Source organism: Camponotus floridanus, unplaced genomic scaffold (genome assembly GCF_003227725.1).
Source record: "Camponotus floridanus strain SB8 unplaced genomic scaffold, Cflo_v7.5 scaffold63, whole genome shotgun sequence".
Classification (NCBI taxonomy): domain Eukaryota; kingdom Metazoa; phylum Arthropoda; class Insecta; order Hymenoptera; family Formicidae; genus Camponotus; species Camponotus floridanus.
In genome coordinates, this window is record NW_020229803.1 from 550,137 (window position 1) to 622,225 (window position 72,089).

Sequence of the window (72,089 nt, forward strand, 5' to 3'; positions counted from 1 at the left end):
TTAATTATTAATAATTTTTTTTTAAGTTTGAATATAATACAATCTTTTTCCTCATCTCATTTACAAATATATATGTTTTAGCTTTATTTTTAAATCCTTAATCGTGACAATCTTAGTCTTGGTATTATCTTCATAACTAATTCAAAATCTTGTCTTGATCTTGTCTCGAATTTCGACAAGGCAATATCAAGTCTAATCATAGTGTTTCGTGCAACCTTACAAAAGATCAACAAGAGATTAGTAGTTTGAAATTAAAATAGAGAAGCGCACGTTGCTAAACATTGTTGACAATATATTAATTACTTTAATTAATTATTTTTACGTCCCAAAAATATATACTCTGATTACACAGCAGTATGAACAGCTGAAACGAATATAAACTATAAAACAAATATAAAACGAATATGTAACTATAACGAATATAAACTTTTCAGATCTAGCGACTCGACTGATATACGATGCGACATTATTTGTCGGAAACTACCACGTGGAATCAAAAGTTGCAGCGTATCCCCGGTAACACAGTGAGCCCTTTAACGCGAGGTGCTCGACAACCTTCAACGTCCTTCGTCGAGCTCAAAGGGAACGGTAATCGCGGTCTACGTACGACGCCATATTGTTCGTCCAAGACCGCGCTCGTCTAATTATTATCAGTTGCAGAGAACACAGTTTATCCCGGAAATACCGGGCGTATACAGGTATACGTGAGCAAAATACACATGCACGTATGGGTGTGTGTCGCTGCTCTCTCCTACTTCAAAGGCATGCGCTAGTCACGTGCATCCGCGTCCTTCGTGTCGTTTCACCTAACCATCTTCTCTATCTCTCTCCCCGGCCTGATCCTTCCGCCCGACATTTCTCTCGCTACACCACGTATAATATGCGGCTGTATGCATGGCGCCGTGTCATACGGTGCACGTCTGATCCCTCCGGTGCGAATTACTGTCGGCGAGGAATTGCCAGAAAATTTGTCGTGTCGGCTTTATAAAATAAAGCTCGCAGATATACGATTCTTTCCCAACAAGAGACACGCATCTTCGCGTTAATTCGTTTCATAAATAGTAAGTTCTTTGTTTTTTTTTCAGTCACCCGATGTGTAGTTGATTATATTCAGCTATATTAAAGGAGAAGGACGTCGGGAAATATAATACTAATAAGTTTCTGACATTATACTGACTTATGGTAAGAACGTAACGTATGAGGGTAATTTTCCGGCGAGATGAAAATTCTCTCGCGAGTGCATTGTCGCCCGAAAACACAATTTTGTCCGTACTTTTGAGAAAAGAAGAAAAAAAAAGAAGTGACACAATGCATCCGCAAGATAGATAGTCGCCGAAGATATAAAGTTGCTTCAATTCCCCTCGAGATGAAGGCGACATGAGATAAATTATCGTTCATATAAATCAATAATACACGCAATAAATCTTTCGCATTTTTTAGGGTTGCACAAGACCTAAGACAAGACAATATTCGTAAAAATATTGTATTGGTATTGAAAATTTTCAAAAATTTAAATCTTGTCTTGGTCTTGAGTGAATATTGATAGCAAAAATCTCGTCTTGTATTATCTTGTCTCGATTTTATTAACAATTTTTTATCTAATATTATAAAATTATTTAAATAATATTTAACATAATTTTTGTAATATAATTTGAAATAATTATTACTATTGTATTATATTTTAATTATAATTATTACTATGTAATCGATATAAATGCCGTCTATTTACATAAAAAAACATTTACTGTTTCATGGAAAACAGAAATTAATAACTATTTACAGGCTCCAAGGGAATGTGCAGATATAAATATTTTGGAGTAATAAAAAAATCAAGTTCATATTTATCCCACATTGTCAAAAATGGCTCGAAACATTTTAAGTTCAACCGCCTCGTCCATGCCAGTAGAAAGACTTTTCTCAATAGGAACTCTGACTATGTCAAAAAATAGAACCAGATTACAAAGTAAATCTTTAAAAGCACTAATGTGCATCAATTCCTGGGTGAAATGCTCTTTAATGTCTAAAATTTGCGAGTTTGATTTCTAATTTATAAAAATGTTATATTGTATTAATATTAAATGTTTTTAAATTTATTAATATAAATGTTTTTATTGAATAAAATTTTTTGAAATTCGTATATAGTGATTATTTTTCATTTACAAATATAAATATTTTAGTTTTTTTGAGAACCAATAATCTTGACAAGACTAATAATCTTGACAGTCTTAGTCTTGGTATTGTCTTGATAACTAATTAAAAATCTTGTCTTGATCTTGTCTTGAAATTCTAGACAAGACAAGACAATATCAAGACTAATCTTGGTATCTCGTGCAACCCTAATATTTTTATATCTATCGTATCTGTATGTAAAAAAAACATCCTACATAAAATTTCCCAAGTACATAAATGATTGTAAAAAAACCAAGAGGATATAGTGATTTTATTAATATCTGGAGCGATGTTCGACCGGCTTAAAGTGAAAGTTTGCGCCCGTAGACCGCGCTCGCTAATAGAATGAAGGTTTATTTTAGTCGACACGACGTCATTTTTAATGAAGAGATCGCACTCAGCCGTGTCCCAGCAGTTCCTCGTCGAGCTTCCCCTATTATAAAATCTATCGTAAGATCTATCGTAAAGTCAGATGACGGGATGAGGGCAATTGTTAAATCCCGTACGTGAGAAAACATTCGTCGCGAAAAACACGAACGCATCCCTCAAACAACTACTGCTGCTTCTGATATTTTTATGACCCATTTTATTTCACGACGGGCGTTCTAAAGCACAGCAGAAGCAGTTAGAAGAGCTTCATCGATCAGTCGTGTTGCCACAGTGCAACTATGACATTCGCGACTGCTATCGATAACAAGTTTGGAGTGCTTCTCGCAGTTCCATCTGTCCAAAAATAACGATCCTTGTTATCGTCGAGTACTAGAATAGAGTCAGGAGTGCATTTGGTCAACGAAGAAGTGCATTTATGTGCGCGCGTATATTTTGCAAAAATACGATAAACAAAAAAGATGCCCGCGTATACATCTATTTAAAATATTTCGCCGTAAAAAATTTATGTGTTTCATGAATTAAAAACATATTAAATGAATTAAAATCGTTCCAGGGAAAAAATTAATGTTTCAAAATGAAATATCTCTCCCTGCAAACGACATGCAAAAATGCTGCTCTTTTTCCCCTAGAATTTATACATGTATCTCTCGCTCGTGTAATCTTTTTTATTAATAAATTAAAATGAGAAAATTAATTAATTTAAAAATTAATAATTTAACAACGACGTACCCTCGAGTCTTTTATTCGGGACGGCTACGACAATCGACATTATGGTTACGAGAGACGGCATTATTGCTTCCCGTTTGGCAATTGAGAAGTTAGTAGCACTTCGTTGCACGGGTTCCAAAAATTGAAACGGAAATCCGAATGCCGTCCCGAGATAGCAAAGGCGCAGTTTCCCCGTGCCAGAATTTACTCAATGGATGTACCGTTATCGAAAACGACGTTCGATAAAAATTTGCGTCGATTGCGATCGATCGGCTGACTTCGCGCGTGTTCATAAAAATCTCGTTCCAGATACCATTTACATCCGCGATCGGGGAAATTCTATAAAGTGGAGTCGCAATTGCAGCGGATTAAAGCCCGTTAAAAATGCATGGTAAAAGTCATGCCTTTTTTTTTTCCTTTTCATTTATTTCGCGGCGTTAACTATACCGGAAGGGGGATATAAATATTGCGCAAAAATTACCATCGTTTCTCCGAAACGAGCAATAAGTTCGCGGAATGCATCTCGGGGACTATTACAGTAGGGAGAAGCGCACGACGGAATCGCGATCAAGGCAATATCAGTGCCTGCGACTTTATTGTTTCCCCGCAAACGATATTCCGGCTGCCATCTGCCATGAACGACTCCTCTTCCGCCCCTCCCCGCGACGCACCGTATGCGCCGCGAATTAATTTCCGATGTATAAAAATTACTGTGATTTCGTTCGAACACGTAGAGCTTCGTTCGTTTTTTTTAATGTCGAGACAAAACGTCGCTCGCGTTATTACTTCCTCGACTGTTTTGCTATTTCGCTATTTTCGAGCGCAGATGCGAGTTTTCAATTTTTACCTGACGTTTCATCGAAGTATATAAAAGCGCAGGAATTAAATTAAAAGTTAAGCAGATACAAAATAAATTAATTAATTAAAAAATATATTTTATGTCCTCAAATTATTTTTTTTTTCACCTAGATATTTTATTCCCCGTGAGAAGTTTACTGATATCAGTGAGGTCGAGGAATTTTCACTAAATCTGCAGTCTTGGAATCGAAATATCGGAGTATAGAGAAGAATCTGGGTTAAATTATCTTGGGGAAAAAAAAATTGTCGACGTTGAAGAAAATTCTGTCGACATCACTCTGTAAAGTAATTATTTTGCATAAATCAATGTACATTGTATTTCTCCGAACAATGGAAGCCCCTGGTAAGAACGAATGGAAGCCCCCGATAAGAACGAATGAAAAATCAATATCGGCGATTTTGAAAAAAAAAAACAGCCGCAAATATTATCTCACGATTTATCAAAACAAGAATATTCGAAGTAGTCCTCACAACAGAATTTCGACCTCGCAGGCATGCGAAGCGGCTTCGAAATAGCATTCGTGCCACGAAGACAATAAGACTAAAACGGAACAGAAAGCAAGGATGTTTTCGCATGACCACATGCAGCCAGTAGTGGATTAAGATTCCCCGGGGTTCTATTTCTTCTCCGACTTGCTTCGAATTCAAAGCCAGAAAAGAGCGCGATATGAGAATGGCAGACTTCAAAAATTGCGTTTACATGGCCATCCGAACGGTCTTACTTTTGTCGTTTCCCTCTGATAAAAACACAACTAAAGTTTTTCTCCTGAAAAAAAATAAAAAAATTCCAAATTCCTTAAATTCTTAAGGAATCTTATCTGACCAAATTTTATCACGAAATTATCTTGATTATTGTGAAGGGCGTTTCAATTATGTCTTATAAATGAAAATCCCTATGAACAAATTACTATTTAAAAGACAAAACAATACAGGGTGTCCCATTTTAATGACATGGAATTGTTAGTTGCAAATTACATATTTTTTCTTAAAAACAACTGTATGTTTTCTTTACACCAATTGATTCCTCTCATTATTTTGTACATAAAAGTATTAAGGTAAGATAATCGAAAAATGAATATTTTACAAGATATTTTATGGTTTATGTAAAATTAAGAAATGATTTCAAGCCTCATAACTCGAAAACTACTTGATGAAAACTAACTTAATTATAGTGTTTTGGAAAGCTCTCGAGATAAGCTACAAGAATATGCAAAAAAATATAGTGTTTCATTTAAGAAATTCAAAATGACCTTCACGTAACCTTCATGTGACTCTTTAAGGTCAAACTAATGGCACCATCTTATGTCCCCCTAGAAACCATACAACTTTTGTCTGAAACATCTTTTTCTAAAATTAAAAATAAGAAAGTTATTTGGGGTGGGACATTAAAATGTGACACCCTGTATAAACAATACAATGAAGATAACCAGATAGATACGCCAAGAATTATAAAATGGAAAATGCTTTCGGAAATCCACCTACACACACACAAACTGTATCGCAAATACCACTGCATTATTAAACACGAGACGGAAATTACTTTGAAGTTAAGCTTATAGTAAAGATAGTCCGCTTACTGTCCCCATATAATACGATACTGAGCGCAGTACGCCGAAGATTATTTCTGTGCGACGAAAAACGACTTCGAGGAACGTAACAGAGAGAAGATAGGGAGCAAAAGAGGGATGCGAGTGCGAGGGAATGCAAAGAGAAGCGCTGCGCAACGTTGCTGGAACGTCGAAGATGCGAAGTACCAGGTGGTACGTTGCTCCTTTTCCTCTCCCGCTCTTTGATTTTTATTCGTTCCCAGTTAGAGTGGAAAGAGAAGAGGGCAGGTGGGGGAGGAGGGAGAGAGAAGATTTTCCGCGCTCGGCAATATACCCTTTGACTCTTGAAGCTTTTCATCGACTTAGCCCGATTGAAATTTCTATCATTTTTTTCAAATCGAATTAAAATGACCGACGCGTTAGCGTTTGTTAGCTCGACTAAATAACTTGTGCACGGTTGATTATTTCGCGTATCAACAGTCATGAAAAGACGGCGTATAACAAATTTGATTGCGCGATACATTGAAAAGAATTCACAATTTTTAATTTAACTTTTAATTGAATATTTAATTTAATTTAACTTTTTGCACTGCAGTATAATGTGTTATAGTAATTTGCTTATTGATAACTATATACAAACAATTTGTATATAGACAGTTTTCATAATAAAAAATAAAAATTTATAATAATTATTTAAAATATGCCTTAGAAAAATAAGTTATACATGTAATTGATAATTTAGTCTCTCAAAGTTCTTCAATTTTATAGTAACTCTCAGTTTATTTTTATATAAGTAGTGCTTCAGCTTGTATTTAATTAAATTTAAACAAAATGTTATGTATATTGTTTATTAAATTCTCTTTCGTAAAGGTCGATATATATTTTAATAAATCCACAAAATGTTCGATTAGTGTAAAAATTTCACCGAAAGATTATCGCAAATGCGATGATGAAAGCTTCGATATCATTCCATATCGTATAAATTCCTGCAAAATTAATTCCGTTTTATGTTCGATAAGAAATTAATATCTACATGTTGTGAAATTTTAACGCTTTGTAAAATCTCTTTTCAAGTCCGTATTTTATCGATTACTCCTTTCCATTTATTTTTCTCTTTATATTATTCTTGTAAAAAAGATGTATTTATGGACGAAAGAAATACATACGCGTCGATATAAAACAACAATAAAAAGCAAGCTATTACATAACAATAATTTTTTCTTCTTTCACGTTTCTCTGTGCATTCTGATATGCACTAATTCTCTTTTTCACAAGGTTGCCTACAGCAATATTTAATAACATATAGTTTTTACTAGCTTCTTTTTCATGCAATCAAAATATTTAATATCACATGAAATAAAATTATTCAATCGGGAGAAAAATTGATAGAAAGAGAAATATAACATTTATAAAAATAAAACTTGATGTTGCGTTTTTGCAATCCAGTTTTTCTTTTATGTACAAAACGCTTCCAAACAATTTGTAACAAACACGCTAACATCTATATAATTATTACTATCTTTTGATTACTACGAATACGATGATTTGCTTGCTTTTATATAATTTATGTTTATACATAATTTATATAATTACGTAAGATCAATGAGCTGCTGAAATAAGCCATCATCCGTAAAGAAATTTTTACGACGCATGCTTTATTCATCTCATAGCCTACGTCATTCTTGTATTCTTGTGTGTGTATTGAAAGTAGAGTATGACCTGATTAGAAGAAAGCAATGTAGCATGCATGTGTTATCGTGTGTGAACCGCATTTAAAAAGAATGCTATTACAATGTAAGAAAATCGTGCCCTTAAGATAATAATATTACAAATATTATAAAATGAAATAAGTTATATGGAATATAAAAATAAAGTGTCGTTGCTTTTTAATGATATATTTAAAAAGAGAAAATTTTTTCTTACGCTACCATTATAATTATAGATACACTTGAAATTACATTAGTGAAAATTCAGATTAATAAAAATAATCTATTAAATAATTAAATTTAAATCAATATATTTATAAAAAATTATAGATATATTTATACATTCCTTTTTTAAATTTATTCTAAAAAAAGCTAGAAGTATATTATTATTATAGAAAATATTTATTTTAAGAATTCTTTATAAAAATAATATTTAAAATTTTTGTTTCTTTTTATTTTCTTTTGCGTCTTTTGCTTCTTTTCTGTTTCACACAGATATCATTTCTTGCATTTTAGATGTTATTTTAAATGTGTTTTAATAAAGAATATACAATACAGAAATAAATATGTGCATTTATCTTAAAAATAATTATCGTTTTTCTATAATAATAATTTATAAAAAGAATTAACAAAATTTAATAAAATATAAACAAAAATCAATTTAGATATAAAGCGAGAAATAAATGTAAATAAAAATTCGCGAAAATACCATTTAAATATTTGACTATCTCTATAACTCATTGTCAGAGAAGTAACAATGTGAATTAATTACTTAAAACGATTAATAAAGAATAAATATTTGAAATATTTTTAAACTCAAGTATTTCAAATAGGCTTTTAATTACTTAATATGTGATTAATACATGAAATTTTTTATCATAGCAATTTTTTGTAATTTAGATTATATTAATTAGATCTTCGGTATAATTTAGATGATATTAATCATATATAATTTAATAGGAAAATGGCTCACGTAAATATATTTATTTTCAATTTCAAATGTATTATTTTGTTCAACTCTATATCAATAAAGTTTCCAACAGTTTCTACAGTTTATATATTGTCATAAATAACAAGTTGGCATAAATCAAAACTTTATATATGTTTTAAGAAAATATTTTATACAAATTTCATATATTATGTCCAAAATTATACAAAATACAAACATATCAAAAAATTGCATTTAAACAAAATGCACAAAAAATGCGTTGCATAAAATTGTAGTAAAATAAAATTGCAAAAATATATGATAATTTTAGCGTTATAAGAATAATAAAAATGTGCAAAGTTTTCTTTAAAATTGGTATATATTTTATATAAAATCAAGAGATAAAATATTCTGGTTATTTTATTCATTCCCTTTACACAAATATTGCAGAGGGAAGTTCAAATAATAGAAAATTTACTGAATAAGCTCTCTCATACCACAATCTGGAAAAAAATTTATATTCGACATAGAGGTACATCGAATAATTGCTCTTTCAATAATAACTTTCAGCGCCGTCTAATAATATGGGCTTTCTGATCACAGTACGAAAATATTTCTTCCTTGAGAGAAAGAACTTAATCATGTCGAGTCGTGCAAGAATACTGTATGAAACTGCCGGAGTACTTTCGGGATGCCGAGCGTGCGGAAAATAATTTTCGTGAATAATAAAGAGTTACAGCGACACGGTAATGTAACTTTCCAGAGACGTGAGAGATAGTTCTCTTTCCTTGAGAGTGCGAATCTCTCATATAGTTATGTAAGTACAATGAAAATAAAGCAATTCTCCAAAATTGTACTACATTGCATCTTTGACATCATATGAATACAGTCCCATGTATTTGATATCCATCTGAAAAATTTAAACATGAATCAAAAGATACAAGCTGTTTCCTTCAATTTTATAAAGAATTTCAACTTTATAAAATTTGTAAAAATTACTCATCAAATATGTACAATTATGAAATTTTTACAAACACGAAGAAGAGCAAAAAGTTATGTTATTAATGAATTTTGACATAACGACTTACGAATTATGTCATACTTTATTTATCAATTACTAATTTCCTTATGCGATCGTTAAATATTATATATCCTTTCAAGAAATATTATTTCAAGAAATTAATTTTGTAATTAACTTTATTTGACTTCATTTATTTGAACTTGATTAGATTTCAGCAATCTCCGGGCTGCTTTAAGCAAATACGAATTATAGAAATCGTTAATACTCAGTTAATTTCAATTAAGCTAATTTAATTTAATTTATATTTAACTTATATTTTTAAATTTAATTTTAAAATATTTAATTTATATATTATATATTCTATAAATTAAAATAAATTAAAATAAATTAAATATTAATAAATCAATATTAAATTTAATTATAAAAATATATAAATTAAAATTAAATTTAATTGTTATATATTCAATTGTTACATATTCAAAATTAAATTTTATTGTTTTATATTCAATATATTATATTATATGTTTAAATTAAAAAATAAAAAAAAATACAAAATATATAAAGAATCGCAGTAAACGTAATTCTGCGCCAGCTGCTAATAGGACATGTCAATATGATCTCGTAAGATTGATTTTGACTTTATTTTGACAAAACCACTTTGAAAGACGCATCGTACCGTATATTACATGATCGATCGGCGAGCGCATAATCTATGAATTCACGTGAGCCAGTCACGACAGAAAGCCGCAGTATAAGATTAATACGATCCCGTCCTAAGTTTTTCATAGCTACTAGTAAGTCACGGCGTAGGATATTCTGAAGCTTCCAATTCGCTTCGCATCTTTCGCCTCTTTTTCTTTCCTTAGCTTTCGGGAAGAAAGTTTCTTTTGACCAGGTTTCGATAAAGTAAATCACCATCGGCGAATCAAGCGGAGTTGGGGGTGACAAGAGAGAAGAGAGAGAGAGAAGTTTTTTTCGGGCAACGACCCAGTGCTCTCGTGCTCCCAACGCGCATGTGTTGCAACTAGTTGTATTAAAATTGTAAGCACCATCACGAAAACGAGAAGCGGAAGCAATCGAAATGATTGCAAAGCCAACGTTCACTTTTAATATAATTCAATATCAATTAAATAAATCGTTATCGCAGTTAACGATGATTAAATTCGAAAAAAAAAGAAGTACTCCAACGCTCAATTAAACGGATTGAATATCTTAAATATATGCTAAATTCATAAATTTTAAGATATTTTGCATATAAATGTTTTCAGTCATTTAGCCGCGCTAAATAAATTGCGGGTATGCAAATTAAATTTATCCACATGGTGCGAAATATTTTGTTACATGCGTTTATCATTCCATTGCAATGTTAATGCATAATTAATGGCGCATAGTAAAATAAATTCTACGCGTATATAACGTATAGAGAAAATCGATGGATCGATAGATATTCAATGCATATTGCGTGTGAAATGCGAATCGTATATTTATCAGAGAATTTATCGCCGCTCGCGCGGGATGATCGAATTCGCGTAAAAGTTATTGCTCCGCCAAAATCATCGATGTGCATCAATGGTGATATCCGTTGATTTATATTGACTATATGGGGTGTAGTTTTTCGGCAACAGACCGCTATATGTGGATTACACAACGAATAATGCTGCTCTCACGAATATGGAAGGAATAAACTGCAGCGTACATTTGCAAATTTGTGAATTATGGATGCATCATCGTCCATGGCTCATTAATTTCAGTTGTCAACAATTTCACTGATAGTCTACACCGAATATATGTTTCTAAAGCAGGTACTTATTTTTCGCGTTCGATCATTTTTTAAAGATACGTGTCACGTGTATAAGTGTAAAATCACTCATGTCAGATGTATAAATTATAGTGAGATAGTGCTAAAGATACTTCATCGCAGATACATTTACATGTTTTATTTTTATTGTAAAATCAAACTATTCTAATGTTTAAAAAAATCGAGATTAATGTGAAAAATCTAGTCGGAGATGCAACCTTGCAAACCAGTAATCAAATATTATTCTTCCATATAAAAAAATAAACAGTTTCATTCGCAGTTTTGATTATATACAATAAAACTTATAATATTTGATCGAATAAAATCGCCAATATCCGAACCAAGTATGCGATGTCTAAATTTTTTCTAAATTTTGCAAAAATTATTCTCTTCTCGAATGAATATATTATGTATAATATATTATGAATATATTATGTTTCGTGGGAACATTTTCCTAATTTTTTCTAAAGACTTTCAAGCATACATATTTGTCAGATCGTTAAATTAAAATTTAAATTATCAGAGAAAATATTAAAAATAAAGATAGGATACGGAAAATGTAAAATATATTATTAATTGAGGACACAAAATATCTCATCAATCTCGTCGCAGTATTTGCAATTGTTAAAAAAATCGCCTGTTCGTATATTTGACGATGCATCCTTAATCGCATTTGCCGGCAAAATAAAAACTCGTCCCAGCGGATATAGGTTTTTTTTTTTTATATTCCACACGCGCGTATGCTTACACCTGTTAGTAGACGCGTGAATAAAACTGACGTACAATTCTACCTTTTTGTTTCATTTGCGAATTGTCATCCGCATGACACGTGACACCAATACAAATTTAATTGGCGCCGCAAACAAAAAAACCGGTCGCGGGGGCGAGAGGGGAAAAAATACGGACGATACATCGGGGAAGGCAGAAAAACATATATACGAGTTAACACAGGAAAGAGGAACTTGTACTTGAATGATGCGGCATGTGGAAAACAATGGCGTCCAGAAACGAATGTTTCCCTGCTGACCGACGGATAATGGGAAAAGCCAGATCGGCGAAGATGTTGTTGGTTTCATTGCAACTCGAGCAATTTGGAAACGTTTCTCATTCTTGACCTGCGTGTTTTTGCAAAATTCCCATCAGTATGTTTTCCATCATACATATTAATATACTTCTGTCATTTAGATTATCATTATATTGTCGCTTAGATTATCATACAAGGTGTCTCATACATATTAGTATACTTCTGTCATTTAGATTATTATACAAGGCGTCTCATTTTTTATCGATAATTCCTCAAAATATTTTTATCTTTGATTTTGAAAAAAATGTTTCAGACAAAAGTTGAAGACATAAGACGGATCAAACGAAATTTTCCTCAATAAAGACATTTTACAAAGAGAATTTTTCTTAATGGAACTATTTTAATTGTTTTATGTAAATAGATTCCTTGTAATATTTTGCATAAAAAGTTATTAGGGCAAAATAGCCAATAATTGAACAATTTACGAGATATTTTATATTTTAAAATCTAATCAATTTTGACAAAAATACAAGATATTTAGTTTTCGATAATCTTACAGTAATTATCCGTAGAATGATGAGACAAATCAATTGGTGCAAAAAAAAACACGGAGTTGTTTTTAAGAAAAAATATGCAATTTGCAAAACAATTCAACAAAAAAATATAATTTATATTAAAAAATATATATCTCCGATTAAAATATAAAATATCTCAGGGAATCATCGATTAAAATAGGATATAATGCATAATTCTTACTTATCTTATTAAAATATCTCATTTTCTCTCTGTTATAGCAAAATCTTAAATATGTCTGATCCGTAAATTATATTACTACTTTTTTTTCTCTCTCCATTATTATACAAAATTTATATCAATGTAATCGATAATTGTACAAAATTTGTTTTTTTCAATTTAATAAAAATTAAGTATTTTCCTTTAAAATTCAATAAAAAATTTTTCGATTAAAATTTCATGGGTAAAGTTATAAGCGTAAATTGTCGTCTTCTTTCAATATCTCTTCATATGTATAGATTAGAAATATGCACTCGTTGGTAATGATGGAAAATTTATCGTCCTCAAACGCAACGAAGCATAATTCCATAATTTTCTGGTGACTTCTACATTGAGAAAAAAATGTGGTTGCATTAATTAGAATTCTGGTAGATTCAAGCAATATGTCTGTTGGAAAATGGACAAACTAGAATTCTTGTAGAAATTACCAGATGAATCTGATTAATTTCTTCTTGTTAAATTTACCAAATTTTCTGGTTGATAATACTAAACTCGCCAGCACCAAGTCGTCTAAAATTTTTTCCATCCAATCTCAAAAGTCTGTTTAATATTTTGAATTCCAACAAGATTATTGGATAAATTCAATCCTGATTGTTAAATAAATTATTTTAAATTTAGTTTGGTAGAAATTAAACAGTGATGCAAGAAGAGGATGCAGAACACACACAATCAGAGAGCTAGCATCCTCTTTCTGGCACTACTGCTCGTAAGAGAAAAAAAATATACTTTGAATTTAATGTTAATAGCTAGTTCTTTATATACATTTCATGGCAAATATTGAATACGAGTTAAGTTAAGAGTGGCTTGCAAAGAAATTAATGTAACAAGAAATTTTATAGATCCAACCAGAAAATACTAATCAAATCCTTATAGTAAAATCTATTAAACATTGTAGTTATAAAAAATCGAGTCTTATCATGATAACTAGAAATTCTTGTTTGATTTAACCAAAATGCCTTCAATCATATACGTCTTGTTGGTACAATCAAACGATTTTTCTCAGTGTATTTATTTTTATTTATCTATTTAGTGTCTTAACAAAATATTCAATGAGCAATCTGTATTCTTTATTGTAATTTTTAGTGATAAAAAAAATTAAAATTTTACGTAAGCAATAAATGCTTATTATATGAAAACTATTCAGTTTTTCTTTCAATATATTTATAAATCTAGCATTTAAAACTTTAAAGCTTCTATTTTTTTCTTCATGTGAGTGAAAAGAATTAAGAAATGCAATGAAAAATTTTATTTAAAAAATTGCATCAAAAATCTTTAAAATATTCTCTCGGGAGAATCGAAGAAATCTCATGGAATTTTATTAGGACTCAAAGAATATTTTTAAAAAAATTTTCACCTTGATAATTTTGCTCTCATATTATAATAAGATCTAACTAGAAAATACTAACCAAATCCTTATAGTAAAATCTATTAAACGTTCTAGTTATAAAAAATCGAATCTTATCATGATAACTAGAAATTCTTGTTTGATTTAATCAAAATGCCTTCAATCATATACGTTCTGTTGGTACAATCCAACGATTTTTCTCAGTGTACGCACAATAAAGCTTTCGATATTTAATTTTATGAATTACACGGCATAACGCGCGCGTGCACAAGTCGTTCCTTCCACCGGAAGTAGGAAACGATCGACCATAAATACCCATCGGCCATCAGCAGCATGTCGTCCATCGAATGAATCCGGACGTATCGATAATCGAACATGAAAGCCGCGTGATGACAAATGCCTTTAACAGGAACGGCTGCTGCGCGTTGCGGCCCGACAATACTGTAAATAATTCGCAGACAGTGATTCGAACCACGTATTGTCCTATATATGTCAGCAGCGATGCGGAGTCTGAGGAAATTACTGCGATGTTCCGCCCGGTGTATTCCTTCGAACCGTGATAATTAATGCTCGGCAAATCAATACGTCGTTACACGGCCTATCCAGACTCTCCAAGAACACGCTAATGGAATAACAACATTGCAACGTACACAATGTATATACACATCGAATATACGGATCAACGGGGGATTCGACATTTATTTAGCGGAAACTATCGTTGCATGGGTTTCGTTCCGATCGAACTTCCAAAGCTCATCATTTATAGCTTATCCCTTAACCCTTTGTTCCTCCCAATTATGCATAAAACGATAAATAATTTAAGACATTGTCTTAATGCTGTACTTTTCTCGGGGAAAGAAATTGAAATTCTTATTATATGATAATTTACGTTTCTAATTTTATCGAAATTTAAAAGAAATTAAAATTCTTAATATATGATAATCTAAGTTTATAATTTTACTTAGTAATTAATCTACATTTTAATTTTATAATTTTACAAAATGTATATAAGGTTAAAGCAAGAAAGTATAAAAAATTATAAAATTCAAAATTTAACTTTATAAACCTAAATTATAATATATAGGTGTATAAAAGGATAAAAATTTAAGACACACCTGTCTTAATTTTTTATCTCTTTCGATAAAAAAATTAAAATTTTTAATACATCATCTACGTTTATAATTTTACTGAATTTTATATAAAATTAAAATAAAAAAGTATAAAAAATTATAAAATTCAACTTTAAAAAATTTAACTTTATAAATCTAAATTACATATGAAAGGATAAAAATTAATTTAAAATACACATGTTTTAATTTTTTACCTTTTTCGATAAAATAATTAAAATTCTTAATATATGATAATCTATTTATAATTTTACTGAAATGTATATAAAATTGAAATGAAAAAAAATATAAAATTCAAAATTTAATTTTATAAAACTGAATTATTTTATGTTGCCACATCTTCTCTAGTTACAGGAAAAAATAAAGACAACGTCGTAATTAAACTATGAATATGATGCTTAGAAGAATGAATTTTATTTTTTTTTACAACACGCGAATTAATTTCGCCTCGTTGCTGATAAGAATAATGCCCCTGAAAGTATTTCACCGGCGGTTATCTAATCGTCCGCGGTTATTCCTTAATTCCGCAGTTCTCGGTGCACCTATCGACAGGGCTTTCTCGAAATCTTACACGGAAATGAAATTTTATGCCGCCATAAGTTCGCCGCGATAGAGCTCGATTCGAATCTCGTATCGGCGCGTAAATTTTATTCCCATCGAATTCCGCGCGGATCGGCACCGATACGAGATCGTATCCTGAGATGGCTGCTTGGGCTTCCTCAGCTTTTCGCAAGATATTGTGCGCGCGTAACGGGAATACCGGGTCCTTTTATAAACCTTTTCGAAAAGCCTTACACTGTATTACCGAGCATTTCAGCCTCTCCCGATGATTCAGATTCATATCTCGATACCGACTATCTTCGAGAATCCGGAAAGATGCGTTCAGAAAATATCGCAAGTTTGGTTGAAACAATTCCTCAAGTTAAATTTTGAAAATGGCGAATAACGGAGGATCTATTTTGTCAAAAAATTTTCGTGAAAATTTGCTGATCTTCCAGGTTCTTTGATGAAAATTCCAGGGAAAGAGAACTTTTTAGAATATTTTTAATGCAACTCTTTCTAAATTTTTTTCTTGCGTTTTATATTTTATATTGCATTTTCTGTTTTTCATTCATACAGAGGAAATATAAAGAGCCATATTAAGTATTTAAAAATGTACTGAAAAAAACTGAAATAGTTTTCGTAAGATAAATATTTTTTACCTGCATAACTTTTTCAATTCTTTATCACTAAAAGTTATAATAAAGAATATCAACTGCCTATTCTATATTTTATCGAATAAATAAAATAAATAAAATAAATAAAATATTCTATATTTTATCGAATAAATAAAATATTAAATGTATAAACAATAATAGATATATATTTATAATATACGTATTATATTTTAGACACATTATTTAATTTGCCAACTGGTTAAAATATTAAAACAAAATTATCAAAGAGAAAATTCTTTTCTCTGGATCTCAAAATTCCCTGATTTTTCCAAGTAGAAAAAAATCCTTGAAAATTCCACGTTTTCCACACTTTTCTAGGAAATAGGCACTCTGGATAATTAACAGAACTCGATTTAAAGCAGATTAAGCATAATTTTCATTTGTCACTTGATTAGCAAAAAATTGAAGCTGCAAAAGTTACGATAAATGATACCTTCTCGATAAATTTGTCGACGAATCTCTGAAACATTATTCGACGCACGTGCATCTTGTATATCATTTTATCTAACGCGGTAGACAGATGAATCCCAAGTTACGAAAATACGATACATTTTATTCAAAGTAAGACTTCGCATCCTCTTTGCATCCTCTTTGCATCGTCGCGTCCGATCGACACTTTAGAATCGATTATCCGCAGGGGACAACGTCCCCGAGGGCGAAGGAAAAAAAAAATGGCTGAAGACACACTGGGGATGGAGCGGAAGAAAAGGTGGAACCGACAAGAGAGCTCATCGCAAGGCGTAATCTTTCGTAATTAATCGCTCTGCGGTTCAACCGAGAAACGTAGAAAGAGAAGGATAAATAGATATGTAGATAGAGAAAGAGAGAGAGAGAGAAAGGGGTAGGAGTGGTTCCGTGAGTGCCCAAATCCGCTTAATTATCTGGCGCTCATTTGATTCCCGCCTGCTCGCTCCCTCTCCCATTTCCCTTTGTGTCTGACAGCGGGAGAAACGCCAAAGGGGGCCGTTTCACCGTCTCCGGAGGACATAGACGCGAGAGAGTAAATGCAGCGATCTATCTCCCGAGACTTATGAAGCGATCTGGCTTTTCGGAAGATTTTGCAATGCTTCTTCCCGGGAATTCGGCTAATAGGTAGGTATGTTTCTTGTTTCCGGAAGAGAAGGGTGTTGCGAGAAGGGGATGAACGACGGACGATCTGTCTCCGATTTATTAACTCGCTGCGCTCTCTTCGGCTTCTCGCGAATATTCCGTGATATCGCGAAATTATTCATGCAATCCGCGAGATAAAAGATCCAAGATATATTAGCGTGCATGCACTTTGTGTGCTTTTTATTTATTTATTTATTTTTTACGCCCGTCGTGTCAGCAACACGCGAATATTTCGGGATAGCCCAACATTTATACGCGACCTACATTTCGACCAATATGTCTTTTCATTTATTGGTTATTCGAATACGTGTGAAAAATGTATAGAGCGCTCTGTGTACTTTCATACACGAATTCTTTTATATCTTCCTGGTATTGATTTTTTTGCCCAAGTACCATGACAATGTTGTTTTTGTGCTGGAAATGATTAAAAGATTTATTAAACCGATAAACAGAATGTTAGACTTTATATATTTAATTTTGGTAAACATGGATTTTAATGGCATTTCAATTCAATTTTAATTAATAAAAATATACAAATGTTTAATGTGTTAAATATTATAAAATATATTATGGAAAAAATACATTTTATTGCTTGCTAAAAAAATATCAAAATCAATCAAAGCATTCGCGATTGAAAGAAGAGATGTATTAAATTTAAAATTATTTTTTTTATACAAGATATCACAAATGAAATGTATTACATATGTATTTCATTCGAATTAATTTTATCATAATATTCTACAATTCAGTTATCACCATTTAATAAAGAAACTAATTATCAAAAAATAATACAAACATTAATAGACCTATCAGTATAAGTCAATCAATTGATATATTAATATGTACAATATTCATGATTTTGTAGATTCAAGCAAATAATTATATAATTAAATCAAAATCGATAATTTGCGTTTTTAATGTTAGAGTGGCAAATTTGCGATTATACACACATACACTCACACACTTGACACATCCCTTGCACAATCGTAACTTTCGATTCTTCTCTTTCCGTCTTTGAAATATATGTGCTCCCTTTCATGAGCCAGACAAAACGCTCCACTCAAAAAGCCATAGTACATCAAATCCATAACCGGTGAGGATAAAGTATCAAAGAGGTCAATCACGATAGTACATACGAGCTTCCTTCCGTCATTTCAAGCAATTGCCTTTCTCTCTTCCTCTCTCCTTCTCTCCCCCTACAACTGTCTTCCGATTTCTCCCTCTTCCTCCGCGCATTTCAACCTTACCTATCGTTACTGTATACGATTGCACTGCAACGGGCAATGCAATGATCGGGCCAAACTTGATTTCCGGAATTTTCCGAAGACTCTGGAAGGAATTACTTACTTGGCGAAATCTAATAATTTTCATCAATTTCGCTGAAGCGAATGAGATCTCGGCGGAGCTTCGAGAAAATTGTACCGGACATGTAGATCACTTTGACATAAACATAGCGATATTAATAACGCAATCTCAAAGTTAATATATTAATTTAATTATTGCACTGAGAAAAATCATTTGATTGTACCAACAAGATGTATATGATTGAAGGCATTTTGGTTAAATCAAACAAGAATTTCTAGTCATCATGATAAGACTCGATTTTTTATAACTAGAACGTTTAATAGATTTTACTATAAGGATTTGGTTAGTATTTTCTAGTTAGATCTTATTATAATATGAGAGCAAAATTATCAAGGTGAAAATTTTTTTAAAAATATTCTTTGAGTCCTAATAAAATTCCATGAGATTTCTTCGATTCTCCCGAGAGAATATTTTAAAGATTTTTGATGCAATTTTTTTAAATAAAATTTTTCATTGCATTTCTTAATTCTTTTCACTCACATGAAGAAAAAAATAGAATCTTTAAAGCTTTAAATGCTAGATTTATAAATATACTGAAAGAAAAAACTGAATAGTTTTCATATAATAAGCATTTATTGCTTACGTAAAATTTTAATTTTTTTTATCACTAAAAATTACAATAAAGAATACAGATTGCTCATTGAATATTTTGTTAAGACACTAAATAGATAAATAAAAATAAATACACTGAGAAAAATCGTTTGATTGTACCAACAAGACGTATATGATTGAAGGCATTTTGGTTAAATCAAACAAGAATTTCTAGTTATCATGATAAGACTCGATTTTTTATAACTACAATGTTTAATAGATTTTACTATAAGGATTTGATTAGTATTTTCTGGTTGGATCTATAAAATTTCTTGTTACATTAATTTCTTTGCTTGCTTCTTAAGTTAACTCGTATTCAATATTTGCCACAAAATGTATATAAAGAACTAGTATTAACATTAAATTCAAAGTATATTTTTTTTCTCTTACGAGCAGTAGTGTCAGAAAGAGGACTAGCTCTCTGATTGTGTGTGTTTGAGCTGCATCCTCTTCTTGCATCACCGTTTATCAGTTTAATTTCTAACAATCTGAACTTAAAATAATTTATACAATAATTTGGATTTAATTTATGCAATAATTTTGTTGGAATTCAAAATATTAAACAGACTTTTGAGATTAGATGGAAAAAATTTTAGACGACTTGGTGCTGGCGAGTTTAGTATCATTGACCAGAAAATTTGATAAAGAGTGATGGCAAAAAGACCTGTTTTTTAGCCCATTTTTGGACCTCGAATTTCAAACTTTTTTTTATGCCAAATAGTACTGTATGATGGAACATTAATCCTAGAGAAATTTTAAGATGAGCATAAGCGCGGTTCCGGAGATATAAAGGGTTGAAAGTGATGATTGCGGGGAATTGCGATCAACTTCGAGGGGTTTTCGCAGCCAAAAGTGCATCGCGAATGAGAATTAATACCTTGACGATAAATCGAGAGATCAGGTATATCTGGATCATCATCCATCTGGGATCTTAAGATGATTTTTGACTGATTACTTTTGTAACAGTTTTTACATATTTTGCTCTGTAATGGATTGTGATTCAATTCTTCTAATTTCCGTTTCTTTGGATTATTTTTCCGCAAATTGTTAACCATCATCAACGAATTTGATGTGTCTTTGAAGGAAAAAACTTATCATTTTTCGATCTTTTTTGGTCATTACAGCCTAAACATTTAGTGAAAGGCATTGTCTTATTGAAGAATCAACGATCGTCAAGATATGAAAAAATATATCTGAAGAGACAAGAGAATGTAGAAAAAATTAAGATGAAACAAGAGAAAAGTAGCGAGAAACCATAGATATATATAAAAATAGACCGAGCTCTTATATGACACAAGTTAAAGTATCGTACAAACAAAAAAATGGAAAACAAACAAGCAAGAATAGAATAGAATACATTAGAATAGTATGTAGATAGATTCTTGGAATATACTTCATGTGATAGTACAGTATTTCAACTGCGAGAGAACTTGTCAATGCGTCATGTAGCGAGACTCTATCTTTCAGGGTGCTTTATAAAGCACGCCTCCCCCCATATCGGTGAATAGTAGATCGTTCATTCTCTAAACAATGAATCCATTCGATAGAATACATCCTCAATATTACATGAACTTCAGCCACGTATTTTTCCTTATGCGATATACCCTGACTGGAAATCATCACTTTCACCCCCTTGTATCTCCGGAATCGTGCCTATGCTCATCTTGAAATTTTACTGAGATTAATGTTTCATCTAATAGTACTATTTGGCATGAAAAAAAGTTCGAAATTTGAGATCCAAAAAATGGGCTAAATTTGCCATCGCTCTTTAACAGGAAGAAATTAATCAGATTCATCTGGTAATTCCTACAAGAATTCTGATTCATCCATTTTCCAACAGACATACTGGTTGAATCTAATACAATTTTAATTAATGCAATCAGATTTGTTCTCAGTGCACTGTTTATCAGTTTAATTTCTAACAAACTGAATTTAAAATAATTTAATCAATAATCTTGATTGAATTTATGCAATAATCGTGTTGGAATTCAGAATATTACAGACTTTTAAGATCACATGGAAAAAATTTTAGACGACTTGGTGCTGGCGAGTTTAGTACCATTAACCAGAAAATTTGGTAAATTTAACAGGAAGAAATTAATCAGATTCATCTGGTAATTCCTACAAAAATTCTGGTTCGTCCATTTTCCAACATACTGGTTGAATCTACCAGAATTCTAATTAATGCAACCAAATTTTTTTCTCAATGCACTGTTTATCAGTTTAATTTCTAACAAACTGAATTTAAAATAATTTAATCAATAATCTTGATTGAATTTATGCAATAATCGTGTTGGAATTCAGAATATTACAGACTTTTAAGATCACATGAAAAAAATTTTAGACGACTTGGTGCTGGCGAGTTTAGTACCATTAACCAGAAAATTTGGTAAATTTAACAGGAAGAAATTAATCAGATTCATCTGGTAATTCCTACAAAAATTCTGGTTCGTCCATTTTCCAACATTCTGGTTGAATCTATCAGAATTCTAATTAATGCAAATTCTAATTAATCCAAATTTTTTTCTCAATGCACTGTTTATCAGTTTAATTTCTAACAAACTGAATTTAAAATAATTTGTTCAATAATCTTGATTGAATTTATGCAATAATCGTGTTGGAATTCAGAATATTAAATAGACTTTTAAGATTACATGGAAAAAATTTTAGACGACTTGGTGCTGGCGAGTTTAGTATCATTAACCAGAAAATTTAGTAAATTTAATAGGAAGAAATTAATCAGATTCATCTGGTAATTCCTACAAAAATTCTGGTTCGTCCATTTTCCAACATACTGGTTGAATCTACCAGAATTCTAATTAATGCAACCAAATTTTTTTCTCAATGCATTGTTTATCAGTTTAATTTCTAACAAACTGAATTTAAAATAATTTGTTCAATAATCTTGATTGAATTTATGCAATAATCGTGTTGGAATTCAGAATATTAAATAGACTTTTAAGATTACATGGAAAAAATTTTAGACGACTTGGTGCTGGCGAGTTTAGTATCATTAACCAGAAAATTTAGTAAATTTAATAAGAAGAAATTAATCAGATTCATCTGGTAATTCCTACAAAAATTCTGATTCGTCCATTTTCCAACATACTGGTTGAATCTATCAGAATTCTAATTAATGCAATCAGATTTTTTTCTCGATGCACTGTTTATCAGTTTAATTTCTAACAAACTGAATTTAGAATAATTTATTCAATAATCTGAAATGTAATTAATGCAATCAGTTTTTTTTCTTAGTGTGATTAATGAACAGAATTGTTAACAAATGACGACAATTATAGAATTATATTAATTTTGACGAAGGAACAACAGAGGGAGGGGGGGAGGGGGGTATAATTCAACTCGGAAGCCAGGAGCGATTAATTAACTAAATTCTTAATAAGAATATCAAATCATTCGGTTGCGGACATCTGTGACGCATATAAATGATAGATATCCATCTATGACTCGTTCGACGAGCCGATAAACAAAATCCGAACTGCGCTATCTGTATTCCCGATACGCATGAAAATAGTTTATTGATCGCGGGCGTGCTTTCCCATTTCGACAAGCACGGCCAAACATCAGTGAAGCTATTTTTTTTCATGGCGCACGTGAGTCATACAGAATTTTGATGCTGCCCGAGGGTACAGGTGCATAGTAACAGCGAGGGACGCTCTCTTTCTTTCTCTCTCTGGCCGCGTTTGTGTATGCGAGAATAGCAACGGGCGAAAATAGACAACGTGTGCGCTCAAATACCGAAAGACCGAGGAATAACTGCAGTCAAGAACGCTAACAAAGCACCGACGAGCGAAAAGGCCGCCGAGGATCAAGCGCGCGATATTAATGTCTCGCTAAAAAGAGAGGAGGGTGGCTCTTTCGAGCGAAAAAGAAAGAGAGAGAGAGAGAGAGAGAGGTCAGACAAAGTCTAAGTGCAGAGTCTCATTAATGCCAAGCAGACGCCGAGAATATAATTTTATCTCCATCGAGATCGCGCATTCCGCGATCTGCATTCGCGAAACACGCGCTTCATCGACGCAGATCCTTGACGGATGCGAGGGAGAAAACGGCCGGGGAGATGGTCGGAGCGGATTTTTCGTTTTTATTAACAAATACAAGCGATAAATACGATTTTTATTTCGCGCAATTCGTTTTTCATTCGCGCAAAAGCGCGCGCGTGACGCGATTGGTTTTTTCCTCCACGCGTCACTGATCAAAAGCTTTGTACTTGTATAGCGCGTAACAGCGATTAAGTGATTTCTCCGTTTTTTTTATTGTTTTTCCTCTTTTCCCACTACCTTTTTTCTTCCTCACCGATGCGTATTAGTTAAATTGCAATTATCGAGATACACGATATTTGTAACTTTGTATTTGTCTTTGTGGTGCAGCCAAGAAGGGACTTTCGCAGTGTATGCTCAACGATAAGTAATTAAATACTGTACATTGCTTCTACTTTACACAATTCTACGTGCGCAGTGCTTTCATATATGTATAATTTAATTACGTTTCAGAGAACGAGAGAGAGAGAGGGGGGGGGGGGAGAGAGAGAGAGAGAGAGAGAGAGAGAGAGAGAGAGAGAGAGAGAGAGAGAGAGAGAGAGAATTGATATAACATTATGATATTTACACGTTAAAATCCGGTCAATGTATTTATCTTGTAGTACTTGCGTCTCGATTATGATTTCTGATATGATTAAAAATAAAATATTTTCATACATCACATTTCTAAAATTTTTATCTATCTGAAATTCAGTGATGAGCATATTTCAAATATAATTACAAATAATTATTTAAAATTTGTATATTTTCATAAAATATTACTAATATTATTAATAAATAAAATAAAAAATATTATTAATAAATAAAAACAAATTAATAGCTAACAAAACATCTTATTAATTCAAATATCCTTTATTAATAAGTAATAAAAGATATATTTATTTAAAATGCAATAAAAAATATTATTAATTAAAACAATAATTTAAAAAATAAATTATTAAAAATTCTCTACAAAATAGCATTTATATAATAATCTTTAAACTTACATAAATTATTTCAAATATTATTTTTTTTGTATTATTTTCAATACCTTTGTACAATTTATTTTGCAAGAGAGACCATTTAATTAACGTCAATTTATGTGTGTGAAAACAATTAATATAATATAAAATAATAAAACAAAAATTAATTTAAAACTGATCTACAAAACTGAAACAAGAAATAAATAGAAAGGGAATACAAATTCATGAAAATGTAATTAAATATTTAGCTTCTGACATATATACAATGAGAAATAATTATTTATTTGAATTATTTAAAATAATGTAAAATACATAAATAATGTATATGTTTGTTTCTCTGATTTATAAAATCAACTAAATATATTTTAAATAGAATTATGATTAATATACTAATCATTTATTTTACATCATTCGTATAATCGACAAAAATACCTTGTTGCAAAAATAATATTCTTATTTTCTACTCCTTCTTAAATTCTCTGTTTTACTTCTGTTAAAAATTAAATAAAAATGAAAAGAAATAACACGTCAATTAAAAGAAAAATATTAAAAAAATATTAAAAAATATAATAAATAAAATAATCTAATAAATAAAATTGATGTTCGCTTTACTTATAAAGACATTAATTAAATCACGTGATATATTATTGTTTATTGTAATTTTTTTTATTACATTTTTAATTATTTTATGAAAAAAAAATTATAAAACGTATGTTGTTCGAAATCTAATCAAGAATTTCTACTGAAAGGAGACCACTTTATAACATTGCAAAATATCTCGTCTACATAAAAGGTTATTCTAGTTGAAGTATTGATAGAACGTTCCGTCGTGATACGAATAGGACACTCCGAATTGACATAAATGAAATGCGATCCTTGTATCGACGTCCCTATTATTTCGTTTGAAATCCTAGATATTCATCGCATCGCGCGATGAAGATGGACGTGTCAGATATTTGTGGAACATAATCGATAACGCGGATCGTCTCCCCCCTTGACAAATCAACGTCGACGACAGATCATTTTCGGATATCGCGTCGTGATTCGTTTCTACTCGCCTGACAGACTCACGCCGACGAAATTATTGCGCCTCTTTTTATCCTCCGTTATTTTATTTTATTCCCATCTCATTTTGTTTTATTAATGGCTCCCGTTATCTCTCGCGTATCGCAGATTCTATGCGACAAATTGAAATATTGACCGCCATTTATATACTTAATTTAATAATTATGTAATGATAAATCTATTCACAGAAATTAATGTTTCGATATCCGTGATAAGCCTTCGATAATGATGTCAAATCAATTTTCAAATTTTGATATTAATAATTACCATAGGTTGACACAATGTGAGAAAGATGCTGAATATAATTTTAATGTTCAAATGTCTCTGTCACGAATGAGTTATCACATTTCCATTGTCTCATAAATGTATGTATTATATTATATATATAGATATGTATAAAATATATATATGTTTGTGTATATATGACATTTCTTTTGTTTAAGTGTGGAAAATTTATCCTCAAAATTTGTACAGATATTTTGGAATCATTCTACATATATAATATATATACAGGGTGTCCTAAACTTAACGAATCAGTTAATAACAGATTCCTGAGATCATTGGAGACGAAAATTCTAATACTAAAATGTTAAGGAAGACTTCAAATCAAACTACTCCCTACAGGAGAACGTAACGCGCCGATTGGTAATCTTTAATCTTTTGTAGCAACGAAACTACATCTTCCTCAACATTTTGGTATTAAGATTTTCGTTTCCAAATGACCTCAGGAATCTACCATTAACGGCTAATTCGTTAAGTCTGGGACACCCTATATATAATATATGTAATATACGTAAAATAATATAATAATAATATAATAATAATATAATGCAATATATGTAAAATGCACATAAGTCTTTATACCCTATCAGAATACGAATTTATCCAAATTATCGGTTTCACATAATTTCAGGCTTTGACATGTATCGACCATCAAATTCTTTCCCGTCATGTTGCGAATTATTGCAAGAATTTACGTTTAGATTGTGAATAACTCATGAGAGATTCGATCAGCGAAGACAATAATTTCAGATAGTCCTGTCAATCAGCCGTCGAGAATCTCTAGTCTTGTCTTCGGTCTCTATTCCAGCAATGCAAAGGCGTCCTACACGTCCGGAAATTCAATCGAAACTCCATCAATATCGATCGTAACTTAGCGACAATATTCTCTGTTTGGCTAGTCGACGTGGCCTCGTTATAGGATCTGAAAGATGGGATATCTCAGAAAATGAGACGCGAAAGTAAAGAGAGGGACATCGGGAGACCATTTCGCATGGATGTCGAGAGGGTTGATACCCCCCGGAATAATAAAGATTCCCAACAAAATCTATCCTCGAATAATCGCATAAATATTTACGCTGGTCGGTAATAATTTCAAAGAGAGGCGAGAAGCGAGAAAAGAGAGAAATACCCGGATTTCCAAACTTCAAACTCTAACCGCCGATATAGGTCACTTACGCATTTGTTTACGATTTATGAAGAGACACGCGGAAGGTGGTCCCGCATTTTTTATTCATTCACTTTGCAACAAGGAAATCGTGATGCGAGTCAAAGAGAAGAAATATCAAATACACATCGACGACAGAAACGGCAACGTTATTCGCGATAAACCGCCGCGAAATTTTTCGCGCTTATCCCTCGAGAGGGAGAAATTTATTCGCTCGTTCGCACCATCGATAGCTACTGCGAAAAACTGGGAATCGCGCGAAAAGAACAATCACGTCGCGTCAATGGAAACGAACTCGCGCGGCTGACACGTCCTTTACACCTGCGTGTCGCTCGTAGGACATACGTCATTCGCGGACCACTCGATGCGAAGATCGCGGATGCTATGACGTGACGTGTACACCTGACAGAAACAAGCGGGGAATCGCATTAGCGTGTCACGCGTGTCTACAAACAGGACTACGTATCTTACTCGAGAAATGCGCGGCGAAGGATATGCCCGGCATCTCACCGAGATGCGCAAAGTGGAATCGATCAAGATGCGAATATATATGCGCGGAGAGAAACTCGGCCGGGGAAGAGGAAAGATCTCGTCGTATAATCGAATCTCGAGTTCTAATCGAATTCCGTGCTTCTCAGCCGGGAAGTCTTGAGCCCTCGCCTAAAGGACCCCTTTCCTTCGCGTTAATTTTTGTGTACTCTTCCCTCTCCGGGGAGGAGCGAGGAATATTTGTGCACAATCCGCCTGCGCGGAAGATGCTCTTGCACAATATATATATATATATATATATATATATATATATATATATATATACGCGATGAAGGAAATATATATATATATATATATATATATATATATATTTCCTCCATCGCGTAGTACGACAAATAACAACATAATTCTGCTTCGAAGTTTAATTATATGAAGTATCATTATATTAAGGAAGTCTATCAGTGTAAAAAATTGATAATTTTAATGTTTTTTTTAGGAATATTAGACATTTATTATTTTGACGTTTAACATATATTTTTGTTGACATTTAAGAATGTTTTGTACCTATTTTCGAAATATTGAGAATTTAATGAAAATTGTACAGAATGTCTTTACATATGTTTAGAATCTTAAGTACAATTTTTAAATCGATTCACTAAAGCGTTCACAAGTTATAAGAATTTTAATTTGCACCGAATTAACATGTGCTCTTATGGGAAACGTATAACTACGTCGATTCACATGACAAAAACACGTGGAAATAATATTCAGAATTTGTTTAAAATTTGCAAAAGTTTAGATACAGAGGAAATATTTGGTCAAATAATATTATACAAGTACTAACTGGTTAAAAAGATATTAAATATAATTCAATGAAGTTAGCCATGTATCTGTCATAAAGCGAAATTCTCTGCCAAAAGTTAATCATTTCGATTAACAAAATTCGGAATATTTCAGTAAAAACGCAATAAATATTAAAAAATACATCTCTGCACTGTAGCTAAGATCAAATAATATTCCACACAATTTCTTACTCAAAATACACCAAAAGTGGATATATTCGTCAATATTGATTTTCAGCAACTTTTTGCTGGGATTGCATACAAAACATCCTTAAATAATCCGTCAGTATATTTAAATTTTAAATATTTATTTAATTCTTTTTTGTTCAATACGAATCTTTGTACTCAAAAACGATGAAAGAACATTTGCTAGTTTTAATATTTTTTATTAAAATATTTTTAGAACGCTAAATTTAATTAAAATTTAAATGATTAATATACAATATTTTTCTGATTTTCAAGAAATAAAAAAATTTCAGCAAAATTGAAATATATAATTTTAAAATGACACTGTACATATATACTTTGTCATTTTTAATTTTTTTTCTAAAAAAATAAAAAATTCAGTTTAAAATCTCAAAAATATCCCACAGGATTAAATCAAACAGAATTTTTATTACATTTATTTGGAGCATACCGTTATTTTTGAACACGCTATGTACAGAATTTCATACTGAACAAAAAATAAGAAATTAGATATCTAACTAAGATTTAAAAATATTGACGTTCTTCCTTAAAAAATTAATCTTACCAGTTACTGATGTATAAGCTGGTCAATTAACCAATTTTTGTATCAGTAAAACTGTTCCAATATATTATTTTCTTAAGGACTGTTTAAATATTAATAAAAATATGTAAAACGTCAAAAAGATAAATTTCTAATGTTAAAATAAAAATACCTAAAGATCACCAATATATTATTTTCCTTAAGGGCTGTTTAAATATTAATAAAATTATGTAAAACGTCAAACAGATAAATTTCTAATGTTAAAATAAAAATACCTAAAGATCACCAATATATTATTTTTATATATATTTTATTTTAAGGGCTGTTTAAATATTAATAAAATTATGTAAAATTATGTAAAATTGTGCAAAACGTCAAAAAGATAAATTTCTAATGTTAAAATAAAAATACTTAAAGCTCATCAATTTTTCATGTAAAGTAGTCCCTTAAGTCATTTTAAAAATATTTCAAAAATATTTTTTCACTTTCCGATAAGAGAAGAAAAGAGAGAGATAGACTGTTAAGAAAATCAAAATTCTGATAGCTGTCAAGTGGTTTTCCCCTCGTCAGATGATAATACCGAAAGTTTCTCTTCAATGCAAAATGAAATAAAAAATTACACACATCATACAGAAAATCGCTCTAGTTTCGTGATGATGACGCATGCATGAACGGACGGACGCACCTGCGATTGCAAAAATGCGCGAATTTTCACGCATGAACAGTTTTCGGCGTCGCGATGTAGTCGAGCCACGTACAATCGCGAGCACGAGCGAGCATTCGGCGAGGACGACGGATCACGTCTTCGGCTGTTCCTTGCAGCCACAAGGGATTCTCTCTCTTGGCTGACGCGATACCGTCTTACTACTTCGAAGAATGGATTGGCACTTTTGTCCGCTTTGGCCGCAGGGAGCTCGTCACATTGATTACCAAAACTGCTTATTTACCTTGCTAATCTTGATTCTCCCTCGCAAACTTTTGTATTTCGCTTCGATAAGGAAATCCCGACGACGAATCAACGACAGTTTCGACGACGGAACATGAATTAATTGAACGCCGTGAATACTTTTGTAATAAAATTTTATAATAAAATTATTATAAAATAAAATTTTTGTAATAAATTTTTATAATAAAATTGATATCTCAAGAGGAAATATTACAGGATATATTATAATCAATTTTTATAATAAAATTGATATCTCAAGAGGAAACATTACTCGTTGAATGAAAAATAAAGATCGATTCATTTAATATCTTTACGATCAGCGATATTATTATCGAAATAATTTTGTAGAAGAAAATGTTGATTAAATGAAACTAACTTGAAAGTGCAATTAAACTGCGGAACATTGCGCCAAGTTTTTTTATCGCTTGGAAAGTTTACGCTGCGACACCCCCGAGATCGAACACACATATCGAAGATTAAAAAACATTGATGATTTTTCACGATGTAACAGCGCTCCTTTTTTTTATGCGCAGTTTGTATAAACTTTATTGACACTTTATGGGTTAAGAATCGAAATACAATTTAGCTAAATGTCATCTACAGCTGTAACACGTGGCCGTTAACTTTAACGTTAACTTCCACCACTCGTGCGAACGAGATATCCGAATCGATAAGGGATGTTCCACTATCTATAGGTAGGACACACGCTCCTTGCACTTCCTCTCATGCGCAGACTACTATTAGTACTGAACTAATTCGGAATAGACTTATTCTTCATAAAAATAGTCATATCGACATAATTTGAGTTTAAGACGTTTTATTGTATAATTAAATTTCAATCAAATGAGTAGAGAAAAATGATAATTTATTTTTTATTAAATTATAAGTACAACTTTTTCAACAATTTTTTTTTTATTTGAAAGTTAATTACAAAATTATGATACATTTTAGTTTTAAATAATAATACAAAATTGTTGGAAATTTTTCACTAAAGGAAAAATTCGAGACTGATTGGAAAATTCATAGAGAACATAAGCCTGTCATTAATGTAACATGAGTTTTTTGGTTGGCTTGTAAAATATGAGAGATTTAGTTCTTTCAAACGAATAAATATAACTTTCTACACAGTGAAAGTCCGACCAACTGTAACAGATGGCTCCGTGACTAGGGCGTTAAGTTCCGGTGAACTCTGAAGAGTACCAGACACCTATTCCCCTCTGTTCGTGGTTCGAAGAATTTAAGAACCCTCTGGAGAGAGAAGAAAAAGAAAGATTGCGCCAAGAATTTAGCAACACAGATACTCGAAACAATTAAAAAGAAAATATAAAGCGGTAAATTTTTGGCAAACTCTAAATTTTTTATCATTTTTCAATTAAACAAAATCAGAACATAAACAAAAATAAATGGCAGAACGTTGCTTTTATATCGATTATGAAATATAAATTGTTTATTTGATACATAATCTTTAAACATTATAATTTCAAGCAATTTCTCTTTATTTAAAATAACTTGATTTCCACGTGAATTCATGTGTATTTGACGTGAACGATGTACGTTAAGCAAATACCTTCATCAACATAATGAGAAGGAGATTCTTGAAAATGTTTCTTCTGAAATTTAAAATTTAAATAAAATTCTTTCCAAGGGAAAAGATAATATGTGCTGGATTGTTCACTTGACAATATTTGATCCCGACCTATTAGTCGATCTATCAAGCGACTCAATTGCTCTACTTTATGCGGCGCTCTTAGTTCTTCATCTACTACACTGAGGGAAAGATTTTTTTAGATCAAATAAATTTGTTTTCTTGAAACTTTTACTTTAAATGCAAGGAATTGTTTATTTCATTTAAGCAAAAGCTTTTAATTTTAATTAAATATGCATGTTATATATTAAGTATATTATTTTCATTTATATATTTTTTATATTTAAATTATAAAATTATAAATTATTTAATTATATATTTATATATTTTTTATATTTAAATTATTAATTACTATTTTCGTAAAATATATACTATAATTTATTAAATTAAACATATTATTTTCTAAAATTAAAAAATTTAAAATTTTTGGGAATAAAAAATGCATTTTAATAAATATTTTGTGAAAATTAAAATAAAAATAGTGAATTAAAAATTATATTTTTTTAAGCATATATATATATTTTTAAACATATGTAAATAAATACTTAACTTAAGCAAACAGACGTACCCACCGAATAAATAGTTTTCTTGAGTTAACTAAAATTTCTTTATTTCGAGATAATTTTTTGCTCAGTGTAACGGACAACGGTTCCAAAGTTGGAACGAACCGGTATCGAGATGGATAGGTTTCCCTCCAGAGAATAATAGCCCAACCTCATCAGAGGGAGTTATCGCCCAAGATCGGCGTTAAGCGTTGTTCGGCCGTCTCAAGTATCGGAGCCGCTTCCATCGTCCAACACGCGCTAGTGACCCTGCGGTTGCGGCAGAACTGCACCAAACTTCTCCCCATCTCCAGTTTCGCCAGCTCTCTATCTCTTCCCTTTTCACTTCCATGATTCACTTCCAGATTGCCACATTTATCCATGCGCACCTACGACCCGTCGTAATTACGACGCCGGACTATTGAAGCTCTAATCACGAGGCGACAACTGTCCTCTCCGTTTCTCTCCTCTACCCCTTCTCCCCGTTTCCCTATCACCCTCTGTCTCTTTCCTGGCCGCATATCCTTCCGGACGGATCTCCTTTTCCCTGTCCCCCTGTCCCGCCATCCGTTGAATACCGGCAACTGCTTGGAACAGACGCGGATGACAGGCTTCCCCAGCGTCTCTTGGTAGACATGTGTATCCGACCTGCCACTGTCTTTGTGATATGCAAGATCAAGCGGACCATTCATTAAACGATTGAAATTGTCATTAAGGGAACCGTCGAACTTGTCATCGACGAGCTTGGAGATCTCTGAAGCGAGCTTGCAACTACCAGTAGGTCCGATTTATGCCACCGTGTAATCAAATCGCTGATGTTCCGACTGAATGAAAGGCGATATGCTAGATGGGAGATTGAAGCGAATCGCCCGAGCAAGGTGTAGGTGTCACGTACGATTCGGCCTTATTTATTAATTATTAACGGTAGATGTTATGGAACGTTATCTTTTGAGAAAAGGAAGAAGCTAGTTTACTTTATTGAATACATCTCGGAGATAAGAGGATTGTCTCGGCGAACAGAAATAAGACAGAATAATAAGAAACACAAGGAAAATTTAATAACATTTGCGCCGAATGAAGCATTCGTACAAGCTGAAGATATACGGATGATATGTGACACACCCACACAAAACTATATAATTACAGAATATACATATACAAAATGTACACTGGTATTCATAGCGAAATTTCAATGGAGCCAACTTCATTTTTTACGATCACTCGATAGACGCTCATTCATTCCCAGCGATCTGCATATAACGAAAGCGGAAGAGAACTCAATCATCTTCATTCGCAAACTCGATTACTCGCTTATTCGAGTCAACTGAATAGTATTCATGGCAGTACAATAGCGCGACACTTTTCGCAACTCTTACTCACGCAGTTCAAAATATAGATAACATTCGCTAATCTAACTGTATGCTATCACTGCGCTCCAGACGCAGGATCTTTCAATGGGATCCCTTTATCGAGGGGAATAACGGAGAACTGAGTGAAATCCCCTCACGTCTTGCGAAAACGAGGGGAAATCAAATTTGCGCAAACACTTCGATGTTAACGACACAGATATCCATAAAAATGAGTTTCTATAAAAATCTCCAAAACCTTCAATTTAAAATTACAGATACAAGATGTAAATGGCATTGCGCATTTATTTATTACGTATTATTATTATACAGAGTATTTCTTAATAAGTGCGAAAAATTTTAAGAGATGAAAATTATTCTCTGTTGAAAATTCTCTGTTGAAAAAATTTTAAGAGATGAAAATTTTAAGAGATGAAAATTATTCTCTGTTGAAAATTATTCTCTGTTGAAAAAATTTTAAGAGATGAAAATTTTAAGAGATGAAAATTATTCTCTGTTGAAAATTATTCTCTGTTGAAAATTATTCTCTGTTGAAAAAATTTTAAGAGATGAAAATTTTAAGAGATGAAAATTATTCTCTGTTGAAAATTATTCTCTGTTGAAAATTATTCTCTGTTGAAAATTAAGGAGGATCTTTCATATAAACATATACTATATCTTACCCTGTAGAGTTACATTCCTCCAAAAATGGAGGTAAAAATTAGGTTTTCATTTTTTTTCAAATTTGAAACAGGTTAAAGAGTTATCCACTCAATTCCATTTCTTTAATCTTAAATTTAATTCTAAATTTCATTTATCTATCACGTTAATAGATCTCTCTAACGCGATATAATGTTACAGAGGGATCTCACAGAAGAAAGAATGTAATAAACTACAATTGATGTCGTCCATTCCACCTTCCACAATGAGACCCCCGCAATTTTGATTACCACCGTAATTATCGGGTTCGTTTGGCCATTTAGTATTCCATCTCGTAAACCCAGTATTTTCTAAGGCCTCGCCCTTAACAGTAACCCAATCACCCTCTTCAAAATAATCATGGAGCCCAAGCCAAGCCTGGTCGATGGTTTTCTCTTCTAGCATACGCAAAAGGACCTTCTCCTCCGATTCCGAATTGATAATCGCCAAATGACCTAATGGCATGGTATAATAAGTATAATGGAGGTATTTTGCTTGAGACTATCGTTATTACGTCAATTCTTTTCAGACGGTATAATATTAATTATGAAAATTCGCGTAACACGTGCCCGTAAGCACATTAATGACCGTTTGATTGCAGTATTTTTTTTTACCTCCTTCCTGGTCACAAGCTTGGCGAGCTTTGTTCCACGTGAGTTTGCGTGGATGAAGCTTGTGCGCACTTATTCCAGGTGTGACAACGTAGCCGTTCAATTTTGCCTTATTTTTTGTTGCGTGTTTTGATGGTTCTTCATTGTATATATAAAATATTTGCTGACCCACTTGATAATTATTATGTCCGTTCATAACAACTACATGCTTCTTATTGAGTTCCTCTGATAGAAGAATTAAGAGATATTTTAATATTATTTTCCGAAATATAAAGAATAATAAAGAATTTCGCATTCTGCTAACATTTCAAATTATTTTTGTACTTATGTAATAAATCATGTCTAAGAAAGCGAATGAATCATGGGGAATCCATCCACTTCTCGCGATAACTGATAATCTAGTGTTTAATGTTTATAAAAAAAAAACAATTTTTCACAGTAATTTATCTTTTTTTCCTTTTTAAATGTTAAAATATTTCTTTTTATTGTATTTACAAATGGTATAGAGTGATGGGAGAAACGGTCAAATATCTTGGGAAATAATGATTATGGAAGAAAATGTTCCATACAAAAGTTTTAGTATATGAAATGGTCTATTATATGATTATATTGAAATGATCTTCATGTGATCTTGAAGGACACCCTAAAGTTTCCATTTAAGATTTCAAAGTTGACCTTCACGGTGTCCTTCAAGGTCACATGAAGGTAATTTCAATATAATCATATATATAATAGACCATTTCATATACTAAAACTTTGATATGGAACATTTTCTTCCATAATCATTATTTTCCAAGATATTTGACCGTTACGAAACTTTCTCCCATCACTGTATAATATATTATTGGATAAGAAAAATGTTTACCTTCTTCATTTGGTGTTAGCGATTTTGGATCGATCTGAGTGTCAGCTCTTACATCAAATGAACGTCCTTGCGTTTGATACCAAACAATAAAAAGTATTGGAAGATACTTGAGCATTGTTAAATGTTGCTAGTTGACAGGCTTGTGAAGTAATGCCACAACTGGACAGCTAATGTCTTTATAATGTCTCGTTCGGTAAAATACCGATGACCCGAGTTGGGTTACGAGAGCAAAGATTAAGATTGTAAATTATCTGCTGATTTCAATAAAGTAAATAAACTATACTACTGCGTATAATCGCGTAACTAAGCTGCAATTACGTAACGAACGTAATTTCCATGATTTAAATCACTTGTTTTTTTCAACATCTCGTTTTTTTTATTCTATTACATAAATGTAAGACTCTTTGTGATAAATTTGATCTGTAATATTATGCAGATAATCGTACTGCAGACAATCGTATTTTAATGGAATTGTTAATCAAAGGATCAATAGAAAAACTGTAGTCGACCAAACTAGCCAAAAAAAGTTTTAGTTTATTAATACGACGTTTCGACCATGTGGTTGTGGTCCTTATCAAGTATACACTAAAAAAGATTTATAAATACATAAATTAACGGTTTGATTACATAGCAACGCACAGAGAATTAAAGTGTGAAAGATTTTTACCGATGTAATAATAATCAGAAGGCACCATAACTGATGAACATGTAAAACACGTAATCACATAATACAAAAAACGTTATTTAATTAAATTCAAATTTGAGAGAAGCTGATGCGTCCATGTGAGACTTCGTCAATAAACTAAACATAACAGGAAGAAAAACGGTACTAAGTGACCTTAATAATTTTGTCGTAAATATTATTCAAGTTATCTGTGTCAGTCTGTAAGTTGATTAGATTTTTAGATCTCTTAATAAAGAACATTTCAGCTATCTCTCTTTTGCGAACGTACTTTTCATTGTGCAAGATATTTCGACCAATCGAAATCGTGTCCGGATTCTAATCTATGTTTGCTGATAGCGGAGTGATTAGACTCATGTAATTTTATATTGTTACAGTGTTCTTTCACTCGGGTCCGCAAATGTCTTTTTGTTTGCAATGTAAGATAAATTGCAATCCCTACAGTTTAATTTGTATACAACACTTGTCTTGTCGTTATTGTGTAAGGTATCTTTACCACATCTAATTAAGTTATTAAGTTTTTTTGTTACTTTGTAGACGACGTTGAAACCACTGTTTCGTAGAAGACGGTAGAGATCTTGACTCGTATTCTCTACGTATGGTATGGTGATAAAATGAGTTTTAACTGGATGAGTAGAATTGGCGTCATCAGTGTCATTGCAGTCGCGATTGTTTAAAAAATTGATTCTTTTTCGGAATTGTTAATATTGTGTTTTTGATTCATAAATACTAGATTTCTCATTCGATCTTTAATTTTTTAACATTCGATCTTTAATTTTTTAACATTTTTTAAATACAATCCTTTTTTTGGCAATTCTTTGCTGTTAGAAACTAGAACCGGCTATCTCTACGTTGAAACATGTTATAATTCTATTTGCGAAACGCAGGTAAAATTGGCAAAGATTCTAAAATACTATATTTTAAGCGCATTTAATATAATAAAGAAAAAGTAATAATGCAATGATGATTGCATAATTTGCGATCGTTAATCGTAAATCAGCTGCTCCTCGAATAATTTAACTCGTATCTGCGTGTGGGATGTACTTTATATGTGCGCAAAAATGGAGAGGCAATAAATATGGCAATGAGACAGAATTTGTAGCACAAACTTTCAATGAAAAACGATTTGAATTAAAGGCAACGTTGCCAGAATCACTCAGGACTTTGTTTGTACACATTTTTTTCCTCGAAAAAGGAAAAGAAATATTAATAGCTTCTAGCAAAGAGTTTTCGCACGTTCGCTCTATCAAATCCGAGGCACGTGTGAGTCTAAACTATTCTTTGCAAACTCGATGATAGAATATTTGAAAAAAAAAGGAAAAAATCTTTGAAGTACTCACTCATTCTCCTCAGATTTTAATTCTTCTTCTGTTTTGCCACTAATAGCTTTACGTAATTTTTTTATATAACTTTGGATACTTCTTGTAAACGTTTTCTCTTTGATTTAATACGCGGTAAATTTATCTCGATACTTCTCCTCTCGTGCAGGCTCACCATTAGTTATAAAACAGGTTTCGCGCGCAGGTATCCATAATTATTTATGCACTTCTCTCTTAGTTTTTATAAAGTGCACAAATAATCGCGAAACTGCGCGGAAACTATTTTAGAACAAGCAAAACTTGGCAACTTGTAAGTTTTTTTACCTATATTTTATTCTCGTCGCCATTTTGATCAAAATCTTTCGCTTCTGAAACTTGTGTAAAAGCTATGAATTCTTTAAAATTCGATAAAACGTAATAAAAAATTTCATAGGATGAAATAAGAAACTACCTATGTGAATTTACATCTTATGTTAATTTATGTGTTTCATCATATGTTAATTTCTCTTGAAACAATTTCCTTGATATAATGAGTATAGCTATTTCTTTAATAATCGAGAAATTTAAAATGATAAAAAATAAAGATTAATTAATATTCTTAATAATTTATAAATTTAATATGCTAGTTTACGTTATCACATCTTATATTAATTTACCCTAATTTTTCTTGAAATAATTTTTTTTATTTAACGAGCATAGCTATTTCTTTAAATAATTTAAAGTTATTAAAAGTAAAGATTAATTAATATTCTTAATAATTTATAAATTTAATATTCCAGTTTTTTTTTCATACAAATACATACATTGTGAAAAAAATATCTTAAAAATATCTTATAACTTCAAATCTGGATAAATTGATTAATTATCTGCGTCTAGCTAAACTTAAATTAAATTTAAAATGAAAAAAAAAGAGAGACATTGAGAAAAATATAACGTACAATGAAAAAGAGTATCGGCTAAAAGTTATCCATCTAATTAAATATAACAGGTTATCGAGAAATAGTGTTTATATTCACATTATAAATTATTAACTCGACATTCTATGATCAATCCATTTATCGACATTCTATGATCAATCCATTATCGATATTCTATGATCAATCATGTTATTATAGTACGAGAACAGGGTAAGGTATCATATATTATTCAACGACAGCTCGCGGCTATTGGTTAATGAATAATTAGTCATAATCGCTAATGGACACAGTCACAGGACACTTTTAGCTGCTAATTAATAACAAATAATAATAATTATATAAAACAGATCATATCATTCAAAGTCAAATGTAATAATCACCTTTTTGATCATCTATATATATTTGACTTAGCAAAAAGATCGCGCATGAAATAAATAAGGTTCTTTCGTGTTAAGAACACTGATTGTTGACTGTGTTAAGCACGAGAGGAGAAACTTTCAGACGTGTGAGTGGGAGAGAAAAATTCTTCCGAATCGCTATTTTTAAATTACGAAAGAAGGAATTTAGCGGATCTCGCTTCGTCTACAAAAAAAAAAGAAGACTCTCATTTTGTCCCTCAAATATATCCAATTCTCAAGATTCCATCTGCTCAAGAACACAATTGAAGTCACCGTTGTAAATAACTTCTGCAGGAAAATCGGATTGCCCTTCCCCTCCTATCCCCCCCCCTCCCTCCCGCTGTCTCTATTATCTTATTTCCGTATCTTCAGAATTCATACATTTCCGCAAAAGGTGAGATATAAAAGAGGAGCGGATGAATTATTTTTAAGAGAAGGTAAAAAAAAAAGGGGGAATAAATTTGCTTATATATAATATATTCTCGAGTATGTTCTCGCGCAAAAGAGCAAGAGAAGAAAGAGCAATCACCCGAAATCTTATTTATAGACTGCTCGACCTTCTTCCCTGATCGACGTGATCGCGATAATGTATTCCAAAGAAGAAAAATCAAACTCGCGGAAGTCTCTCTCTCTCTTTTTCTCTTCAAGATTCATCCGGCCCTTATCCAAGTCACCACCATCCTCCTTTTCGGATCCAAGTCTCTGTCGAGCACTTTTTTTCCGCGGAAACGATCGGAAAATTCCTCCTCCCGATGACGCGCTCGACGAAAAACAATTCCCGAACAAAGTTTCGGGAGCGTCGCGCGTCGACGAAATGCAAAGCGTAAAACCGGATTAAGCGTGACGCGGACGACGGGAGTCAATCAATGTAATTTACATAAATCCGAGGTGACGGAGCGGCTGCGAGGCTACGCCGGAGAGACCCCGACACGTTGTCGGAGGGGGATGATTTACACGGGCCGGGCTTCATCGCTTCGTACGCATCAACAAGATCTGCATTCATTTTTCTTGATACGTCGCGACAAAGCTATCCATTGTCGACAGCTTTGTCGACGTGCACGTGTCAATGCGTCTCGTTGCGCTCGCTGAAATCGCGAAAGCGTGCAAATCCCGAAATAAACGCGACGCTCAAGCCCCAAATGTTTGCCGTGCAAATGAAACTTACACCGTCAACGCACGTCATACGCGCCCGAATCGCCGCGCACACATTACACTATGTTAACTATTCAATATACATTGCATTTACCCAACCTGCAGTCTCTTTCCAATTGTAAATCTCATTACCCGCGCTAGTGGAGCAGCTCATACAGCACAGATCATTGTTACATTGCCGCAATATTGTATCAATATTGCAGCAATATTAAAGCAGTATTGCAGCAACATTGCAATATTGCAATAATATTAAAGCAATATTGCAGCAACATTGCAATATTGCAGTAATATTAAAGCAATATTGCAGCAACATTGCAGTAATATTGCAGCAATATCAGAGCAATATTGCAGCAACATTGCAATACTGCAGCAATATTAAAGCAATATTGCAGTAATATTGCAGCAATATTAAAGCTATATTGCAGCAACATTGCAATATTGCAGTAATATTAAAGCAATATTACAGCAACATTGCAATTTTGCAGTAATATTGCAGCAATATTAAAGCAATATTGCAATACACCTACAGAAAAGATTTCTAAATTTAATGCTATTACAATTCAATCTATCATAAAATAGGATAGATATAGCGACAATTATATTTTTTATTAAAAAAAGAATATTTTAATCTTAAATGGAAATTTCTTAAATCTAGAATGAAATGATCCTGATACTATTATATCTACAAAAGACGACAAACGCATATCGGTTTCGCGCAACTACTGACGCTAATATCAAATTATTCTAAGTGCAAAAATATCTAACTTAGATTTCTTTATATTATTCTTGTTTTCAAATTATAAAAACAATCTTATTTAATTCGAGAGAGAAGAATAAGAATTATTATTTTAGTTTTAAAATTGTTTCATTTTTATACTACATAAGATTGTGACCGGATTAAATGTATCAAGAACATTTTTCGTCTTGTTAGAAGAAATCTTTTCTGAGAGGGTAATATTGCAACGATATTAAGCAATATTGCAGCAATATTGCAGTAATATTGCGGCAATATTGCAGCAATGTAATAATAGTCTGTGCTGTATGGGAGACTGACAGCGCGGGTCCAGTTTTCAACGAACGTTATTCCGATCGGATAACAAGTATGCTCTCGTGTCATATAATTATAAAGTACCAGCGGAATGAATATAAATCGAACTATTATTTGCCCGATGAAAATACCGACTGGCATTCTCCCACCGGGATTTTTGATATCCTTCCTCTGGCTGGCCGGTCAGGAACATCGCGCGTTTCATATCGTTCTGCAGATTCGGAAATTGCGGCCATTCGTGCGCACGCGGAACAATGCGCCTAGTCCCGTTAATAAACGAGAATGTTGAAAAATACCGCGCTCTGTACGCGACATATGTTCCAAGCGCGGGCGATTTTAAATCGCCGTGTATGTATTTCATCGAGCGGAGAAATTTCGGCGCTCCCGAATATTTTACGCGAGCGTACGAGGTGCTCATCAACGATATCATTAACCATTAGTGCCATTACTACGGTTTACCGTACGTGACATGCATTATTCGGCCGATAATGCATGTCGCGAAATGACCGTGGAAAGAGAAGATGCGCGCTGTTAATTTTGTATCTCTTATTAGCCCCAGCTTAAGTGCGATCGCAAAACAGCTGTTATAATTACTGCGATATTTGCGTACCACGTCATGTTGCATATTAAAGTAATGGTGATTACGTTGAGGTTCAATTTAATACGTGGAATAAAGAAAGGCCGATAGTAATCTCCCTACTTTGAATTAATTAAATTTAGCTATTATTTTGTTTTGATTCAAAAAATAATTACATTTTTCTAATATTGCTGAAAAGATACATGTTAGTTTTTCGTGCTTTTGTACATTGAAATTAAAAATTCACTATTTATGTTTACACAAAAAGATAGAAATAATTTAAATTTTCGAGATTATAATAAAAATGAAGTTAATTCCATGCAACAGTAAAAGATAGAAAATTATTTTGGTAAAATCAGACAGAATTTTTTCTGCTTTTTTGAAACACATTTCTCTTTGGCTGCAAAATTTTCCTCCGAATTTCTAAATTTTTGATTATTTCCACCGAATGCAATTTCCATCAACTTTTAGCGTAAACAATTAAATATTAAATGAAATTAGCATTTCGATAATATTCGAGCATATATATGTATATGCATACGTATGTGTATATGGAAGGATATCTGGTAGTGACTTAATTCTCCTGCCAGCAGCAACTTGGAGTCCTTATGATGTCTTGGCCAGAATCTTGGGCCAAGTTGCAGGCAAAGTGGTTAGGAGTTTCTGGAACGGTCATGCAAATGTGTGTTAGTTGCATTTCGAGACCGAGTTTTCCAACGACTTGACCGGAAATTTCCTTTAACGAGTAGGAAGCATCTCGCGTGATCGGAAACCGCTTGAATTGTGTCAATATAGTATGTAAATTTTTTTTATTTTCGTTATAAAATTTCCAACTATCCCGGATACATAAATTTGATCAAGCATTTCCGTTTGCAATATCCAATCGATAAAATTACACAAGGACGATTAAAAGCATACAAATCGTTTCGACACTCGATCGAATAAATACTATCAGTGCGTCTGATCGTATTTTCATGGAATAAAAAGGAGATTTTTGCAATCCTGAAAATTTCACGATAAAAAAAGTTGCAAAAATTATTGCAAAATTATTAATATAATTTTATATTGACTTTTTAGGTAGTAACTATTAGACTTAATGCGTGCGCGAAAAAATCTACTTTCATTAAAAGTCCAGTGAAAAAAAAGAAGATATTCGATTATCTTAATCTTTTTACTTGGAAATCCAAGTTTTTATAGGTTCATAAACTTAAAATTTTTAATGTTGAAAATATGAGACACACTTCAGAAAATCTTGAAGAAAGTCAATAATTACAGGTGCGTTATTAATGAAACTTTCCCCTATAATCGTCTTATAATTTTTCATTATATTATAGAAATAATGATATTATATTCGTAATGAAATATATATAATTCTAATTGCAGAATACATGTACGCGGTGTGATGAACAAATATTGCGATAAATTTACGAATTTAAGAGATTTAATTAGATTTAATTATGATTGATAATAACTGATGATACGAGATTTTATAAAAAAATTATTATACAAAAGATTGCAATGTCCGCTGTTAAATAAACAAAAAACATACTTCAATAAAGGAGTAAAGCAGATAAATAAATAAAAAAACATACTTTAATAAAGGATGTGAAAGCGGAAAAGTGGAGGGAAAAACAAAGCACTCTTATAAATTCCATAAAATTATAGTATGTATTTATATCAAGAGGTAAATATATCTCATCAGAGGCACTTGACTCTCACGTGTCAGCAAGTGATGGCTGCTTATCGATGATCGAGTGCCATAATTTAGCGTGATGCTCAAATGATTTTAATAATTTTCGAATCAATGACACTTCTGGCTGTCGAATAACATTTCGACCATTTTCCATTATTTTTCCGACACACGCATACGATTTGCCATGCATTATCCATCCCGATTATCGATCGCTCTCGGATTTTTTTAATATACCAGTTTCCTTGAGACTGACGGATATTGATGATATCGGAGATAATAAATGAGATTCTGATAACAGTAGAATTTCTTGCATATCCTTTTCTAGATTATTTTTAACTCTTCTATTACATCAAATGTAAAAAAAGAGGAGAAAAAAAGTAATCTTACCTACGAAGGTGACGTGTTATTTTTTTTTAATATAACTGATAGAATTCTGACTTTTTCAAGCATTGTTGGTGTTTTAAATTCCACTTAATTTTTACAATCTTTTTTCTGATTACTTAAATACAAAATATATCTTATATTGATTATACAATATATATTTTATATTAATATAATTATTATATTAATATAATTATTATATTAATATAATTACAACGTATATTTCATATTAATTGTTATATCAAATTTAATACGAAAGAAGATTGCCAGTACAAGTCTAATTATATTAATTACATTAATTCTCTATTTAATTGTCTGATGCATTTCTCTACTCGGTATAAATGTCAAGACATATGACGTGCTCAATCTTCCAGAGAGCAATGAACAATGACTACAGTATTCGACTTCTCGTAATACAATGTTGTAATTGTCGCTCAATTTGAGCGATATCGTATGCGTTTTATCTAAGCGACAACGACATAATATCGCAGATTTGAAAATACGACGAACGAAAAGGAAGAAAGAAAGCATCGGGGTTCATTTTTAGAATCAAATTGAGAAAGATCGTTCTCTTTACCTTCTTATCTCACTTACTTCACTGCGTCGTGGAACTCAACAAAATTAAATATTTTCCTTGCGCTGTAGATTTCGTTTTCTTCGTGAACTTCTGAGGAAAGGCAATTACCGCGAGATGCAACCAAATATACCTAGTCGCAAGAAACGCGATGACACCGCTTATATCTCTACCGCTGATACAGTCAAACTAAATCTTACCCCGATTAAAAGCAAACTCCAGAAATTAAGAAATAAGGATTTCTTGCGAGGTTTGCGTCGCAAATAATAGAATTTTTCTCAGAAGTTATTAAAATACATCTTCCGATTAAAATAAAAACTTGATAAAATAAAATTCGATATTTCTATATTAGATGTATCAAATCTATTATGAATAAAATATAAACTATTGTATTATGATATTATTAATAATTAATAGAGATTTTTTGCGAGCTTTACGTAACAAATAATAAGATTTTCTTTGAATATTGTTAAAGCGTATCTTTCGATTAAAGTAAAAATTTATTATTAACACGAATCAATATTAGAAATAATTATTATGCTGTTGCAAACATCACCACATCGATTATGAATCGTATTAAAAAAATAAAGATTTTTTTACGAGCTTGGAATAGCAAATAATAGAATTTTTTTTAGAGTTTATTAAAATCTTTCGATTAAAGTAAAAAATTCAATAAAATTAAATTCGATATTTTCATATGATATTTCTCCCATATGTGAGCAAAACCCTACATATATCAAATCTATCACTAACACAATATCAAGCTAATATTAGAAATAATCATTATCCTATTGCAAACATTACTATTATCATCGATTTTCAATCGTATTAAAAAAATAAAGATTTTTTTACGAGCTTGGAATAGCAAATAATAGAATTTTTTTAGAGTTTATTAAAATCTTTTGATTAAAGTAAAAAATTCGATAAAATAAAATTCGATATTTCCATATGATATTTCTCCCATATGTGAGCAAAATCCTACACATATCAAATCTATCACTAACACAATACCAAGCTAATATTAGAAATAATCATTATCCTATTGCAAAGATTACTATTATCATCGATTTTCAATCGTATTAAAAAAATAAAAATTTTTTTTTACGAGCTTGGAATAGCAAATAATAGAATTTTTTTAGAGTTTATTAAAATCTTTCGATTAAAGTAAAAAATTCGATAAAATAAAATTCGATATTTCCATATGATATTTCTCCCATATGTGAGCAAAACCCTACATATATCAAATCTATCACTAACACAATATCAAGCTAATATTAGAAATAATCATTATCCTATTCCAAACATTACTATTATCGATTTTGAATCGTATTAAAAAAATAAAGATATTCTTATGAACTTTGCATATAACAAATAAAAGAAATTTTTTAGAATTTATTAAAATCTTTCGATTAAAATAAAAAATTTAATAAAATAAATTTCGATATTTCCATATGATATTTCCCGTATGTGAGCACATTAGATATATCAAATATCTATTTCTAACACAATATCACAAGCTAATAATAGAAATAATAACTATCCTATTGCAAACATTACTATTATCATCCATTTTGAACCGTATTAAAGCAATAGCATGCGCTAAAGCCAGTGCTGAGTCATGATAAATATGAATATGAAATTCATAGTAAATTATTACTAGCCTATCGATAACTATTTAAATTAATAATGTTATGATATTACGCAATTATCTTTCGTTGAAAATAATTCCAATTTAGTTTAATAATCTAAAACTGATATAAGTATTAGATTTGATGCTGCAATATTGATCGCGAAAAACATTTCATGGATTTATAAATTCACGAAAATATCACAAATATTATTAAGGAGCTTTAGATCGCCGGTTGACGAGACGTGTACATCTGCGAGGCACATTTTAAAATATGCACGCAAAGTTGTCCAAGTTATATCCGGAGCGCAAAATTTGTTCTTTATAAGTTGCGGAGAAACCGGGGAAAATTTAATCGAATCTAAGAAAATCGACGTTCACGGCATGCCGAACTCCCGCGAGAAGACGAAAACTTCATGCCAGAATGGGAGTTTAATGCGACATTTCGGTACTTGCAGCTGCAACGAAATTCGGGCAACTTTTGTTCCATTTGCCAGGAATTGCCAAGCGAGGATATCTTCATCATGGGGGAAAAGAGTCCGAAACGTGCGGGATATTGGAATATATATGAAACTCGAACGGCCACTCACCTCCCTTCGTTTACCTCTTTTCTGTTCCTTCGGAAGGGTAGATGATTCCAAAAAATTATTTGTCAGCCATAAAACGCACGTTAGATCCAAGCGCAGTTTCCCAGTAACTTTAATGCAAACGTAAAATAATTAATTCGCGTAAAAGTGAAAAAGTACACGCTTTCACGCACACACTCGCGAACTTTCGCTTCGCTGCGAAACTTTGGCATCGTTTTCATGAAATATGTTTCAGGCCACGTTGCAAAATATCAGGAACAAAATCTATCCTCTAATAAGACGGAGACGATGAAAATTCGCTGAAATTTAGGAAAACTTAAATATTGCAACCTGCTGCCTGGAGGTGGAAGCAAAATTCATGGAAATTTGCGAGCGTCCCGAGCGACATCGAGCTCGACGCAATTACTCCTGTGCATTGTAAGTCGGAAGTGTTCATTTCGTTTTCCGGAGGAGGAAAAAAGAACCATGTCGGCTTTTCAATTAAAAGTCGCTATAATAATCATTGGGATAAATGTAAATTTTGCAAATTGAGTGGAAAAAGGACATTATTTTTTCATGCTAACGGATCACGCGATAAGACGCAGAAAATAAAAGTCATTCACTTGTCACGCAATTTATCAAAATTTTTAAAGTTCTTTTTAGAAAAAAAAAAATTAAGATGACATATATTTTGCGCGTCTCCCAAGTGTGCCATCTTCTATTTTTACGTTTTGTTTTAGCATTATTATCGAAGAAATAACCTCACACTGCACGAAGATAATTGATCTTACGATAAAATGCGGCTACGAACGTGACGCGAGGGACAAATTCTATATTATCGGTTTCCCAAATGTGCCATCGCGGAGTTGTTCCTTTCGCAGACGCTTTTTGTCATTATAACGATGAACGGCCGTATAAGGTAGCGCGAATAAACAGGGTAAAACTAACATAAAAATCTACTCGTCCTAAAAAGAAATTCTATACATATATTTCCCGTGGGCTCCGGTCATAAAGGCGAGCACGTAAATTGAATGTGCGAGAAATTCGTCATGTTATTTCGCCTTCGATCCCACACGGGCAATCAGACGTCGTAGATTTTATTACACGTCTTACGAGTATCTGAGAGGAAAAAAAGCGCGTAAAAATTGAAAAAAAATTCGAATCCTATAGTACACAATATGGACCGAGGAAAAAATTGTAAACTTGACTAAATATTTTTAACTATTACTATTTTTAATTATTATTTTTTTAATTTTTTTAATTATTTAACTACTTTTAATTATTATTTTTTTAATTGAAATATTTAACTAGATGTCATACATCGTATTTAATTTATATTATAATTTATATTATAATTAATTTTTATTTATTACATAATTAATTTTTATTGATTAAATACTTAAATATTTTAATTAAAAAAGTAAAAATTAATTGAAAATGTTTAGTCAAGTTTAAAATTATTTTTTCTCAGTGTACGTAATTTTAATCCAAAAAATACTTTGATGTCATAATCACATAATAATAATCACATTTATGACGTCTAATATATTTTTTAAAACTCAATTGCACGCGTGTACGTTAAATATAAATGTTACGTGATGTAAAGGTGTAAAATTAATTTTGTCACGGATGCAAATGTTCGCGTTGACATCACTCGATATTTCGAAGGAAGCCGCGCAAAAAATACGAAATTTCTCGCCACTTTAGGACCATTCTCCTATGGGATTCGAAAATCTGACATTGGAAATACTTTTCTCCCTCCTGTTCGAATCGTACGGACGACGCTTATGATTGTGTGTCGCGAAAATATGCAAAAATGTGCGCGGACAAGTGGAGAAAAAAAAATGTAATGAGAAAACGAGATGACATTGTGCACGCGAAAGTAGATTTCACGGGAGGAATATCCAAAACAGAGTCCGCCATATTCAATTCGGCGCGTAAATATCTGCATTTGAATGACGACGCGGGGGAGTATGAAAATCGATTTTCCCCCATCAACTTCGTATTTCCGATTTATGCGGTCGTTTAAAAACATTTCCACGGACCACATCCTCGAAATCTCGTTCGTCCGAACGCGACATATATTTACATTATTATATCTCCAACATTTACATTGCATTACATTTGTAATTTATGAACGTCATTTTCAACGATATTTGCAATCGTTAGCATTTTGCGCGCGCTACATGCTCTCGAAATATACTTTGAATATGATAAAGTATAACGCAAAATGTTACCTTTCCACGTATCATGTCAAAATTTGAAGTATTTCAAAATATATATACATCCATCACATTTCATATATATATATATATATATATATATATATATATATATATATATATGGAGACTCATAATTTTAGATATAAATCGCCAAACATACACATACAAATGTTTTACCTCGATAATTTGGAAAAAGAATATTTTCCAGAGAATATTCACCTCTCGGTTAAAAGGTGAAAGACCTTGGGATACGATTGTATTCGTCATCTTGATATCTTCACACTTGAAATAGAAATGGAAATCTCATTAATGTCACCGAAAGCTTAATGCGGACATCAGTTTGGCGAATTTTTATCTCAAATATAGGACACATCCAAACACTTTACGGATTCGTCGCAGCTAAAGCTGATTAATTATTCATCCAATAATTTCACTATCCGACACTCGACGTTCAAACTCGCGACTTTCCGATCCGGAAAAGCAGCTAATTGACGTCACGAACAAGCGACCGATTCAATAAACTTTCTTAATATATGTCCGAGTGCTGCCTCTCATTAATAATACTGACAGCGTTAAATAACCAATCACTCAGGGATCTCAATTTAAATCCCGCTCTTCCGAGATTATTATCTCGTAACAAAATCCTGTGACATTTTTATGTTGAAAAGATATGCACCAGCGTAACACAAGTTTAATTAAATGCCATTCGTTTTACGGTTTTTAAAACGTATAATTTTAAATAACTCCAAAGAGACATTAAAATGTCTCTTTTTTTTTAAATAAAATTTAAATCAGGAAATTAAATTAATTTCTTATATAATTTACTTAAATATAATTCTCATTTCTAAATATATTTCTTTTATAATTTGCGAAGAGATTAGAAGAACCATTTAATAACTTATAATTAAAAAAATCCAAATATCCCGATATTTGGCTTTTCAATTTTAACAATCATGATCGAAAAATGAAACTTGCTAATGATCTGCCAAAGAATTAGTTAGCTCTTTTGACGGTGAATAGATCGGAAGTCACGTCGATCGATGAGTGATTAGTAACCATCGCGTATAACGTTGTCGGCCAAAAAAAGAGAAATCTCTTTGTGGCAATCTTACTTCAATAAAGCGGCAGTTTATGGCCTTGTTCTTAACTCACAAATACACACATGTACGCTCTATCATTCTTATCTCTCATCCTCCTCAAGCCATTAGTGCGTTCCCGTCATTTTCGACACTTCCATTCGAAACATCCCATCCACCTTACCACACCCTATCCATCAACTAATTGCCGTAGATCCGCGGCACACCCTTGTTCGTGTCGCTCGCAAATCCCGGGGCTGATGGCGATCGCGCTAAACAATTGCAAAGGACCGTATAATTTACGGTTCAACGCGAGATTCGTCTGCGGGATCGTTATCGGCACGTGAGAAAAACACGGTCATTGCCTTCTAGCTGACTTGCCGACGCTCGTAAATTAAATGATGCAGTCACGTGGTTATAATAACACGCTAACGTGCATTAGAGTCAGTGCAATAATCCGAAGCACACGTATAATGACAGATAAATGTGCCTCGGACGTTGAACAAGAAATACATCGTAAATTACACGAGTAAATGACAACAATATATAGCTTGTACAAAAAGATACAGATATCGATGAAACTATACAGGATGTCCCAGATTTAACGAATCAACCGTTAATAGCAGATTCCTGAGATCACTTGGAGACGAAAATTCTAATACCAAAATGTTGAGGAAGACTTCATAAAAATGTTCAAACTTGACTACTGTCGCATCGAAGACACAATCGCGCTCACTGCAAAATTCTATTTTTTATTTTATATTGATTTATATTTTTTATTTTATATTGATTTTATTTTATATTGATCCCTCTATCGATATCGATATTATCGCGTTATACGTGGATCCCTTGATGCGCTGTCCGACGTAACGCGCCAATTGGTCATCTTTAATCTTTTGTAACATCGAAATTACATCTCCCTCAACATTTTGGTATTAGAATTTTCGTCTCCAAATGATTTCAGGAATCTGCTATTAACAGCTGATTCGTTAAGTCTAGGACACCCTATATATATGAATCGTATTTTGTTGAGAAATGTAAGAAAATTCGAAAGAGACAATATTTATTAAGATTGACACGTGTCACGTGCATGTAACGTCTGCGAGATAAATGCATAGAAAGACAAGTTGTTTGCAAAGAAGGTAAAATAACGCAAAAATCATGTTCAAAGTTACTCGAAAGCGTCACTTGCGTGCAAAAAAATTAGACTCGTCGTATATAACTAAAGTGCGAGACAAACTTTTAATTGTACTAATTATTTCGGGATAAACACTTCTGTTTCTATACATCTTGCAATCGTTGGAAAAGTTTTCTCACGAAAAACTCGAAAAAGCTATTACTTCATAATAAAGTTTACTTCTTACTAACTTATAATTGCTATTGTATTGGAAAAGCGCTCTTAAAGAATTTTCCCGATCGATCGGAGCAATTGGGAGGAACGATTTATTAGCGATATGTTAAATAATGACGAAATTATTTCAATACTCTATTTAAATTAAGCGACACTATAAATTATTTCAACACTCTATTTAAGCGACACTTCACAATAGGACTTTCCGGATGTAGGCTACAAAAATACTAGACGCAAACGTCGCAATATTTTGACTCCATAGCACTATTGCACACACGTTCTCTTATTGCATCTCATTTTCTCTCTTCACTGCTCCAGTTTTACTATGACTAACAAGAAAAACTTTGCTATCAAAGCTGTCTCTTACGAGTAATTTGCGCGCGCGTCATAAAAGCTCGTAAAAAGTCCGAAATGGAGCCCATAAAAATTCGTATGTTCAAACTCTGAGTAGATAACTAAAGCCAATTTCACAGAAAATGAGATCAAAGCTCGCACTTTTAACAATATAATTTTTGCGGAAAAAAAAGTAAATAAAAAATCGACTAACGCAGAAAGCATGATCAATTGAATTCTCGAATAATTACAAAATTGAATCCAAATATCTATAACCTGGAATAGACTTTATCTGTTACACATTTTAGATTAAAATCGAAATCATATATTTATGTCCCGAGATTCTGAAATCTTTTCCACATTTCTTTCCAACTCCAGAAGAAAGAAGAAACAAAATTGATACCACCAGACTTATAACATCGGGTTTTACTTTTAATTACATCAAAAGGAGCACACATATATCATAAACTGTCCGCCCCATTCCGTACACCATAAAAGAAATTGCGATGAAATCTATCGTAACTTCTTTTCCGATAAGTTCATGAGAAAGCGAGGGAAAAACCGAGATAGCGGCTACCTGTATCGTAACTGTTTACTGAATCGTTATCACGTGAAGAAGCCGCGGTAGAAGTTTGATTAGAGGACGTGCAGACTTCGTTTCGTTCTGTACACAAACGTGCCGATGCTTGCTTCTCACTCGTATGAGGGTATATAACTGCCTGCTGTCTCAGAAAATTGAATGACGTCCAACTATCTCGAAAAATCATAACTAGGGTTACACAAGACACAAGACAAGACAATATTCGTAAAAATATCGTATTGGTATTGAAAATTTTCAAAAATTTAAATCTTGTCTTGGTCTTGAGTGAATATTGGTAGCAAAAATCTCGTCTTGTATTGTCTTGTCACGATTTTATTAACAATTTTTTATCTAATATTAAAAAATTATTTAAATAATATTTAACATAATTTTTGTAATATAATTTGAAATAATTATTACTATTGTATTATATTTTAATTATAATTATTACTATGTAATCAATATAAATGCCGTCTATTTACATAAAAAAACATTTACTGTTTCATGGAAAACAGAAATTAATAACTATTTAAAGGCTCCAAGAGAATGTGCAGATATAAATATTATATTATGGAGTGGTAAAAAAATCAGGTTCATATTTATCCCACATTGTCAAAAATGGCTCGAGACATTTTACGTTCAACTGCCTCGTCCGTGCCAGTAAAAAGACGTTTCTCAATAGGAACTCTGACTATGTCAAAAAATAGGACCAGATTACAAAGTAAATCTTTAAAAGCACTAATGTGCATCAATTCCTGGATGAAATGCTCTTTAATGTCTAAAATTTGCAAGTTTGATTTCTAATTTATAAAAATATTATATTGTATTAATGTTAAATATTTTTAAATTTATTAATATAAATGTTTTTATTGAATAAAATTTTTTTAAATTCGTATATAGTGATTTTTTTTCTATTTACAAATATAAATATTTTAGTTTTTTTGAGAACTAATAATCTTGACAAGACTAATAACAGTCTCGACAGTCTTAGTCTTGGTATTGTCTTGATAACTAATTAAAAGCTTGTTTTGATCTTGTCTTGAAATTCAAGACAAGACAAGACAATATCAAGACTAATCTTGGTATCTCGTGCAACTCTAATCATAACGAGTAAGGACACAAATATGTGTCAGAAGGACGTCAAGATGGCAATAAAGAAGAAAATACGAAGAGAAAAAATAAGAAAGGCTAACTTTTTTTTGAAGAAAATTAAAGAATAATCTTCAAGGCGGGGTGAACGAGACGAGATAATTTTATGATCCCGAAAGTTCATTTTATATACACATGCTCGTTTCGTGCAAGTGCAACTCTCCCTATCTCTCTATCTCCGCCCTTTTATTTTATGACCAAACTGCAGTCGATATATAACCGACGATTTTGTCCTATTCTCTCGAAAAGAAAGTACAGACTCGACCGAGTTTCCAAGATATCGATTCGGCCACATGTGCCCCTTGTTTCGAGTTCGTAAAGCTTTCGATGAAGTTAATCGCCATTAGTATTCGAAACTCGTATCGGCATTAATTCATTCGCTGCTAAAACTGTATAGGAAAACGTCTCCAAACTATTTTTTTTGCCTGAAAAAGTTTTGAAAAATTTTAAATCGAATCTTGCCTCGTATAATTGAAAAAGTATTTTAAATCAGATAATTTAAAAATAATTATCACCTTCGAAAACTACATGTCGTAAATTTAAGCTCTAAAACACAATAAGCAAGTTTTTCTTCCGCGATAGAGAAGCGTTATGTGATATCACGTGTTTGAAAATAGCTTAAACGGTTTACACGTTTTCAGCGAGGACAAAACGAGCGATCAAATCGCTTGACACGTTAAATGCCCAACGCCACGTCCACAATGTCGCTCAACGTATCGATGATATCACAAATTGCTATCAGTGAACGAAACTGAATGATCGAGTCTTCGCGCGTAATTTTCAACAACTTTATCAAAATAAAGATGATCCTATATTTCGTCAATTATAATTATACACTGAGGAAAAAATTATCTTGAAATAAAAAAATTTTAGTTAACTCAAGAAAGCTATTTATTCGGTGGACACTAATCACGTATTTACTTGTATTCAAAACGCCTGTTTACTTAAGTTAAGTATTTATTTACATATGTTTAAAAAAATATATATATGCTTAAAAAAATATAATTTTTAATTAAATATTTTTATTTTAATTTTACAAAATATTTATTAAAATGCATTTTTTATTCCCAAAAATTTAAAATTTTTTAATTTAAAAAAATAATATATTTAAGTTAATAAATTATAGTATATATTTTACGAAAATATTGTAGTATTTAAATATAAAAAATATATAAATGAAAATAATGTACTTAATATAATGTACTTAATATAACATATTTAATTAAAATTAAATGATTTTGCTTAAATGAAATAAACAATTCCTTCCATTTAAAGTAAAAGTTTCAGGAAAACAAATTTATTTGATTTAAAAAAATTTTTCCCTCAGTGTAATAATAAACTACAAATGTAAATTTCAGAGATGTTAAAATAAATTGAAATAAGCTATTGTGTTAAAACCTCCTTTAGATTCATGACAAAATTCTATTTATAATTTTGCAGAGAACATTTGAAAAAAAAGGAAGAAATTAAATATAAAATATATATCAAGATATGTAAATACACGTGTATTAGGGAAAAATACACGTCAAGTATAATGCATAAAATTATAAGCTGAAAATAAAATTATAAATTAAAGTTATAAATTATAGACTCTTGAGAATATCTTGAATTTTGTCGCAAATTATAGACTGTCTAAAGTTAGCTTAATATTAATGCGTCCTAAAAAAACAAGTGGGTCTCACACACGTGTAAAGTTTACCGAGAGCGGAATCAGATGCATAACGTATGCATCGCGATGCATTTCCAGTGTATCGCATATGCCGCATTTGGAAAAATTCATACGAGACGAAACCAACCGCACATATCCTCGCTATCTCGACCAAATCCCATTGTTTGGACAAATCGGAGCGATCGGTTGCCGGCATTTGCGGGCACTCGATTGTCACTCTTCCGCGAGAATAAGAGGGAGCAGATTGGAAAAAACGGTCAATTTTTATTTCCTGATTGTTTGTCGAAAAAAAAAAACGAAAAAAAAATTGAAGCGCCGACTCGTTCCAATATTTTACCGGGGAACGAAAGAACGTCATCAGCGGATTCTGCACGTTCCGCCGGTCTGTAATTCGCCGCAATCGAAATCAGCCGCGCCGCCAAGCTCCGAATTAAACGCACGTGCAATCGGAAAATGTACCTACCTACCTACCCACCTACCTAGGCGTGTTCCACGTAGCGAGTAATTAAACGCCGGCTACATTCTCGAGGAAATAAGTATACGCGATTACCGGGGCAACCTCGGCCACGTCCGCGCCAAACGAGAAACACCGGCCTCATTTCCGCATTTTGGCAAGCAGCAAGAGGCTTCCACTCTAAAGCCACGGATGGTTTCCAGATGCTTGCGAAAGCACTGGCCGCACCCTCTCTCTCTCTCTCTCTCTCTCTCTCTCTCTCTCTCTCTCTCTCTCTCGCATCGAGCGAGATTTAACCCATTAGCTCCGACAGTCCGATTAGTTTCGTGAGATTAAACATGACCACCCCAGTGTCAACGTACCAATAAGTACAGACCCGTATCATTTTCCAAAGTAAAATCTTACATTTGAACTCAAAGGGCAAGTTGGGGTAAGAAAAAAATTCTAGGGATTTTTATATTTGAACTCACAAGTGTGAGTAAAATTTTACATTTGAACTCAAGGGGCGAGTTGGAGTAAGAAAAAAAGTTCTAGGGAATTTTACATTTGAACTCATAAGTGTGAGTTCAAATGTAAAATTCTCTAGAACTTTTTTTCTTACGCCAACTCGCCCTTTGAGTTCAAATGTAAAATTCCCTAGAACTTATTTTCTTACCCCAATTCGCCCTTTGAGTTCAAATGTAAAATTCCCTAGAACTTTTTTCTTACCCCAACTCGCACCTTTGAGTTCAACTATAAGATTTTATCTTAGAAAAATCTCTAGAGGATAGGAAAAATTTATTTTTATCTCTTTCCCTCCCTTTTTGTTAATCTTTTTTGCATACGCAATAATTCAATCGTCAACTTGATTGAAGGTAATTCAAACCGCGCGAGATTAATCACTTGTAGAAAGTGGTCTCTCGACGCGAAACGGTAGCATTTGAAACGTAAATTGAAAAGCCCCAGCTGCCTCAGATGATACGACGGCGGGGAATAAAATTTTCTACACATCGACCAGGTGAGCTTTTTTACAAAGGCATGTAAACTTTTTTTCAACTCTATATTTTTCCGCCGTTACCCCCGGCGGGGGTAAAACTGCAAAGTCAATTTGTCAGCCACGACGATTCATCTGAAGTCGAGGAATATGAAATGGTTACCGTAACGAATTAAAGTTATGGAATCCGAGATGAAAATGTTAAATGAATGAAAATTAAATAGCGACAATCTACGTGTTCCAGAGATAGAATGGACTTTCATATCGCAACAACTATTTTAATTTTAAATAAGCGTTTCAAATGCAAGAACTTCAATCCCCCTCCCAGAATTTGGAGCAAAAATCAATGATATAAAGGTACGCTTCGCAAAAGTACAAGATTTGATGATGAATTAATGTTTAAAGAATCCTACGTGAGTATTATCCGACCGTTCGTGCTACTTTAGTATTAATTTAAAAAGTGTATAATCATCAAACTAACTTTCATTAGATAATGGAATATTTGCTCGTGTACATCACTCTACACATGATTAATATCCGCACGCGGATGTTGGTAACTAACTACTACGTAAATTTCCGCAACTTCAAAAATTGAATAAGTTTTTCGCACGTACTTTAACAAAGCTTTTTGCGGGAAAAACGAAAAATATTCGATTAAAACCACCAACTATTGCGCAAATTGCATCAACGTGAGAAATCTATCTGTCTATCTGGAATGAAAGTTGAGCGGCATCGAAAAATGATTAATGAAAATATACGCTCCCAATGTATTGCAGCGGTCAAGTAATTCGAGAGCGGATATCAATTCGCGCTTCGTAATATTGTATAATTTTTTCGCTTTTCCCTATTTACGTTTTCGTTCTATCGTGCGTTTTTTATTCATATAAAATCAAGCTAAGGGACTTGAAATTGCGAGTTACATTTTTATCAAATATACACAAGCGTTATAGAAATATTATTTTTTTGTTGTAATAGTAAAGGAGGATTTATTAAGCTGTGGATAAGTTGAAGAATTAATATATATATATTATAAATTAACAGTTTTCTTCTTATAATGTATGTATAAATTATTATTGATAAAATTACATTTTCTCTGATACCTTTTAATTCACATCATAAGCTTGTAAAAGAATGAACATTATTTATTTCGCGTGTCCAAGTATTTACAGAATGTATCGCAAAATTAATCGCGGAGTAAAAAAATATTTCATTGCGTTAATGTAATATTTGATATCAATATCAATAATAATTCATAATCATTTACCACTTAAAATTATCAACATACCTTACATATCCTTAGAAAAGAGAGATGTAGCAAATGTCACGAAAGATGAATGAGAATGAAAAAAATGCTGCGATACATACCTGAAACAAAAGAAAAACTCATTTTAATCAGAAATATTGTACGAATCGATATAATTTTAAAAAATATACAATCTTTTTTCTCCAAATTAAATGAAATTTATTCCAATACGATTGCACATCGGTGATAATAAGTTCGACAACTCAATTCCCACCCACAATCTCCACGAAATGAGCTTCATAAAAAGCCACGATAGAAATCTAAATATATAATATTGTACGAATCGACACAATAATTCTTAAAAATATACAATCCTTTTTCTCAAAATTAAATAAAATTTATTCGATCATTCCAATGTGATTGAACATAAGTGATGATAAGTTTGACAACTCAATTCCCACCCACGAAACAAGCTTCATAAAAAGCCACGATAGAAATCTAAATATAATATTGTACGAATTGGCACAATAATTCTTAAAAATATACAATCCTTTTTCTCGAAATTAAATAAAATTTATTCGATCATTCCAATGTGATTGAACATAAGTGATGATAAGTTTGACAACTCAATTCCCACCCACGAAACAAGCTTCATAAAAAGCCACGATAGAAATCTAAATATAATATTGTACGAATCGACACAATAATTCTTAAAAATATACAATCCTTTTTCTCAAAATTAAATGAAATTTATTCGATCATTCCAATGTGATTGAACATAAGTGATAGTAAGTTTGACAACTCAATTCCCACCCACAATCTCCACGAAACAAGCTTCATAAAAAGCCACGATAGAAATCTAAATATATAATATTGTACGAATCGACACAATAATTCTTAAAAATATACAATCCTTTTTCTCGAAATTAAATAAAATTTATTCGATCATTCCAATGTGATTGAACATAAGTGATGATAAGTTTGACAACTCAATTCCCACCCACGAAACAAGCTTCATAAAAAGCCACGATAGAAATCTAAATATAATATTGTACGAATCGACACAATAATTCTTAAAAATATACAATCCTTTTTCTCAAAATTAAATGAAATTTATTCGATCATTCCAATGTGATTGAACATAAGTGATGGTAAGTTTGACAACTCAATTCCCACCCACAATCTCCACGAAACAAGCTTCATAAAAAGCCACGATAGAAATCTAAATATATAATATTGTACGAATCGACACAATAATTCTTAAAAATATACAATCCTTTTTCTCGAAATTAAATAAAATTTATTCGATCATTCCAATGTGATTGAACATAAGTGATGATAAGTTTGACAACTCAATTCCCACCCACGAAACAAGCTTCATAAAAAGCCACGATAGAAATCTAAATATAATATTGTACGAATCGACACAATAATTCTTAAAAATATACAATCCTTTTTCTCAAAATTAAATGAAATTTATTCGATCATTCCAATGTGATTGAACATAAGTGATGGTAAGTTTGACAACTCAATTCCCACCCACAATCTCCACGAAACAAGCTTCATAAAAAGCCACGATAGAAATCTAAATATATAATATTGTACGAATCGACACAATAATTCTTAAAAATATACAATCCTTTTTCTCGAAATTAAATAAAATTTATTCGATCATTCCAATGTGATTGAACATAAGTGATGATAAGTTTGACAACTCAATTCCCACCCACGAAACAAGCTTCATAAAAAGCCACGATAGAAATCTAAATATAATATTGTACGAATCGACACAATAATTCTTAAAAATATACAATCCTTTTTCTCAAAATTAAATGAAATTTATTCGATCATTCCAATGTGATTGAATATAAGTGATGGTAAGTTTGACAACTCAATTCCCACTCACATCTCCACGAAACGAGTTACATAACTCTACGATAGAAATCTGAATAAGTGATAAAACCAACAAGCTACTAGAAAACAGCAAGCGATGCATTTTAACCACCGCTCAGCATTTTCGCGAATAAAGAAAAGCGATCGACGAGGAGCACTCATTTGCGGGTACACACCCTCGTAATCTCTTATCGTCGAATTACGCGTAAAAAACGGGGAAAAAAAATAGGTAAAAAATGGTCAATTTCGAAGAGTACCGGGCATTTCTATCCCTGTGAGATTAATTTTTTTTTTCGTGATTCGAAAGACCGGAATAATTTAATCATTCACCCGCATTTTTTTGAGTATCTCCACGCCTTTTTCAAATCCCATGGTCCCTGCAGATCGTTGGCCTATTGATGCAAAATCGTTTGTAAAAATTTAACGACCACTATGTGGCGGGAAGTGCGTGGGCGACCGTGAATACCCTTTTGTCTCAGTGAATCGACGCTTCTCATTCGTACGAAGCACGAAACTCAAAAAACTAATCGCCCAAACCAAATGATAAAAGAGTGATATATTGTTAGACCTGAAAAAACCGCCGACTTTTTTCTCTTGCGTATTATTTCTATTGTTATTACGGATTATTTTCATTATTAATATAATAATAAAAATGATAATAAAATAATAATTATTACGATAAAAATTTATAAATATAAAAATAAATAAATATTTACAATTTAAATAAAAATTTATAAATATAGAAATAATAATTATTTTCGATAAAAATTTCAATGCGGCGTTGGGAACGTTAAAATGCGCGTTAGTATGTTTAAGATTAATTTATGTTATCTATGACATTTTCTGTACGATACATAGTACTAACTTTCGCGCGAACCTGTTTGTCTTCCCAAAGTGCTACCGAACCTCAACCACTGATAATCCGTTGTAACGTTATAACAATTCAACAAACTGCGTTATACAAAAGTAAAATATTTGCCTTAATTATAAGTTGATTAATGTTACAGATACATATATTTTGTTTCAAGAAAATAATCATATAATAATAAAAAATAAAGAAAGAATAATACACACACTAATATGAAAATAATAAATATAAAAGTAACAAATATAATTATTATTAATTAAATTTAATTAAATTTAAATTATTAATTAAATTTAATTAAATTTAATTAATTATTATTACATTTAATGTATAACATGACGAGCAACACCTACTTAGATAATAAAAATGTAAAAGGGACGCAACTTTTGAGAATCCTATTTTTCATGAAACATCTTGTAAGACAATTCGAGTAAAAAATTCTACAGCTCTCTCAGATATGTAAGGAGCAGTACTTTCCATAAATCCTCCTAAGAAAATGTTGATGGTGGATGATTCATTCTTGACGGCGCCGCGGCTATACATTCATCCCCCTCCTCCCCTCCAATCCTCCCATCTGTGTCCGTTATACATTGCCCTCGTATTCATAAGCGTGCATAAATTCGAAGACTCGTATACACATGCACCTGCACGAGCGCACCCGAAATATATTAGCTCTGACCAAAATATACGAGACGCGTGTTACCCCAGTTGAATAACAGTACTTTCCATCAGCAGAAAGGTTTAAACGAATTAAAAACTCGTTCGAAATATAGAAAGAAACAAGGAAAGGTAGACAACATAATCATAAATCCATTAAAAACAAACAAGACGTTACTACGGTTGTCGCGAGAGAAGCACAAATCTCTAAAAGATTAGAAAGACACGCTAAATTAAACATCTTCCAAGAAAAATGTTTATAAAATAAGAGATGCAAATACGAGTGTAAATAGAACAAAAAATAAAATGTTTATGTTCATAAAATGGGGTTTATTTTGTGAAGGAAAAACAAGCTTTAAACGACAAACAAAAGCCAAGTTTTTCGAATTTTTTTTTTCAATTATTTTTCAAATATTTAACAGCTTTAAATTTTGATTATTGCAAGTTGACTTTTAATTATTTTTATTTCTTAAGTCCTAGATTTAAACTATTAAATGTAAATCGCATTCCAATTTTCTGTATAGTTATGTAATTACTATCTTTAATTAAGTAAATTCTCCAAAAATAAAATCAAAATTACATTGGAATGAATTATCTTCATTAAAAATATTAAAATATTTATAATAAATATTATTAAAGTATAATTTGTAATTTTTTAAAATGTAAGAACTTTAGTTTAGTCTCTCTCTTTCTTATATTAACAAAAAATATAAATAAAAAGTTATTATATTAAAAAAATAATAAAGAAACCACATTTTTTTCAATGAAAATAAACCATATATATTATTTTATCAGAAAAGAAGAGTTTTTCTTACATCTTTAAGCAACATATATTAATAATATTAAATATATAGAGAGTTACATATGCAAGAGAGAAGAAGTTAAACTATATTTTTCATAAATAAAAGTCTAAAATATAAAAGAATCACTTTGAGAGATGAATAAATTCTCGCGAAAAATTTAAATACGATGTCTAAGGACAAAACTATCTTTGAGAAAAATTCTACCAATATCCACGAAGAGAAACAAAATTTTTAGATTATGCCCATTTACTTCGTCATGTCTATTTTACATACACAATGATCTATGACAAATAAAAAGCTTGGGCGTCATTTGCTTAATGGAGCAAGGTATCCCAGCAACGTTCGCGTGCCGCGTCGATATATCGTGATTTTTATTCCCTTGCGACTCGTTACATCGTCCATTAGTATTGCGTTGGTATAGAAGAGTGCACTGACCGCGGTCATCAGCCCTTTTCTCCACCCGATTTTATTCGCTTGGTCATAAAATTCCTTTGCTTTTCCGCGATTGAGGTTTAATTGCTTTTTTCCTTTGTTCGATATCCCATAGCGCTAGTATTAATTCTCCGAATGTTGGGAAAAATGAGATAAATCCTCACTATGATTATAAATATGAGACAATATTTATATCAGATGAAAATTGCTAATAAATATTTCATATATATGTATATTACATTTACATTATTAACATTTACGTTATATAATGTGATATTCATGATATGCATAAAATATTGTTAATAAAATTGTAATTTATACATTCTTTGCAGAGAAGTATCTGTGAAATAAAATTAATACATTCTCGCGTGTAACGGATGCACAATAATATATAGGAGTTTTGTTTACACATTTGCTATAAAATTAGAAATTAATTTATATTTAAATGGAAAATTTGTACTCAAGCACTGATAAGTTAAAATAGCAGCATAGAAAGGATCTATCGAAAGTAAGCTATTGACGCATAGAATCCTCTTTGACATTTTTGCTGTAACGTCGAATAAAGATGGCACAACTGCAGGTGACAATTTATATTCGACGCTTTTGGATTTACGATCGTTGACACTCGAATAATGAAATATAAATCCGACTTTGGATTCCTGTCTCGTGAAGAAATGTGATTTTTAAAAAAGTGACATGCGTTATTTTATAAAAATCTACCACGCGTCTTTTGTTTCGACCCATATTAAAACATCACAATCATTTTCGAAAATAGCTGCTAGGATTATACGATATATAATATGTATAAAATATATGTTGACAATTTATATTAATGAACAGCATTATAATATAGGCAATATGCATATCATCAGTAAACATGATTAACCGAGATTCACGCTTAAATGTCAAAAAACATCGTATGTATTTCATGTTTGATATTAAGCCAGTTTCGCTAAAATGTTACAGTTAATACTTATATATGTATATCAATCTGATATGCATAATAATTTGTAAAAAATTGAACAAAAGCTTGTAGTAATATGATAAATGTAAAATTGTTTAAGCTTTCTTGAGAATTTTTTTCTCAAGAAAATTTACACATTCTTTTTCCCCACTTATAAAAAATATCTATAATTTCCATTTATATTTATAATTTGTAATCTTAATTTTGCAGCAATTTTTATCTATAATAACATTCATTATTCAGTACATGCAAAAAATGATAAATTTCATTTGTTACATTACTGCAAAAATGTATATACATTATACATAATTTATTATTCATTATCATATTGGAAATGTTGCAGTTGCAAATCATTAATAGTATTAATATTACTTGTAATTATAATATTAATATTATTTCAATTTAATAGTAATAAATAATTATTGATTACTCAGTAATAAGTATCATTATTACTTGTTCTTGTTACTAACTTGTTATTAATTATTGCTTGTTACTAACTTATTACTTAAAATACATAATAAATAATCTTAAATAATTTTTTATCTTATTTTCATCTAAAAATAATGACGTAAATTGCTACAAGTTTTTCAATATACAAAAACTTTTGCGATTTATTACGAACTTTATAAAATTCCATATTTTTCTCAAGAGATTCTAAATTGAATTCTACAGCAAAAAACTTTTATGCGTAACGCATATTATGAAGGAAGAATTGTTATTAATTTTCAAAAAAAATTGTAATCGCAACAAATAAATTATATTAATTATATTAATTAAATAAATTATGTTAATTCTATTAATTATAAATAAATTATATTAGTAATAATTATATTTAATTAATAATTATATTTAATATTTAATTATTAAATTAAATACAGTTAACTAGATCACTCCGAGTTGCGAATAACTACGTTCTCCATGAAATACTGTTGTACCGAATTGTGTCATATTTAATTAGCATGACAATCATCAGTAAGAAGTTCTATCGCGCATAATAACTCGCGAAACTTTCATCTTAAAAACTTTTCGTTTTTACATCGTTATTTCGAAGACGAAAACGATTCAAGAGCTACATCTTCTTCTCGGTGAATAGTTTTTGTTATAATAACAAGTACGTGATCAGAAGAACATTTCGTGCAGAAAGTCAGATTACTGATGAACGTGACATTTTCAACTCTTCTAGAGATTTGTAGCCTAACTATATCAAATTAAACTGCATCATACAGTCTCTCACTTAATTTTAAATTTATTGATGTATAAAAAATTAATAATAAATATATATGTTATTTTCGTTCAGCATATTATCAGTACATGTATTTTTTTATCATTTTTCATAGATAGATATTTAAAAATTACGATAAAAATATATATTTATATTATTATATTTATTATATTTATTATATTTATTATATTTATTATATTTATATTTTTATTTATTATAATTTCTACTCGATCCATTTTTAAAATATCTCAAAAAATATCACATGCGCGAAAAGTTAAATTAATCGGATCACAATGAGGATTAATAACAGACGAAGGCGTTATAACTGATTGAAGTGTTAACTACTGAAACAAATTCATTTAAGTGAAGACAGAATTCTGAGGGAGAGAAAACCAAGATGAGAGATGCGTCTTCCCTTTTATACGACATCCTTTTCTCGACGGATAATTAAAACGGTCCTTCTTGTGCGGGAACTTAAAATGTCCAGGCGCATCCTTTTGTCCAACCCTCGGCGACCCGTTTCGCCGGCATTGGGGAATAAAGAGTGAATCGCGGCGGGCGACATCGCGACAAGATTAAGGTGTAGTATAGCCAGCACGAGGCGGATAAAAGGTGCGCCCATCGTATCGTAATTGTTCCCTTGGCACGTGACTTAGCCGCGCAATCGGTTTCCTCGGCGCCGATGATGGAAACCATCGACGACGCGTCGCTTCTGCTTTGAGAAATAATTGCCACGGTCTCTACGTGATAATTACATGTTCTCAATGGCTCCAGGTAGATCTAATAGCCCTAGAGAAAGAGAGAGAGAGAGAGAGAGAGAGAGAGAGAGAGAATGAGAGAGAGAGAGAGAGAGAGAGAGCTAAGGGTTTGGATAGAATTAATTTTTTTGCAATCGAAAATCACAAATTAATTTATAGAAGATTAAAACGATATTTAAAGCAATATATATTTAATAAATTAAATCAAACGCTGAGAGAAAATATATAAATGGTTTTTCAATTATGAATTTAAATTATAATGTAAGAATTAAAAATATACTCGTATACTGCTATGAAAGTTAAATAGTTGATTTAAACCAACTTGCCTGATATGCAAGATATTAATTATTAAGATTTAATTTGAGAAATAATTGCCATGGTTTCTACGTAATTATGTGTTCTCAGTAGTTCTAGGTAAATCTAATAACAGAACAATAGAGCTAGGAATTTGGATGAAATTAATTTTTTTGCAATCAATAAAATCATAAGAAATCATTTAATTTGAGTTTAGATAGAATTAATTTTTTTTGCAATCGATAAAATCATAACAAATTATTTATGAATAGTTAAATCGATTTTTCTCACTATATATATTTAAAGCGATATATATTTAATAAATTAAATCAATACACGAGTAGTTTTTTAATTATAAACTTATATTATAATTTAAAAATTGAAAAAATATTAACTGCTATAAAAATTAAATGATTGATTTAAACGAATGTAATTTGGCTCGTCTTAAACACAAGATTCAATTCCAAGATATTAATTATTAAAATTGAATTTTTGAGAAATAATTGTTGTGGTCTTTACGTGATAATTACGTGTTTTCAATAACTATAAATAATTTTAATAGCAATAGAACTAGAGATAGAATTAGCTTCTTTGCAATCGATAAAATCGTTTAAAACAAATTATTTAATTTATAAAGAAGGTTAAATTAATATTCTCATCATATATATTTAATAAATTAAAGTGAACTTGATAGTGGCATAAGTGGTTTTTCAATTATAACTTTGTATTATCTTACTTAAGAATTGAAAACACGGAATATTAAAAGTTAAATGGTTGGTTTTGGAAACGAACAAAACTTATCTTATCTAAAATACATAATCCAACTCCAAGATTAATTATTAAAATTGAATTACGCATAAATTATGTAAAGTAGGAAATTAAAAAATCAATGAATAATTCCACTATATATTAAATTAATGACATACATCATAAATATTAGCTAGATTTTCGATTTTTCCCTTGCCAATCATTTTCTTGTATCTGTGCTATATCGTACTTCAATTTCCACAAGTACAGAATTGAAACTGGCAAACCGATTTCTTAATTTTCTCCATTCTTGTCACACTGATGTCGCCTGATACGAAAGAGATCTCTCATTCGTATTTAGTAATACCGCTTATACCTGGCCAGACCCGAGTTCCCGGTATCGGAAGACGGTCAGCATAAATTTTCTTCGTCGAGCTGGTTCGTTTTCTCACAAATGGAGGTAGAAAAAAACGCTGATCCTCCATATAAAACGCAATTCACAATTATTGAAAATATACGATCGATTGTATTATATTATAACGAATAATTATAAGTAAACGCATTGTTTACTTTAATTATAAGTAAACACATGTTTTCATTTCAAGTGATTTCGATTATCTCGAAAGATATGAAGGATATGGAAAAACATTTCAGACAAAATTTATTTGGCTCAAAAGGGGAAAAAAGATAGGGATATTAATTTGACTTTAGGTGCTAAGATCATGTCAATCTAGTTTTTTAAATGGAATCACCCTAATTTTTTTTACATAAATCAATTCCTCGCAATATTTGGCATAAAAAGTTATAAGGGTAGAATAATCAAAAATTTAATAATTTACGAAAAATTTTATACTTGAATGTGACACAATTTTACATAATTTTACATAAACTTTAAAATATCTCGTAAAATATTGATTTCCCAATTATCTTGCCTCGATACTCTTGTGCACGAGATAATAAGAGGAATCAATCGATGTAATGAAAACACATGATTATTCTTAAGGATGTTTTGTATGTACAATCCCAGCAAAAAGCTGAAAATCAATATTGATGAATATATCCACTTTTGATGTATTTTGAGTATGAGAAATTGTGTGGAATATTACAATTCGATTTTAGCTACAGCGCAAAGATGTATTTTTTAATATTTATTGAGGTTTTACTGAAATATTCCGAATTTTGTTAATCGAAATGATTAACTTGTCAAACAGATACATCGCTAACTTTATTCAATTATATTTAATATCTTTTTAACCAGTTAGTACTTGTATAATATTATTTGACCAAATATTTCCTCTGTATCTAAACTTTTGCAAATTTTAAACAAATTCCGAATATTATTTCCATGTGTTTTTGTCATTTGAATCGACGTGGTTATACGTTTCCCATAAGAACACATGTTAATTCGGTGCAAATTAAAATCCTTATAACTTGTGAACGCTTTAGTGAATCGATTTAAAAATTGTACCGAAGATTCTAAACATACGTAAGAACATTCTGTACAATTTTCATTAAATTCTCAATATTTTAAAAATAGATACAAAACATTCTTAATTCAAACTTAATTTTTTTTAACACAAGAGGAATTCAATCCCGTAAATTTCCCTCCCGCGAACAGGTATTTATAACTTAATTTCTTTTTGTCTTTTATGTCTTCTTCCCTTTCTTGCGTCGTAAAAATAAGGAATTGTGCGTCCGCAGGAAAGATGGCGCGTACTTACGCGCCATTAATGCGCGATTTATGTATACGTGAGGAACAGTATAAAACGGAAATCGCCATTAGCAGGGAAGAGCTCCGAACGAACGTCACGTCTCACGGAAAAATCCTTGTGTCTACACTCCATTAAATCGTTCTATCGGCTCGGCGTGTTTGCCGTAAGGATATTAAGCGTAGTCACTAATCGTGGACGCGCACGTAATCATCGTTGCTCGTTGAGCACGTTGTAAGGAATAATAAATTAATCGCTATAATCTCGTCGTTATTAGCCGCTATACGGATATTCCCGTCTGCGTCTCTTCAATCTTCCCGTCTCGCGCTTAAATGTCCCCATTAAATGTGCCATTAAGAAATTTGTTAATCGTTATTTATTACTCGCGAAATAGTGTCATCTCGATGGATGGGACGCGAGTAGTAAAATTGCTCCATTTTTTTTTCTCCAGAATAATCGTAAAACCCGTAATCCGTACTGCTCGTAAAGGCAGAGATCTTATTATCCGGAACGATAAATCACATTATATATTTAGTCCCCGTACTTGTGTGATTTTAAGACGAGCGAGTTGATAGCCATGAGCACAGTTTCGAAAAATTGAAAGCGTTGACTGCTTTCTGCCAGTTTCCCGGAAGGGATTCTCAACATGTAGGCAACGAGGAATAGGGCGTGCTAAGACAAACAACGCTGCAGTTGTAACACGTTTTAAGGGGATCTCGTTGCTTCTTTTATGGCTCTCCTTTTTTTTCTCTCCCTCAGCTTCTCTCGGCAAATAGTTTATCTCAATGCTCCTCTACTTAACGTCAAGGAAATATCCTTTTGCCTTTTATTGCCGTCACACTTCCGTATAATGTTGCGCTTTTTAATCGCATGATGCAGATGAAGGATCCATGTTTAATAATTTTTGCAAATGTATAATATACATATTTTCAGCTTACATATTTTTTAAATTATTTATGCAAACTTAATAGGATTAGTCCTGAAATTAATCTCAATATTTTAATTACTCTTTTACAATGTAAATTGGAATTTTTGCAAATTTTTTTTGACAAAACTGACTGCACTCTTAATAGAAATTATTTTATTAAATTATTTTGTTTTATTAAATTATTATTATTTTACAATTATTTTATTCAATTCAATTATTAAATAATTATTTTATTATTTTGCTAAAAGATTTATTTTATTTGCTGCTTATTTTTATTTTTCATAAAAATTGCTAAGAGCAAAAAATGGCTGCAACGAATCTTGACGTCGTACACGATGGCTTTTGTATTCCGGGAGAGTATCTCCCTGTAGGAAGGATGCGCTTTCATTGACTGCAAAGTGTGCGTGTTCCGCATGCGTGGGTGCTCGAGGACGATACTCTTTGTCGCCGTTGTTGGCGGTCTTAGTAGTTAACACGTCGTTATTCTCGCGACAGTCTGCCGGCTCGTTATCATCAAAGATCTCGCCGTAGACGGGAATGGGAAATCGTTTACTCGTCCTCTTCGCAGCTGAAGCCCTTTCGTAACCTCATCGCCGATATCCCTGTCGAAAGCCATTTGCTCTTTCACTCGTCGTCTTTTCAAGCGTGTCATGTCTCCCACGCGCATGAAACTATACAACTGTGAATACATGTATATGTTTATGGAGAATCAAGCAAACCTGTATCCAAGAATTTGAAACTAAACGAGAGAGAAAAATCAGAGGAGGATTGAATTTTTTACACTCTTGCGTATAATATATACAATTTAATTTTTCAAATAATGTAAAAATGGGATATATTAAATAATGAGGAAATAATTAATTGGAATATACAGGGTGTATCATATTTAACGAATCAGCCGTTAATGGTAGATTTCTGAGATAATTTGGAAACGAAAATCTTAATATCAAAATATCGAGAAAGTTTCGGAGCTACAAAAGATTAAAGATTACCAATCAGTGCGTTACATTTTCCTCTCAAGGACAGCGCATCAAGGGGCTCGCATACAGGGCGACAATATCGATATCGATAGAAGAATCAATATAAAATAAAAAATTTTCGTCTCCAAGTGATCTCAGGAATCTGCTATTAACGGCTGATTCGTTAAGCCTGGGACACCCTGTATATTGCATGTATATTCATCTACTCGTTCTATTTATCGAGGTAAAAAAAGTTGGATGAGTTTACGAGCCACGTTGTTGAAGACGATCAATGTGTATCGCGCGAGTTCTTGTTCGATCTGTCGTTCGTGGAATCAGGGGATTCCGAGAATGGACTGTCTGGCTTTCGAAGCATCCTGAAAAAAGACCACTCGCTGTTCCGCGTGCGTTTTTACGCATTCCGGAATATATACGGATTCCGTTCTTTCCAGCGGTTAAGGCGCGGAGGTATAAACCTGTCTTCGCTCACTATCGCGAGGCATAACGGCTGGACAAGATTCTTACTATAGCAGAAGTAGTTACGTACGTTCCCTAGAGTCTTCTTGTGCTTCAACGGCGAGAGCGAGGGAGAGGAACAGGGAGAGAGAGAGAGAGAAAGAGAGAGAGAGAGAGAGAGAGAGAGAAACTGCCATGGTCGAGAGAGTCCGAGATACAGAGAGCTTCGTATAGAGCTGGCTGCATTCGCTTGCGGCTATATAATTCAGAAAGGTACCAAGCGAAGTTCGGGATAATACACTGGTGTAACGATGGTGGACCGAAATCCTGCACGAACGAGATTGTCTATCGTTGCAATCGTTATAGAAGTAAACTTTCGAACGATATCTCTGGTCCTTACCCCCTCGCGTGTGCGCGCGATCCCTTTTGCATTATATCACCTGCGTAAAATTTAACATGATCAATGTAAGGTAAAATAATGTTCTCTTGAGAAAGTAGTACAGTTTGTTTCTTGCAAATTCATATTTTTTTTCTTAAGGATGTTTTGTATCTATTTTCAAAATATTGAGAATTTAATGAAAATTGTACAGAATGTCCTTACATATGTATTGTTATTTAGAATCTTCGGTACAATTTTTAAATCGATTCACTAAAGCGTTCGCAAGTTATAAGAATTTTAATTTGCACCGAATATTAACATGTGTTCTTATGGGAAACGTATAACCACGTCGATTCAAATGACAAAAACACATGGAAATAATATTCGGAATTTGTTTAAAATTTGCAAAAGTTTAGATACAGAGGAAATATTTGGTCAAATAATATTATACAAGTACTAACTGGTTAAAAAGATATTAAATATAATTGAATAAAGTTAGCGATGTATCTGTTTGACAAGTTAATCATTTCGATTAACAAAATTCGGAATATTTCAGTAAAACCTCAATAAATATTAAAAAATACATCTTTGCGCTGTAGCTAAAATCGAATTGTAATATTCCACATAATTTCTCATATTCAAAATATACCAAAAGTGGATATTCGTCAATATTGATTTTCAACTACTTTTTGCTGGGATTGTACATACAGAACATTCTTAAACGACGCTATCGTGTCCTTGAAATCGCAATAAAAATTAATTATTTAATGCGACTAATTAAAATATATTGCATTTTTCAGCTAGCAGCTTATTTCGTACAACGCTTATGCGGACGCGAAATAAAGGGCGTCTTGTTTGAATGAAGCTTCGCACGTACTACAACATGAGCGCGAATATAACCTCGGGCTTTTATAAAAGTTCTTTTTTCTTATTCTCTTTAGAAACGACGTCTCTCTAGACACGAAAAAGTATTCTGCAAACAATGCGCACGTGTGTACATGTGTGGTACTCGCGACAACTCATACTTGCCAAGCATATAAAATTTATGCATTTCCCAGTCATAATTTATGAGTTGTACGCGTCCGCTATATCTATATTAAT

General features: G+C 31.8%; 1 protein-coding gene across 1 annotated transcript; it reads right to left on the minus strand.

The window, feature by feature from the left end:
• Nucleotides 1–34,391: 34,391 nt before the first annotated feature.
• LOC105248331 (hemolymph lipopolysaccharide-binding protein) lies at nt 34,392–36,122 on the minus strand. The gene is made up of 3 exons (XM_011253075.3): nt 35,938–36,122; nt 35,076–35,297; nt 34,392–34,916 (listed from the first exon to the last, which is right to left on the minus strand). Exons 1-3 carry the CDS (start codon nt 36,050–36,052, stop codon nt 34,618–34,620), a joined length of 636 nt encoding a protein of 211 aa, XP_011251377.2. The 5' UTR covers nt 36,053–36,122; the 3' UTR covers nt 34,392–34,617.
• Between the last annotated feature and the right edge of the window lie 35,967 nt (nt 36,123–72,089).

Excerpts from the sequence above, each read along its gene's own strand:
- LOC105248331 (XM_011253075.3), bottom strand. The coding sequence starts at position 36,052 with ATGCTCAAGTATCTTCCAATACTTTTTATTGTTTGGTATCAAACGCAA. Across the intron at positions 35,298-35,937 it reads GCTAACACCAAATGAAGAAG|AGGAACTCAATAAGAAGCAT; the intron begins GTAAACATTTTT and ends TTCTTCTATCAG. Across the intron at positions 34,917-35,075 it reads AGCTTGTGACCAGGAAGGAG|GTCATTTGGCGATTATCAAT; the intron begins GTAAAAAAAAAT and ends CCATGCCATTAG.